Consider the following 57,415-nt stretch of genomic DNA (forward strand, 5'->3'; position numbering starts at 1 on the left):
GACTGATCCTGGAGGGGTATGCACTTAACACTACTGTAAACAACAGAGCCATTTGAGTGGTTCACAACCAAGTTGAACTTTAGATAGAGGACAGGATCTGAGTCCATACAGAGATTTGCGGGCTCCTATGAAGACACTTGGACCAGAGATGGTGAGGAAGTAACTTAGTTTTGCTTTAAAGATTTCCTGCAGTTTATTCCAACTCAGGTCTTATTTAGTTCTTCTGTTTTTGGCCTGTTTTGTTTTCTCTCAAATACTGTAATCAACAACATAACAGTGACATGACAAAATTAGATGAAACACTCATACACTTGCTCATATCATTATTACCATTGCTGATGTTGTATTTGTAGGAAAATGGTCCAAACCATAACAATATCGCCCGAGCTGAATTACTGCTGGGTGGGTTGCGACTGTAAAGCCTTAAGGAAGCGATGATGAGTTTTGATGAATTGATCTTTAATTGTGTTAGATTAAGTCTAAGAAACTTGCTTGTTTTTTTGTTTTGCATCCAGTTCTCTGAAGTGGTCTCTGCTGGGCCCAGGCTTTTCCTCCTTGTGTTTGTTTTCTCTCCCTTTCGATTAGAGAGGCCTTGAGGATTCAACATAATGGCATTGCTCAGAGGAATTGGATGAAGCAAGGCTCTTACCAGGGGATGGAAGAGCTTGAGATGGGGCTTAGTGATATTTTTTTGCGTGACAGAAGTTCATATAAAAAGATTTCGGCCCATAATTTGCTTGGCTTGGGCCATCTCCAGAAGGGCTAAGGAATTTTATTCTGTTGCAGGAGTTAGGGGATGGGGAAACACAGAAACTTGCCCCACTGAAAACACCCGGCACAATGTGGTTCACATTTTTCTCCCTCGTACTTAATGTACCATGAATTATCTTGCTTTTTCAGATGAAGGGGAAAACTGATTCCTTTTCATGTGTAGCAGTGTGGCTGAAACACAGCAGTGCGTGGAGGAGCATATGCACTGCACAGACCTAATCGGAGCCTATATGAGTCTTGACTGCCAAGCACACGGGCTTTGTCGATCTCCCTCCTTCACCAGACTCCGTAGTCTTAGAATATATTGTTCTGGATCAGAAAAGGTAAACAAAGCCAATGAATGGGTGAGTCAAGAAGCCTCCTGTCTCTGACATGCTCCTTAAATGTGTTTGCAGCAACACGTAGTGCACTGATCATTCCCACTTGCCTCTGCTGATGACAGCCGGGGCACAGACTTCCATAAACATGATAAATCGCTTTTGATGATAGTGTCTCATCTCACACAATTGACTCCCCCCGCCCCCCTCTTTTCTTTTCATTATTTTGTCAAGACATTTTACATGGGCCAAATGCAACCTGAGCAGGTTTCTGAGTGCAGTTCAAACATCATTATCCTCTTCTTAATACGCCAATACAATCATCAACAAGCCAGATCACATTCGTGGATTTGTTTTAGGAGACTAAAGTTATTTTGTTCAGTGCTCTGTTTGTGTAGCTCAGTGTGAGGCCTTTCTCCTGTTCTCCCATGGGAATGATCCTCTGACTCTGGAGCCAAAGAATTTTTAGCAAAGTACCAATGGTTTATTTTCGCAGCCCTCTCTGGTGTGTCTCAGCCTAGCGCCTAACCAGCTCAACCCAGCCTGGCTCCGTGCAGCTCACGGAGCAGTTCAGGAAGGGCTCGTCACACCAGATGGTAGCTCATTGTCTGCCAGCAAGAGGGTCTGAAGGCCTGGCTGCTGGCCTACAACCACAACCTCTGACAGGCGAAAGCCTCGGGCCCTTCTAAACCAGCACAAAGCACCTTTTCAGGGGCCCTCTCTCCTTTTTCTCCCCCTTCTCAATGCTCAGCCAGGGGCCGGCTACCTCATGGAGCCTGGGAGGGAATGTATTCACTGTAAAAACAGGCTGAAGTTCAATCTTCAGATTCATATGTTCCCAACTGTAGCAAAAGGACAAGGCTGGACAGACCAGTCAGTAATATCACTGACGCACACACAGGTTCAGCATGTAGAAGAGGTAGAAGCAGAACACTAGTGTATTATTGATCAGCGCTTCATTGATCTGTAGTGTAGAGAAAGACTTGCTGTAGCAGATCTGACTCTCTAAGAAACTCAAGTTCTTTCTCTGAAAATTTGAGAAATGGATGAATGTGTCATGCCTAGAGGAGATGGATTCTGACCTGCAAATGAACTCACAACACGCATTGTGTCTAAGTTTAAGCCAAAGGCACACCTTGAACCATTTGCCCTTCTGTGCGCGTTTGCAAACCAATGTCAATGGCAAAGCTGCGCCTACACCCATCATTGTTTCTGTATAAAATTTAAAAAACAGCGATTCATAATGTTGCAACACTGCACAATTGGCAGGTGGCAGCAAACGCAAAAAGAAAGAAGCAAGAAGCTGCAGACCCAAAGGCCTTTGAGGTAAGTGATTAAGTCAGTAGCTATAATTATCTCGTCTTGCCTGGGCAGGACAGAGTGGGCTCTTGTTGTTTCTAAGCAGACAGGCAGGTAGAAAGGCATATCACTCACTGTACACTTTTATTTAATGACCTCCTTACTGTAAAGAATGAGAACAAGAGAGGGAGAAGTTTCCCTGTATCTGCCCCCAAACTTTCAGCAGTATGCAATCACGCAAGCCATATAAGTCAGAGAGACAGGGAGGGAGGGGGCGTGGGGGTAATTCGCCAGGAAAGAAAGAGCAAAGGAAGGGAAATAAGGAGGGAGACACAAACACAGGCAGCAAAAAGAACCAACAAACCATTGAAAGCATATCTGAAATTGACAAATTGAGTAGAGGGGGGTGAAAGGAAATGAACTGTGCTGGCATTCAGAGAAACAGTCGACTTGTTGTTAGCTAGGAAAGAGCGATGCAGGTGAAAAGGGGGAGGAGGGTCTTCGGGTGATTTATTTCCCTTGTGATTTATACCCCATCCGTCACCATGGCATTGTCATGGTGATCATTTGTTATTTAGATTGCAAAAACAGTCCACCTGACAAAGGTAGGCGCCAACTTTTGCAGCTGACTATGTGCAAAGTTGGTTGGAAATTTTATGCACTACACAATGTTGCTTAGAGCTTATTGCATATAAATGCTTTGCAAGAAGAAATATATCCATTTTGTTCTGAATGACAAAAAGTTGAATGCTGAAATCTTAATTCCTCCTTAGGAAGTACTTTTGGCTCTTAATCATGCATGTGACAATTCTCTCTTTCACTCTTACCTTTTTGGAGAGTAAAACGATTCGAACCTCCCAGTTCTATCAATCCTGTCCTCCCTTCACTCACTTCCTGCTTTTCCTCCCCGTCTCCCCCTCGTCGTCTTCCTCCTCATGCGTCAAAGTGTGTGTCTGGACTCTTGGGAGTCATCGCTCTGACGAACTGCCCTCCTGAACAGTTTTCAATTAAACATCGTTTATGGGCACTTTTTTTTTTATTGGCATGGGTCTGTGTTTACTCATGACAGCAGCAGTGCTGGAGTGGTTAACAACCCTGCTTATACACTTCCATTTATCTCCATCCAGTCTGTCTCCTGTCACGGAGACCAGAGGAGGCAAAACACTCTTTACAATGTACAGCCTTTTTTTTTTTTTTTTAGTATGTCTTCCTGTCAGTAATATACTGCATTTTCTGTTCAGCTGACATTATACAAGGAAAGAACAGGAGTTTAACTCTAAACTTGCTCATGCATATTTCTTTGAATTTTGCTGTTTCTTCTTTTTTTGTTTTAACTTTTCCACATTACAGTAACTCAAAAGAACAAGACACTTCTCCACTGTGACTCTAGATTGACCTCGTGTCCCTACATACCCAGAAGTCAGCGATGCAGAAAGAAAACAGAATAAAATGATGAATATACAGTAAACAGCTCTACAGAATGAACCACAGTTTTAGGGGACAAATAATAATAAGCCATTAAAATAACAGTAACAGGCCAGTAGAGGTGGGTGGTCAGTCCAAATATTGCCAGTAGATAGATTTGTTTTTACTCTCTATCCTGTCATTTCAGTACGTAGCCGACTGAATTGTGTTGAATAAATGTATTTCATGCACCATGACAAACATTTGAACCTTTTTCTGTTGACTGTCACGTCTATTTGATTTATAGCCTATAACACATTTAAACCACAAAGGTTGACCCAGACTGCTTTAGAGACCAGCACAAGTCTCCAAAAAACCCAGATTCAAAATACATGAAAAGCTTTTGAAAGGTGTAAAAAATAGTAAAGTAAAACAATCATAAAAATGTGTTCAGAATTTGCAGATTGATGATGATTTATTTAGTTATGACACACTGATCTACCTTTATAAGCTGCCTTTATAGGGTAGAAGTATCTGTATGGCCCCGTAGTTTCTTGGTATCGACTCAACTATCAAATTTTATAGGCTTGCACAGCATTATAAGCCATTTTAAATCCTCATTTGTAATGTCTCCACTAACAAGTTTGCAGTCTGCCCAGACCTCTGATCTTTTGGATATTTCTTTATGGGAGAAGTATAGAACAACTGTAAGTAAGAGTTACACTGTACACACTAATACTCAGGAACTGGGTATTTTAATTGTTGCAAATCGAAAGTGCAATTGTAGTTATAATTTCCCCCCAAAAAACAAAACATCTTTGCCTTAGTCACAGTGCACAGAATAAAAAATCCTGCCACTGGAAAACCCACGTTTGACACCTTGGCAGGTAATCATCAGAGTACGTCAGGGTTTAAGGCTTTTGATGTCACTGCTGACTTCATGACTGTAAGACAAGACACAGGGGGATTTGTCTGACTGATGGGGTGAGTGTGATTGGCATCACTAGGCAGGGAACATTATGACTAAGCCCATTTATAGAACACACCCAGAGCTGTAAAATATGCCATATTAGCCCAGTGTAACAAACTTCGCTGTTTTGGACTCCAATATAATTTTGCAAGTGCATGTGAAACAAAACTAGCTCTATTTTCTGTAGTGGGCAATAATTAACCCTCTTACAACACATATTGTTACTCTCCTGACTCTTGCTTAGTCAACAAACACAAGTAATCTAAACTCTTCTGCAAGATGTTAGTTTTGGAGTTCTATCCCATTATCTTCCTCTAAACAATTTAGTTTCAACTCTTCTTTTTGCTATGATTACACTCCAAGAGCCGTTACCTCAGACCTTCAGACGTAGCAGAGTCAGCATATAAACTAACTGGAAGTGGAATTTGTGAATTACAGATGCTCTGACACAACCGTGCCGTTAGCGAATGTTTAGAAGATCCCACAGGGCAGCAAAACACACACATCCCACATCCACACGTACATGCAGGCACATACTCGACTTGTTTATCCTTCCATGCAGAACTAGACACGGTGCCTTGCAAGCCCTTAATCAAACACAAGTAGACCCCTCCCTCTCGTGAGCACTGACCTAGCAATGAACCATTCATCTGCTGCACAGCACAAATGGTAGGTTGAGAACTTCAGCCTTGTCAGCTACCTGGTCAATGGGAAGAACTTTACTAAAATATCTGCTTCAAAGGTTGGGTATAAAATAATAAGATTAAGTTGGCGGTGGAGAGCGGATGGATGCCTTCTACTCAAAAATAGGATTTTGCCACTGATGAGGCAAAGCTGGATTTTGATGAGTGGTGAGAGTGTCTCTCAGGATTAAGTCGCAGATAATGGAGGTCACCCGCCCACTTTGTTAAACTTTAAGTCAGCCACCGCCATCCTGGTAGCTGACCCTTTCTCCTCAATCCGGGTCGTTGGGGTCTTATCTCTTGTGGATGTGGGCTCCTCTGGCTTCACACAAAGCCTTATGTTGACATTCCAGAGGACCGAGCCTTGTGCAAACACAACGGGCCTCGCCAGATGGCTAGGCCAGGGAGAGCAGAGCAAGATGAAGGACGCAGAGAATGAAGTACAAGGTGGAAAGGCAGAATCAAAGTGAAAACCACTTTTACCACCAAAATGTTAGGCAACACTAGTAAATCATCCGCCTGTCACACTGCCAGATGGCCTCAATTTCAACCTTGTAGCAAATGAAGTGTCCTGTCCTGCAAAAAAACACCCACTTTCACTTTTGAACATAAAGGGGTCAGCTTGTGTCCACTGGCAGCGGCCCCATCTCCCTAAAATTGGTCAAAGCTAATATTTGAGGGTCAGTGGGTTAAGCTTCAAGACATTAGGCACCCAAACTCCTTCAGGGCTTTGGCCAGGGGTGATGGCTTGTTTTTATTGATGGAGGGCAAGAAAATACCAATGCTAGTTGAGTCCTTGGTACGTTTTCACTGGATGAGGGCAGTGTGGAGTTTATAAACCATAAACATCCATAGACAATGAAATATCAGTACGACTCTAAATACAGATAATCTTGTTGGTTGTCATATAATTAATCTAGGATTGCCAGACAAATGCATAGTTCATTTCTGATTACTCAAAATGCCTCTGAATACAGCTAAATAAATTCAAAATCAATCAGGGCAAAGAAATTTTTTTAAACATACCTGATATTTGATAAGTGCAAATTAAACACAAGCTCTAAGATTCATTTGGTTCCCAGGCTCTCGAATCACCGAGTTATTGGTAACCAAAATACTTATTTCTACCTACGTCACGGACAATTCATAAGCAGAACTGATAATGTATTTCTTGATAGAACATGCCCTATAGAAAATCAGATGACGTGTATTTGTTTCACATTAATGCTGTGACATCTCAGAGGGCATTTTGTCAAGTTGGAACAATCTAATCCTCTATTTGGTCTCCATGGAGTCCCCCCCCGCCTCCCTGCCTCTGCAGCACAATAGGCAGTCATTCTGATAAAAGTCTGCAAAAGCCAGTGTGGATATCCGGCTGCCTTTCTCTTCTCTCTACCCCTTTAATGAGGGTGTATGTTGCTAAGGTTTATCCTGCCACTCTTTCTTTCCAAACCCCCTCCAGTCCTCTGTAGCTGCTTTCATCCCCGCTATTCTATGGAAAAAGAGGAATGTTTTCTGACTGACTATCTGACTTTTTCCTCCAAGCCCTTTTCAGGTTCCGGAGACATGAGGGGACACGTCTGTTAGAGGAAGGCTTGGAACTAAAGTTTGTATTTTTATTCACAACAAGTTGAAGCTTGGTAACAGAGGGGGTGGATTCCTGGTTTATGTAAAAAAAAAATGCTTTAGTGTGTATGATGGAGGTTTTAGTCAATCTTCTTCTTCTTCTTTTTTTTTTTTAATGTTCATCCATCCACAAAATGAACTGTAGCAACTAGAGTTGGGTATCTTTCACATTTGAACTGTTACCAGTACCTACAATTTAGTACCAGCACTCACCAGTACTTTTTCGCTTCATATTCTCTAAAATAATACATTTTACACATAACACCAGCTGCCTTGGTCACTGTTTGACAGTGTCTAATGTTGACATCAGTCCCTGTTCGCATACTGCAATATTAAATAGTAATGTTAGAGTCTTTGCCTTTGAAAGTTTGCTAATATACTGCCTGTTTACGATAAATAGCATTGTTATAAGAAATTTCTGTGCCGCTAGTCAAAAGACATCAACCTATTTCTCAGACAACAACTTATCCAACTACCTAACGGCCAGATGTGGATAGGGTGGCCGCACTTACAGTTTCATCTTTATCATCATTAACCATGGGTTAAGCTTCCTCTACGATGACACACGTGTGCTAACGTTAGCTGTAGGTCTGTATCCAACATGGTAGACTCTTCACATTGTATATTTTGTATTTGACCAGTATTTCTTCAGATTGAATGTGTTGCCATGGTCGGCTTTGCGTTGTGTAAGATAAATGTGTTGAATTGTAAAAAGTTAAACCACACTTAGACTTTCAGGATGCCACCATTGCTCTTTGAGTTTGTTTGGTTTCTTGCAAACATTGTCTTTACCTTTCAAAGCTGTAAGGTGACTGGTGTTGTGAATAAAACTCAATTGAACTAAATTCAGTTTCAGCATGCGTGCTATTACACGGGCTTCCTCTTTTTCTTCCTCTGACCCAGGTGTACTCTGTACCCAAAAACTTAGTAGGTTTAAATAGCTGTTTAGTAGAACCGACATAATTCAGTCAGTAGACTAAAAAGTAAAAGTTAGGTACACAGTCCTGCAAGTAACTTTGCTCAGTAATGTTTCATATAGCTAACAAGTTCATATTTAGCAGTTAATTTTTCACTAAATAATTTTCTGAATCATTATCGTAAGCTACTTTATGGTTATTGTTAATAAGAAAAAGTTAACACAGCATGCTAACAATATTATTTTTAGCTAGCACAACAGTTGTTAGCATAGTTGACTGTTGTTGCCTCACTGGGTTTTTCTATAACCCATCGGCTGTGTGTGTGCGTGCAAGCTAACCACTATTAGCCAAATGCAACCAAATCCACATCTGCCACTAACAATCACACTTGCTAATAGATCAGCTTTGATTATCTTACATCAAATAAGGTCAGACAACTGAATCCGTTGAATTAAATCTATACTGATAAGAATAAAACGGAAATCAATTAGCTAATCAGAACATTAGAAGGCTAACAGACTCTTCGGCTGATCAGAGTCAGACGGATAGAGACGCAGAGGAAAGCTATCAAGAGAATGAGGAGTCCCCTATTCATTAACAAAACTGCCGGTATAACCTCTGGCACAAATCCAGTATCTAATTTGATCAGGTTTACTCCGAGTTTGTGATGAGCTCAGAGGTTTTGCATCTGGACAGCTTCTATCAGAAATGAAACAGAAAAACGTCATCTGCCTGTTCATAGAGCCCCTGTACATTTGTGCAGTTTGTGTGATTTAATGGCTGACAGAGTAACAAATTCCTCTCTTTACATAGTAAGCAAAGAATCCAAACATACCAGTAGTAACAGCTAAATCAACTCTACCCTTATCAGATACAAAGCGAAAAGATATTTAGGTCAGAGGAGAGTGCAGCTGTACAACACAATGTGCAGCGTTAGGAAAACCAAACAAAGTGCCACTTGCTGCAAAACTAATCAACTTCACACTGAAAACATTTCAAAAAGCCAAACATTGGGTCGTGATATCTTTTTTTCCATCATTTATTTCGCAAATGTGGCATAAACACTTGCAAAACAACATCTTAAAGTTGGTCCAGTAAAAAAAAAAACAAAAAAAAAAAAACGACAACAAAAATAAAATAAAATAAACCACTTTTATGATTTAACACTTTGTTTTTCAGCTTTCAATTCTGTCACGGAAATTTAAAACCTATATCTAGTCAAACTGAGGGAGCAGACTGCTGGTATGCGTTTCCAAATTCTTATGTATTTCAATCATATATAAATATCCAGTAATCTTATTTCCTAAAGCATTGCTAAGAACGACTGGATAGAAATGCCATTAAGATCTACATAAGAAAGGGATTAGCTGACTATAAAATGTACAGTTTTTCGAAAAATTTAACTTAATATTCACATTCATATATAAAACTTACAAAACCTGGATCTTTCAAACCCACTAAAAATAGTTTTTTTCCTGTTACTGTTGAAAGATCATTTTAAATTACCATACATTTTTAATGGATTATTTATGTATTATCAGCATCATTAATGTCATAATTTCTTCCATATTATTTTTTATATTTTTTGATTCATTAAAAAAAAAAAAAAAAAAAGAAAAAAAAAGAGAACATAAGTCAATAAATTAACATGCTACCTCGGTCCCTGAAAGCCAATACTCGACTGTGTTACTGGGTGAGTGTGAGACAGGTGTTTGTGTGTATTAAAGTGTGTATCCATGTGTGTGTGTGTGTGGCGAGAAACATAGAACACATAACCTGTTAGCACACCTGCTTTCAACTCATATAGGGGGTGGTCGGGGTGAGGGTGGGGGTTATATCCAAGTCCATACAAAAAATAATTCATTGTAAATATATAATATATTTTTATACATATTTGAATATATTTACAAATATACCCAGCACTTTACATTATACTGTGTATTTTTTCCTCCAGGATAGTTGGGAAGGTTTATCAATAAAACTGAAAAAGAAATGCATTAATATTACAAAATAAACAGAAGTTTTGCTTTTTTTAATATTTGCTCTCCACCTATTCTTCTGTTTTGTTAGTCGCAGCTCTGTCTCTTAGTCCATTTCCTATTTGCCGTCCTCTTCTGGTCCCTTGTTTTTTCCACAAGTTCACATGAACCCATACATTCTTCCAGGAGTACACAACAGTCTTGGGATGCCAGCCACTGGAATTGGACCACCAAACATTGTTGATTGCAAAAAAGGAGAAAAAAAAACACTCTGGGTATAAACATGAGAACCAAAATGAAAAATCTCTGTTTATATCAAGAGAGGAAGAGGAGAAGAGTCCCTTGGGAACATCACTTCATTCAGTCAGTACAAAAAGGCTTCTTTAAGGTCCCTATCCTCTCCTTTTAGACCTCATGTGAGCATGTCCTATATTTATATATAAAGTGTGAGCGTATGGCAGTATGAGAGTGTGACAGCAGCGCTGCCACCACCCAGTCCTGTCTGGGCCCATTAGTCCACCGGGAGCCACAGGAGGTGATGGGGAGGGCGGGTGGAGGAAATTTGGAGCGTGTTTTAAGACTCCGACAGGTAGGATTAGGGTAGGTCAAACTAGGTGGACGAGGGTGGATGAGGGCTCATGTTTTGACATTCCCGTTGATGTGCTGGTACTTGGGGAGGCAGGGCTCGTCCGGTAATGGGTCGTGGGAAAACACGGAGTCGTCGCCGGAGGAGCAGGAGCTCCGAGTGTCGGGGAAGCTGGGGGAATACTGCTCTGTTGGGGCGCACAGGTCCAGATACTCCTGCAGACACAGAGAGAGGAAAGGGAGGGTTGGGTGAGATCGCTTACACGCAGACAAAAGGGAAGGGACGTTTCGAAGACATAAGAGGAAGAAGATCTAGAACAAACACAAGAACGCAAATTTCGTGCTGAAATCCAGTCGACGGGATTAGGGACTTTCCAGAGCATTGGGAGAGCAGTGGAGTAGAAGAGTATCACCTTTATTATGGTATTTATCCAAACCCTGGGAGGACTTATGAAATGAAACAGAAAAAAATGCAATCTTAAACTGGATACTGTATGAAAATATTTGCAGGAATAATAGGTAATAAAGTGAATGTTGGACTGCTGGCTGACCCAGCTGAGCTTGAAGCTAGCACGGCCGACCTGGACGCATTTTCCGTCCACCACAGAGTGGTTTGAGATGGATAGGATTTGGGGACAAGAGGATACATTTAGAGAAGGAAACTTGGGTAGGGATGTGGCATAAACCTCAATCTCACTTCACTCCAAACAGATCTGATATCTGACACTGAAGCACCAGACATAAGTACTACAAGACTGTTGGAAAAAATAAAGAAACTGGCAGAGCACAGCTAAATGAAAACGAAATAAGATGGAAAGCTGTTATTAATTTTTGACTTTAGCCAGCATTGGGAAGTTGTTTTGGTCTTTTCTGTCAGCCGAGGCAGCCTTCTCCCCCCCCCCCCCCCCCCTTTTTTTTTCCTCCCAGTCTTTCATGGCTGTTATTGGGACAAGTTGTGAGGAGGAAGAGTTCTTGGGGTTTTGTAGAAAATGAGCACTGGCTTCCATTTTCCCAGCTCAACACGAAAAGGCTCATATTACTAAAGATCTCCACATCTGCCAGCGGTTTGGGGTAAAAGGGAAAGGATGGAGAGGGGGAAAAAAGCAAGAAAAAGACGCTTTATTACATTTCAAAAGTTCAAACTCAAAGTGGGGCTTTGCTGGCATAAATTCCTGAAGCTCGAGCTCCAGAGAAGACGAGTCCTGACAGCTTTCCATCGACGGCCTCTTTTCAGGTCGGCACTCGGATATCACACGAGACAGGAAGGGGAATGGAAAAAATTGTGGGCCGTCATAAGGAGCAAAGTATGGATTTGATGATTGGGCAACTTTACTTGGCCGTAGCAACTATGTTAGGCCTGGATCAAATCATCTGGCCCCTTTTTTTCGGTCACTATTTAGGCCTTATTTCAATAATGTCGCGGCTAATGCACAAAAATCCTTATGCAACATTTTTCTGACCCATGCATGCATTGGCAAGAGCGTAATTTGGTTTGGATGGAGAAGCTTGTGTATCATATTATTATTTTATTGCTATGGAATGCTCAACTCCCATTTGCCAGCAAGGTTTATGTAGTGTGAATTCTGACCACCCAGAAATCAAGAAGACAGGGCTGCGCTCACCTCATTGGTGCTCAGGGTTAGGATGCGATCCAGATCCTCTACTAGCTGCTTGAAGGTGGGTCTCTGGGATGAGATGGCATGCCAGCAATCTTTCATCATCATGTACCTGAGAAAGAGATAATTATGGTCAATTTATTAAAAGAAAAACTCTGGGGATGAAGGGAAGGACAGCAAATTGTTTAGGGAAGTATACAGTAAGCTGCTCACTCAGATTTATCCATTATCAAAGAAAAAAAACAAAAACTGCAGACTCTGACATTTTTTTTTTCCCACATTGTGAAGCCCTGCTGTTGATTAGAAACATGTCTCTCAGTGTTTTGGATTTATTTTAATACTATAATGTGTACTCTCTGTTTCTCCGCCTCTGCTATTCCACCATCAGCCCTCTCGCTGTGGCACCGCCGCAGAAACTGTGCCATTGTCTGCTGACTGCAGAGGTCTCATTGTGAATGAGGACACTGATAGCAGACAGGCACAGCTGTGCAGAAGCCCGACTGAGTGGACACAGAGCCGCGTAGTCATGGATCTGATGGGAGACTGGGCTGGCATTCAGTCTCGATGCACAACGTGATGTGTATTTTGGTAGCAGCTCAGTTAGAGAATATGTGCTTTTCGCAGAAAAAAAAGCTAAACTTACAGCTCGTTGGTGCAGTTTCCGGGCTTGTCCATGCGATGGCCCTCTTTAAGCAACTTGAAGAGCTCCTCAACGGGGATGCCAGGGTAGGGTGAGCCCCCTAGGGTGAAGATCTCCCACATCAGCACCCCAAACGACCAGCTGGCAACACAAGAATGAACATATATACACATTAACATATTAACCAGGGTGTTTAAGAATGACTAGAGCAGGAAATATATATCTGTGTAAATAGTGCTCCAGAATTTGCAAGCCAGTACAAATGTCCTTAAGCTTCTAATCATACATAACATTTACTTGGCTATGGGTTAGAAAATTACAACAGTGTGACAGCCGTGGTGTCAATGCCCTCTTTCTGTTGTCCAATGACTCGTGGTTCAAACGCACTGCCAGTGCTACTCTGGCCCCAATCTCAATGATGGCTTTTGTTCCCGGCTGGCCAGTTGCACAGACTCGCATTGTCTGATCGCACCACACCAAAACAAACACTGGACCACCCACTATTGACAAAAGAGCCAGAAAAGACAAAAGAACTCCAGAGATGGCTGGTGACTATTAATTTTTAACTACTTCCTCATTGCAGCATCCGGTTGTTAAACATCATCGGCTTTCATGCTGCTGATGTCATCATCGTGTACCGAGCGTTTCAAATGAATCATTCGAGCAATGACAGCACGCTTGATTCATGTTCACCCAATGGCTGCAGCTATTGTAACGTACAGACACATTTGACAAAACACAGTGTGTGCACATGCATTCAGGCAACCACAATCTGCGTTAGTGGTCTAACTAGGCAAGTATGCACAGAGAGGCAGGTTGGGCATTTATCAGGATCTTCCATCTGTTTACACAACCAGCCAGCCAGGTTTCTTCTCTGCTCTATCACTGCACTTGTTGACACACTCATTTCTCCTTTCTGAGATTGTAACCATCGCTCAGCGCTTGTTGGGAAGAACAAGTTTGTGTCTCCTTGCAGTCAGCCATGACGTACCAAACAAAGCAACACGCTTGGGGTCAATTTACCTGACCTGGAATGCGGCCAGGTGGATCTGTATGTACTCCAGCCAACTAGATGCAGAATCTATACTTAAAAAACAACCAGTCAATAAACATTCAGTTGGGTTTTTTTGTTCTCTATTGTTGAAATTTCTGATGACAGAATGCAGCACAAAAACCAGAGAATAAATGAATATGCGATTCGTATGCAAATAGGAATACTCGAGGCCCTGAAAGCTGGACTGTAAAGTCCCCATTTGTCAAAACAACAGCACACGAGTTCAATTGGAATTCATGTATTCATTTAATCTGATGTCACGTATGGATCGCTTGTCATTCTGGTGACCAGCGTAAGCGCCGCTCCAACTGCACCTCTGAGAAAAAGCCAATTACTAAAAGTGAGCGACGAATCGTAATTAGCGGTGAGCTAATAAGCAGAACTACAGTGGCCACTTCATGACTGCACCCCACCCCCCATTCAGCTCCTCCCCCTTGTACTTCCTAGGGTTATTGATTGCTGCTGTGGAACACGAAGGGCATCATGTGCACTTACACATCCTTATGTGCACAAACAATACACAGAGGCACGGACAGGGAAGAAATTCTCTATCAAAGGGCTTAGACGGATAAGTGCTATATTTAGTGTGCTACTGCTGTATGACTGAAACCCACACACACACAAAAAGCCTCCCTCCCAAGGGTTCAGCATGCAAGGCATTTATCTAATTGCCGCATACACTTTCTGCCGCCAGTGTCTGGAGCAGAAGCTTCAAACAATGCTGTCAGAACACATAAGACTCAAACACCAAAAAGAGAGGGACGCACTCCCTTTGTTCTGTTTTTAGAATGAGTACTCTTGATCTTAAAAAGAGAGAGAGACAGAGATGGGTCAGCAATTCACATACCAGATGAATGAAAATAAGAACAGTAGGGGAAAGGGGGGGGGGGGTATTTTGATCGTGGAACTGCTCCAAAATGATGATCCACATGTTCAAAGTGTTGCTGAATAAGGAGAGGAGAGTGAAGAGGGGATGGCGGGGGGTTAAAAGAGGCTGGATGCAGGGAGGATGAGGCCTGCACGGGGAGGCTGCAGCATTGTTGCGTTTAGAGGTGCATGGGGGGCCCAAACAAGACGGGAAACTTCCGAGCAGGGCCAGAGGAGCAGGGGTGAATCAGAGGGGGAAAAGAGGAGGTGCTGGTGGGCTCCGGGTTCCTTCTAGGCCCTTTGAAGCCGGCCAGATTAGTAACACGGCATTGGCTCCAAGTCTAGCGTGAAATCCTCACTTTTGCCACAGACTGGCCACTACTGGCCCCCTACAGCCAGTCATCCCCCTCAACCTAACACTCACCAACACTGCACCAAAAAAAAAAAAAAAAAAAAAAAAAAGCCATCACCTACCCTCTGTTCCTGTACCCCATGAAAAACAATCACTCTGACTGCAGGCTATAGAAAATAGCTGTGACAGCATCTTTTGTACCACTGATGTGAGTAAATGGATTTTGGATTATTTACAGTGGTGGGACACAGAAACACTTTGTTATATACTTACACATCACTCTGGTGTGTGTAGACCCGGTCGAAGAGTGCCTCTGGAGCCATCCACTTCACCGGGAGACGACCCTGAGGACGGACACACATACACACACACACTCAGGTGAGAGGTCAAATAAAATGTACCCCTTAAAAGACTGCCGAGCTCTAAATTTCTTGCTTCATCAGCAAGAAATTCAAATCCCTCATGACCAGGAGATCTCATTACTCCTGGAAAAGCTGATATGTGGAAGTAGTCAAGGGAATAAGGCACTAGAGGAGCGACTGTCTAGGGGGGAATGGATTTCCCTGAGGAACGTTTACATTGTTAGGGCAATAGAGCTGATAAACAGGGTCACGGATAAAGAAGAGTTTATCTCTGTAGCATTGAAACACTTGTCGGGAAGCTAAGTGTAGCTGACAAGGCGACCTTGGTGAGTATATATTATCATTCAGACACTAAATAGGTATTCTTTAGTTACAGATGCTGTGGTGGGCAGCAAGTTAAATACACAAATTCTGAATTTACTGTAGGTTTTCATTCATTCCATAAAGAATTATCAAGCAATTCAATAAAAGGCTGATGTAAAGTGTCCCATTCCTGTCAGACCAATGAAGATTAACAGAAATATTAAAAAAAATGCAGCACTACAATGATGCCTCTGTCTTTATTGGTCCCGTTTCAATCATTGTCGCATTTGCTTGCCCTAATCTTCGTCACCGTCAACATCATCGAATATTGTTGTTGTTGTCAGCCAGTTCTCAGCGTGATTGTGCATGCGATGAAAAGGCAATCATGCATATGAAATGAGGATGCGCAGGCAACAACGTTCTGCGGTGGGAAAGAAAGACACCACTGGGCCGCTATGGAGATGTCAATTACGGCTAAGCTGCTGCTCCCTCCCCTCTCGCTCGGTCTCTTTTCTGGGCTAATTGTATAAGTGTCGATGAAACCAAAAGAACAAGAGACTGAGGGGTAAACAGGCAGAGTCTCCAGAAGCACTAGATTCACAGGCCGCCTGGGAACCTGCAGCTTTTGCCAAGACACCAGCGGAGGAAACGGAGTGAAACAGAAAGATGAGGGAAGGGAAGGAACTGGAGCAAAAAGAGAGGAGGGTGAACTCATCCCCCGCTGAAGCTCTCCAAAAAGCATCCGCTGACACGCAGAGTACTTACATTGGTCGTCTTTTTATAGTAGTCGATGTTGTGGACATCCCTGGCCAGGCCGAAGTCGGCGATCTTCATGATGTTGCTCTCTGTGACCAGGACGTTCCTCGCTGCCAGGTCTCTGTGTATACACTGAGATGTGGATTGAGAAAAGAGGGGGGAGGGAGAAGACAAGAATAAGACAATTACCTCATTCTGTAAATAAATCAACTTGGAAACAGGTGCATACTTTATTTGGGATGGTGTTAAAGTGTCTGTGGTGCATGAAATCATCCAGAAATCTCCTGCACAAAGGGAGTGCTGGACTGAATAACACGACGCCACATCGACTACACAGTCTTCAACAAGCCTGGATCAGTAAAGATTCCTCGCATACCTTGACACATGTATGGTTGTACATATGCACTTTAGCATGTGCGTGCGTGTGAGGCAGCGTGCTCTGTCACATTCCAACAGTTAGAGGGAGCGTAATGCTGCTTTCGGCCAACATGGCTGCACCCCTATTGTGAAAACGTAACAATTCTTCTACACAGAGGGGCTTTTGTGGTGGAATGAGAGACAATGTAGGGATTTGGGCAGAGAGGCGGGGTAAGAGTTGTGTTTTTAGGAGACAGTATTCCCACAGTGAAGCACATACAAGCTTCTACGTAAAACCTTTGTGGATACAGCACATCAAACCCTCTCTGTGCTGGCACCGAGATCTGTTTTGGCAACCAGCAAGCGTGCGATCGATATGAGAACAGGGCATTGTCTGTGTCTGTGCGTGTCCTCTCCTTACCTTCTGCGATGCTAGGTACTCCATGCCCCGCGCCACCTGATAAGTGCAGGAGACCAGATCTTTGAACGTGAGCTGTTCGTCTGAGACACGGGCGATGTCGTAGGAGTATTCCATGCCGGGTGGCCGGCGGGCTCGGAGGTACTCCCTGAGGTTACCTTTGGAGGCGTACTCGACTATGACATAGAGGGGGCCTGCACAAGAGACGGAGCCAAACAAGTGTTTGAACTTGAATTATTCCCTTTGAAACAAAGTGACAAAATTCAGAGTGAATTTTAATGAAAAACAGAACATTCAGATCATAAAACCACCGCTTGCTTCATGGAAATTTCTGCTCAAAAACAGTTGAGAAGGGCTGTGTGAGAAACGGCATTAAAGCAGCCAGTCTGTCCAGAGCTGCATTTCAACAGTTATGTGCATTTCCAAAACTCGGAATAGCCAATTCTTTTTCTTCTTTTCTTTTTCACAGTAATTGCTCCAAACACAAATCTGCATATGAATAAACTATTCCTGTTGCTTTGCATGCAGCTAAACAGCCTGTGTGCACAGAAAGGGACTACGCTCACTGAAGAGCAAACCACTGACTATCATGTGATGACAATGTAGCTTTTTATCATCTTTTTTAGTGACAGCTATACTGGAAACCTCAAAGAACTTAACATTGTCCCCTGAGACTAACTAAGCAGAGTAAGCCAGTGGGTTTTTAGTATTGTTTTCATGGGGACTCAACAAGTGTGCTTAAGGACACTAAAGGGTCCTGTGGCAAACCTTTATGGCATTGTACAGAAAATCAGCAAACTCATCTGCATATGCATGCACACCGATTCTCACAATCAATGCACTCACCGTCTTGTGTACAGGCCCCCAAAAGGTTAATGATGTTCTTATGTTTGCCGATCATCTTCATCATCTCCATCTCTGACACCAGGTCAGACAGGTCTTTCTCGGTGGCGTCATCTAACGGCAGAAGAAGTCACATATTAAAGGTTGCCAAGAGAAGGTCTGAAAAACACACACCCCATATTCCAAACGCCCCTTTAACCCTTTGGCTCAGGAATAAGGAGCTGTCCCTTTAGACAGCACCCTGTTTTTTAGGTGCGTCTGATTAAGTGCGGATGACAGACAATGTCGGCTCGAGTTACAGCAGCGAGGGAAGCTCCCCACAATGACTACAGAGGCATCCTTTCAGCACCAGGGCAAGGGAGGAGAAGGAATTAAAGACGTTCAATCTGGATTCATTATCTGCTGCACAGGCTCCTTTTGTCATGGAACTGATTGAGCAAGTAGAGATATCCCAATAGCCAGACTGGCATTGCCTGCATTCCACTGCACCATTACCGTATCTGGAGTCGTTTTAAAAAAGCAGACGTATACTGTCGAGGTCGGCCCAATAGCCTGCTGCCATGTCTGATCTCATCGTACCCCGCAACCTCAAACCAACCCAGTGCCCCCTCCTCCTGCTTTCATTAATCTCAGCAGTGCTGCTAGTGTGACTTACTTCTTTGTGTGGGTGCTGACTGAGCTCCAGCCAGCTGCTGCTCTGGGGTCAGGTATGTAACCGCACCCTAACCCTTACCTTCCCAACCTGCATCCCTCTAGCTGTCACTCAGCAACCACCAATAACGAATAATAACGACAGCCCCAGGCTCCACCACGCACCTTTAGTGAACCCTCACTGGAGCATAAATCACCTATAAAATGTTCTCACCTTGCTCAGAAGACACAATGAAGTAAGTGTACATCTTATCCCCACAGTCTGACACACAACGCTACTGAGACTCACTTACCTTTCAGCATCTTGACTGCAACAGTTACAGCCTCCTTGGGTTTGTCCTTATCGATGCCCAGGGCCTCTGCCATTACGACTTGGCCAAAACAACCCTCACCAAGGGGTTTGCCCAGGGTCAACCTGCAGCCACAGAAGGAGAAGCAAGAAGGAAAAACAGACAGGAAGCTGATTAGCTGCAGAAAGGGAGACAAATGCATGAGGCTGATTTGTGTGCACTGACTCACCCACAGTGCTGCAGTAAACAGGTTAGAGTATGGGAGAGAGTTAATGAAACCTGGCACAGAACCAGCTTGTCAACCTCACCCTATCGGTTTTGGGTTTTTTCTCTAGACTGCTACGTTTAAATCAGATTGTGTCTGTGTGAGTGTTTTATTGGCACAGCGACCGCAGCCTCTGCCAGGGCAGTAGGTAGGAAGGCAGATGTGGCTACGATAATCGTCTGATAAAGTCAGGGAGAGCACTAATTTCTAAACTGTTTACCCTCTCTTGGCATGTTTCAATATACACTCTTCTCAAGTCATTACACAGAGCCTACTTTAGCCTTAAAACATTGGCCTCAGAAGGATGGAATTCTTCCTTTAGTTTGCCTTACAGGTGCATGTTTCAAAATCTGGTGTTAAATTTAACGTCCAAACTCTATTACACTGATTTATCAATCAGGGGGAGAAATTCTTACACAGGTTCTTTCATAACTTTGCATCAGAGCTGCAGCACCAATCAGACCACTGAGCTGGTAGTGTAGCCTCCTGTCTGTTATTTGATTGACAGTAGAGGCCCTTACCTTAAGGCTCAGTGTACAGGCTATGTAAATATTCAAACTGGGACATGAAAAAAGCCTGTGGCCCTTATGTAGTAACACAATCCTCTGTCTGTCCACACTCAATGACAACCAGTCTGTCTTTCCAGCCACACATAATCAATGTTATTTTTCCTGCACACAAACTGCCAACGTTAGCATTCCTAAGCCTTCTGCAAGCCCAACGTGATCCCTCGGGCGGTAGGATGGCAAGCAAGGAATAAAGACTCAAACAGAGGCATGCATTTATTCAACCCGGACAAAACAACTCCTATGGTTGCTTCATCTATTAAAAAAAGCAAACCTTCTCAGCAGAATGCCATTCAGCAGCACACACTCACAGAGTCTAATATGACATCAGAAATGTTTTTTCCCCCACTGATGACTGGTGCTAAAATTTTTATTTATGATCCAAGTTCTGTTTTTTTAACAACTCATTTTAACAAAAGACAGGCCTCCTTTCAGGCTAACAGCTTTGGATTTTCATTTTTCATTTCAAAACGCAAGGGTGGACAGCTTTAAACTGCTCTAACCTTTGCTGTCCTTTTAAATCCACCCTAAAGCTTATCACTGGCTGTAGTTACTGTGACTAACCGAAACCTCAGCGGTGCTAATTCCTCTGGTATGAAACCGAGCAAACACTCCTAGCCCAAACATGCAGATGAAAGCTGTGAATGCTAGCCACTAATTAGCACAGCTTCGCTCCTTCCCAACAGAAGCATGTGTGTGTGTCACTACGGGTGAGCGAGAGTGTGACGTAGCAGTCGTTGTAATGATGAGGTGGTGTGCAGCGTGCCAAGTTCAGGTCATTTTACTAAAGCACCAACAGATGAGCCAGCAGCCCTTTATCTCAGTTACCACAACTGTGCTTTAACAGTTAGTCATTAAAGTCTGCACTCTTCACCTATAAAAATGATTAAGCTGATCATTTAGCAGGTGAGATCAAATCAGATAGAGGCTCAAAGATGGCCCCAAAAAAGTATTATGCATACCATCAAACAGTTACTGCACACAGGCTCTGAATCCTTAGTGTTTTTCTGAATACCCCCTTTCAAAAGAAAGCCGGACTGGGTAGCAGATCAGCATTTTCAGGTGTTTTTTGGTTTATGCAGGAGCTGAATTCGATTTACATAATTGTCTATTTGGCATTTTGTAAAGTGGTGAGACATGCAAATAAGAACAGGGAGTTCTTATTTGCGTGACACGAGCCACTGACACGAGCCTAATCTCAAATTCTTTTCTGAGGGAAAAAAGAATCAGTTATGGTTTTCCTTTCTTCGGGGTACAAAAACACCAGTAAGTAGGAAGGATAATGTTTGTGACAGGAAATGAAGGATATTTCTCACCTGTCTCTGGGAAACTCCCACCGCGGATCCTCAGGAAGGTCGTACTCTGGGATTGGCTCATCGTGTGCAGAGCTCCGCCGTGTCGTGATGCGCACCAGAGGCGTGCTAGAGTTCATGGAAGAACTCGAGTCTGCTGAGACCTGCAGGATGAAAGGGGATTGGCTGATCACCGCGGTCTGGATTCACAGATCAGTTAGAGCTCCGAGGCATCACTAGAGGAGTAATTGAGGCATGTACGACTGACTACTTTATTTACAAAATAACAACATTGCTGGGAACTCTGGCGCGTCAGCACAAGTAGTATATTTGGGAATTCCACATTTAAGGCTTTGGTATTACGATAAAGTCTTTCCCAGAGCCGGAGATTACATTTCAATGATGATTAATTGAGCAGCAACAGTAATTTTGATAAATATGTGTTAAATGCTCAGCTTCGCCACCGTCTCCAGGGCTCATCTCTCCTCCCTCCAGCCTAACCTTACCTTGACACAGGAATCAGTCTCTCTGCAGAATGTAATCCAACACTTTTTGTACCTTTTGGTTTTCCTTTGAGGGAAAACTGTGGCTCATACACAGGGGAAAAAAAGAAAAGGGGAAAAAAAGAAAAACTATGGCTGCAGTTTCAGGCAGCAGTGCTAACTTGTACAAAAATGCACGCCACCTAAATGAGATCTGGAAGTAGATTCTTTAAGATACCACATCAGTTGTAATCTTTGTGTTATTTACAAGTGTATCAACCATGTATGAAAGCCCTGAGAGGCATGTGAGAAAGAAATAAAAAGCAGTAATCAGTTTTGATCTCAAGTCTTTGCGAGCTCTGTTGCTCTTTATACGACATGGCCTTACTTTGGTCTTTTAAAAGAAATGGTTATCATAAAAAAACAAAAAAATAGCATGTTTTTTTGTTTGTTTGTTTAAATTGTGGCAACGCCTTCATTAGGAGAGAAAACTATGTAGCTCAGATTGTGCCACAATGTTTTTTTTCCCCCTCACCTCTCATTATTTGCTATGCAGCTTTTATTTTTTCAGCATTCCTCTAAATCAGGGGTTGTCAAAGGTACAGCTGACAAAAACAATCCCATTTGGCCCCTTGGACTAGAAGCGTGAAAACTGCAAAGAATGAGTCCCAAATTTGGGGAATTTTTACTGCTTATTTATTTATTTTAGTAGAGAAGCATTGTGTGTTGCAAGGTTAAGTTTATGCAAGCCAGAGGTTGGAGTCCTCATTAGTTTTATGACGTTCTTACTGACAAAGAAATAACCCCTGGCCTGCTGGACCACACCAAAGAAAGGTGGTCAACGCAATGAGCCATGCTGACACATTTGCTTGACTTGCAGCATGAGTGTTTCTTTGTAATGCAGTAAAGTGACTGAATGTGGAAAAAAAGTGCATTATTATAGTTCGATTTGTAAAAGAACCAGTAATTAAAAGTTTATTTAATAGATTATTATGCACTGGCTGTGCATATCCAACCCACTGGAGATTAAACTGGCCTGTAAGATAAGTTTGATACACCCAATTAAAACAACTATATCATCTAGACTGTCTGTTATTATGTTTTGTGTTTTCAGCATGTATGCAATGTGTGTTATTCTCCTCTAGAGGTGTAAGATGCCTTTAGAACTCTTTATCTACTTTCTGTTACCTGGCGGCGCAGGGGGATCTGCTTGGTCAGTTTGTGAACCGCTGGCTGGCCACCAAAGTCGGGCTTCTTTGCAGTGTTCCTCATGCGGCACACCACCACAATGCCCACCATGCAGGCAATGAGGAAGACGCCCGCGCAGTATATTGCGATCTCCACGTAGTCTGGGGAAATGGACTCAGGAGTTTTCTCAAGGGCTGAGGAAAACAGAGAAATGGCAGCGAGGGTGAGGTCAGGCGAAGAAGGTTAAAGGAACACTCTCTAGGATTGCTCACATACGTGTTCTCCATTTGCACAGACAAACACGGGTATCAGACAGACAAACACAGAGACAGATGCTCTGGAGGTGACTCATGTATAAATGTAATCACCATCAACGAACTATCTAAACAAAAATTATTTTGTTGCATATCCTCTCCTCTCTATTTTTCCCAGCATCCCTAGTTAAAAGACAAAAAAAGTCTAGAAACCCCATACAGGGCTTAACAGTCTAAACAGACAATTAAATCTTGACTCAGCCAGTCCAACCAGGCCTGCATTTGTCTGCATTCTGTGCTAATGTTGGAGACACGCGAGCACAAACCTACACCCACAAATGGTGGAACAATGCACGCTTCACTTCAGATTGCAAAAGGGAAAGCGCTGTCCTATGTGGTTGTGTATCGCCTGAACTTCCTGTCAGAAATGGTCTTAGTTTATATTTGAGTGTGTGTGTGTGTGTGTGTACACTATAGAAACAGACTGTTCCATAATGCATAGCCTCCAGACCACAAATAAGGCTTTTGTACAATACAGCCAACCAAACTGCCTTTCAGCCAGCTGGAGGTGAAGCTACTGTACATGTAGGAACCTTTCTGCAGCCTACTTTGTATCTGCTGGTCCAAAAACCACAGCGCACACAGACACACACTCACACACAGAGGAGTTACAGCCTTAAAGGCGCCAGCCGTGCAGATAGAGCACATTGAGTGTAATAAATATTGCATATTACTCCCAGAGGAAATAGCCTGCTTATGATCATTATGCGGTATTGTTTACAGACAAAACCCAAACTATTATCTTGTTACAGCCTTAATGATGGTTTAATACTGGCTGTCTGTTGAGGGCTGCCGACAGCCAGCTACTCTCAGTCACATTTAATGCCCACTGTACTTTTTGAAAGGAACTTGAGCATCAATAATCACCCGTTTAGCCTGGAACGAACTCGTCGATGAGTTTTACGTTTTTCATCCTTTGGCATGTGTAATTACAGCCCGGACATTCAGCAATGGACAAAAACAGAGGATTAAAAAAAAGGACGTTGATAAATGATGACGCACACAAGCATAAGACATTCACTGTGCAGAAGTTGAAAGCTTTGGCTCTGATAATTGAGAAAGTCAAGCCAACGTGAAGCGAGTGTTGAGCTTTAACTTTCAACCTTTATTTCAGGGAGAAATAAGGGTTTTTAAAAGATTCCAATTATCAAAGCCAGAAGGGGGTAAAGTACAGCTTGAGGCATAAGGGGGAAAAATGCTAATTTTGTGGCACTCAAAGACTTTCCCCGAGAAGCAGGAGACAAACAAGAGCGACAGAAGAAAGGCAAACCTTCCCCACGTTTTGGAGTCTACAGATACTTGAACTGTTGCTGGAGCACACCAAACCACCCTGTCATCTGCTGTGAGCATTCAGCAGCTCACCAGTCCATATCATATTATAGAATACAAGCTCCCTGCTTTTTGCAGTGCATTGTCTTGGATGATGGCCGCGCTGGCTCCTAGCCATAATCTGCTATTTGAGTTGTGTGAATTAGACTCCAGAGGGAGGATTTGCCTTCCAGAGAGATAATTGAAATGACACAATCCAATCATTTTGGAGAAGAATGAGAGCGGGAAAAGAGAAACAGAAGACAGTACATGGGTGTATATACCTGGAAGCACCGTCAACCAAGCAGTGTGATAGGAGATCCCAATAGAATTACCCGCCAAGCACGTATACTCCCCAGCATCTTCAAATGTTACATTGGGCAAGTAGAGAACTTCTATCTCCTTATCTGTGGTGTTAACACCTGCAGTCTGGAAGAGGAGGAGAAGAGGAGGAGGAAAAGAGGGAAGGTGAAAGTAGAAGAGTCAAAGAGAGAAATAAGGACGGAGAGAGAAAGAGAAAAAAATCAGACCCCACAGCACCAAAAGAGAAATCAGAGGAGCTGGATAGTATCCATCGTTGCAGTTCCATCTAGAGGAAAGGATGTTGGGAACACTCGGGGCTGGAGAGGACAAGGGGACACAGATGGAACCCAATATGCCACCAAATACATGAGGAAAACAGAACAAGTGCACCAGAAACAAATACCCAAAAGGTTCCCATCACCCACAGAACCTGCTAAGAAAAGGCAAGTCTAAACCACACATTAGACACATGCACAACACAGAGCGAGCATGGAGAACACTGCAACACCATGCATCACCTTGACACAGCTCACACAGAGAAAAGATGCTAGCTGTGTCAATTTTGATGTCTAGGTGTGCGGGCTCGTCCAGTGCTTCCATGGTCTCACCATTCCCAGGTAATGACGGGGGGTGGGGGAACAGCTATTACACAAGGGCGCAACATAAAGGGGGAAAACAGACTGTGATACCAGGACAACCAAGGGAGCACCAGCAGGACCACCACAGCACAGCAAGTCAGGATCGAAGCCTATGAAACCACACCGGAAGGTAGGGAGGGAGTGTAGGTGAGTCAGGTCTCATAGGTTACCTGTGATGACAGTCAGCCAGCCCGACTGGCTGACCTCGCCTATATAATTGGAGGCTTTACAGATATATTCTCCAGCATCTTCTTCTGTCACGTTGGTGAGTGTGAGCACTTCCACGTCTGAGCTGTTAATGCCTGAACGCTGCAATCCACATACACACACATTCTTAGACACGCACATCAAATGAATGAGCAGAATTAGTCAAACATCACGACTACAGCTACTGCATATGGATCTGCAGGAGAGAGGAGAAAGCAGGAATCCCCACGGATAACACCTGGCACTTCATCAGGGGAAAAACGGAGTTAGTTCCTTATATGACTGCTGACATTCACCTGGAGTCACTGGCAGAACACCACAACAGAGGGAAGGATTTTTCTTTACGCAGAAATAAAATCTAAAAGGGGAAATGAGGCGACGTACCTTTAACACTCTGACATAGGGGTGTCCATCTATGCCGTAGCGGCTGCCGTTTTGAGTGATATGTTTTAGCCACTGGATGTGAGGTTGCGCATCACTGTAGACCTTGCAAACGAAACGGGCATCCTCTCCTACGTGGACAGTGGTGTTGGCCGGGAGGCCGGCCTGAAGAATAGGCCGATGAGGAGACCGCTCTGTTGAGAGAGAAGAAAATTAGAACGTGTCTAAATGCCTGCCACTTCTCTTTAAGAGTCTCGTAGTTAAATCTGATGTTTAAGAATGTGAACGTTGATTTGTGCTTTATGCACTGTGAGTGTGAATGTTTTTTCCGAGCAGCCCAGGCACGTATAATCATGGTGATCCCGATGTGTAAATCTAAGAAGCTCTTGAAAGCTACAAACAAAACAAAGAGGAGTATCTAGCTCTAAACAGTAAACAGAAATCAGGTAGAGGAGGACTTTTATAAATCGAGGCGCACATTGGGGGTTAACCTAAACTATGTGCCCGTCTCGGAAAGCGGAATACCTTCATAGCGCCCTCACATCTCGACTTATCTGCATTCTTTTACAAGCAAACATTTGCCCTGCGAATCCAAACAGAGCGAGACCTGTGGAACAATGCCCCCTTTCAAACACCACCGCTATGAGGAGCCCACCAACCCCCACACTGACAGCAACCACCCGCTGCCACTAAACTCTCACACACGCACAAAGTGACATCACCGAGCCCGGGGCGCCGCAGCGCCTTTCCAAAACAAAGCCTGAAGGTAACTGTAGTGAATACGTTTGCGCCCGTGTATGTATACGTGTCGGGGTTCGTCACGGGGGATGGTCAGAGCGTGGAGGCTGGGAATTAGAGAGAAAGAGGGGGAGGGGGGGAATAATTAGCAGGGTAAGTGAAGGAAAGACGAGGGATCAACAGATGGATAGTGCAGAACCTAAGAGGTAGAGACTTCTTCCATATGTCTGCATTCGTCTCCACGCTCCACCTTTTTGACATCTGTCAGATCAGATCAATCCCACCCCTTATTCCTCCCTCCTCCCCTCTGCACATTCCTAGAGCACGTCTTGTTTATTGTCTCTCTTTATTTGCCCCCATTTTCTCTCCTCTCCCATACTTCACGAGCCTCCGCACCCTCTCGATCTTTACAAAACAGGGAGAGGTGATCGACTTGAATTTCGTGCTCTCTTTGTAAAACATACCGAACAGCATTTTATGAGGCAATTTTCTTTTTAAAGAACTTTAAAACCATTTCAAAATGTGAAACAATCACACGCAGAGGAACATGTTGGCAAGTCAAAGGACTTTTTCCTTTTCTTTTTTTCTTTAAATGAACTTGAAACTTTATTATAGCTGTGCCAAATCTGGCTGGAGCATTTACAGCTGCATAGCTGACTACTTAGACTAAATGACAGAATATGTGGTGGTGTGAGGAAAAATAGACCACGTAATGATTTGGGAGAAACCCGCAAACAATAAAAGGCTGTGGAGCTTTTCTTTCTTAAATTAGAAAAAGGAATATCACGTGTGTGTGTATGTGTGTGTGTGTATGTGTGTGTGTGTGTGTGTGTGTGCGCGCAAACTCTTAGATCTGATGTTGTGAGGACACAAGTCTGTTCATGCTGTCACATGGAGGAGATTTGGCTTTGGGAAGTTCCCATAGCATAAATCAAAGATTTAGCATGAAAGGTCAGTTTAAGTTTAGAATAAGGTTAGGGTGAGAGTTAAGGAGGTAGTAGTTATGGTCAAGTCTCCAGTAAATGAACACAAGGGATGGGAAAGTGTGTAACGCGTGGTTATGGGTCTAGAAGTTTCCCCATTGAACTTGTACAAGAACTTAAAGGAAGGAAGCAGAAGACATATTTGGGAAAAAATTCCAGTAAGCAACAGAAAAATAGAAAAAGTTATCAAAACAAACGAAGAAGCAAACCCCGCATTAATTTTTAATGTGTTGTTGTTACCAGGGTCACAACAAGGAGATGGCATTCCATCGTGTCCCGTTCAAGTCTGATGAACTTTGGGTGCTGGGTGGCTTGGCACACAGTGACCTGAAGGTCAGGGAGGGGCTTAGGAAAAACACAGCACAGGAGGACACAGGGCTACCCACAAAATGTCACATAGCCACCCTGATCTCTTTTAACTCCTCATTTCTCCACTTGCCATGGCTGTCACTTTGCAACCCTTTCTCCAAAGCCCAGCTTGAACCAGAGCAAACTGGCTGCTTTTGGTTTTAATAGCTGATCATGCAGGTCATTTGGACAAAAAAAAAAAAAAAAAGACAGATAAGAGCAGCATTTTCTGTCCCTGCTTCCCTTCCCTTTCTCCCCCTCTCCCCATTCTGTCCAACCAGCTATAATGGAGTAAAATGAAGCAAGAGGTTGCAGGGGGCAGTGGCTGTGGAGCCAGACATGGAGGGGGTTTACTGCTCTGCAATAAAACAGAACAAAAACAGAAATATGCAGTCTGAAGGAGAGCTTGAGCTAAGTGCAGAGCGAAGCAGAGCAGGGGGCCTTAGTTGGGGAGCATTTGCGCCCGTGTGTCGACCTCCACATGTTTGTGTGCCTGTATGTTCACTTTTGTGCTAAAACCCTCAGGTATTTGATCTAAATCTGATACAGTGAAAAAAATACTCATTACCACGGAGGCACTAATAAAAAGAGCGTGCAATTACAGCATGACTGCTAAAGATTAGTGACAGAGCTAGAACCATAAACTACAAATGCATGAGTGTAGCACCCTAAATTTTCTTCAGTGAAACAAGCAGCTGCAGCTTCATGTCCATTCTGATTATTTGTGGTTTACTGACTAGGCTGTAGAAGAATTACTATGTCAGATAAATTCTGATGCGCAGCAAAGGCCAAAGGAGAACTGGTTCAAATCCAATTTAAGAGCAAAGTTGGTGTGCGCGCTTGCACAAGCACACAGGCTTACACTATCTACTATCTTTATCCCACTCCCCTTGTTGTCCGCACAATCGATTTTGCAAACCGAGCAGAAAAACAGTCTTTGCTGTCTTGCTCCAAAGGTCAGAAAAGGGGGTTGACTGAGGTGGGTCTGAACCCTGTGATACTGCTCAGCCAGCATTCTGTTGTCTCAGAGTCTAGATGATAAAATCATTCACAAATCTTTTTACTGACTTGTAAGTTGTACTAAATGACAAGACATCATCATTTGTAAGAAACATGAGTAGGTTCAACATTTTTTTTCTTGCAATTTGCATTAAATTATCCTTTAAATAGACACTAAACATTTGTTTTAGCTCGCTGGGACTGACATATCAAGACAAAGTACAAAAACAAACTATTTTATCTTATCTGGACAGCATCAAAATCACAACAGCAGTTGTGGCAAGACACTAAAATCCCTACAATACAGGGGAAACCCCAATTACAACACAAGTACAACCTGAACTTTATCTGAATTTATAACCAGGAAATTAGACTTCATATTTTTAAGATATTCCTGCAGTTTAACTAAGTGGTGTGTGTCATCTCGCTTCACGTAGACACAAAGACGGGTATCGTCTGCACAGAAATGAAAATGTATGCTATGCTATCAAATGATGCTGCCTTAGGGAAGCATGTATAATGTAAACAGAAATGGTCCTAGTACAGAACCCTGTGGAACTCCATAATTAACCTTAGTGTTTGAAGAGGGCTCTCCAGTTACATGAACAAACTGGATTTTATTAGACATGATTTAAACCACTGCAGCGCAGTACAAAATATTGTGGTGAACAGTATCAAACTCTGCACTGAGGTATAGCAAGACAAGCACAGAGATGAGTCCACTGTCAGAGGCCATAAGAAGATCATTTGTAACCTTCACTAAAGCTGTTTCTGTGCTGTGATGAGCTCTGAAACCTTCAAATAAGCCTTTCCTCTGCAGATAATCAATTAGCTGTTTTACAACTGCTCTTTCAAGATTCTTCAGAATCAAGAAAGAATTAGCAATACTATTAAAAGCAGCTGTATGCAGTGATATGTCTGTGAGAGGTTTATGAGTATTTTTTTTTAATTATTTGTAAATAAATTCATGAAGTAATTACTAGTTAACGTAAAAGGAACAGAGCTCCGACTGTCAGTCTGGCTACAGTGCTGAAGTCTGATTGTTTTCTTCAATCACTGCTGAATAGTGAGACAACCTAGCTGTACAGAGGGCTTTTAGAAAAAAAGCGCAATAAAATGTTTTTCAGGCCAAATGAAGATCTTCTACATTAGTGAGACACCACTCAATTCTTCGAGTAGTTTCAAAATCATCAAATGTTTGACTTAACACAAATTAAATATTGTTATATAAATTATTGATAGCCATATTAAAACTGTTGACATATTCATCTTTAGCTTCCACATTCCTCATTGACCTCCACCTGCATCCAGAGCGCACCTGGGCAATTCCACAGAAGACGCTCTATTCCCACTGTGAGAAACACCCACTGCCCTCCCCTTCCTCCATCCCTCCTTTGTTAGCCTCACAGGTGTACTTTGAGCCTAAGTGTGTGTTTTGTGTGTAGTACTGACCCACTACATCCAGGGTGTAGGTATGGTTGATGGATCCAAACTCGTTCTCCACCAAACAGGTGTAGTTGCCTTTGTCGGACGGCACCACGCTCTCCATGATCAGGGTCCAGTGTTGGCTACGCACCTGGGTAAAGGAGCAGTCTCTTGTTATGCGCAGACAGAAACTCACACAACTTATTATCACGTGCATGTCATTAAATACTGAGCCACTGAGCAGAGATTAGACACCGAGAGCCGGTGCTAAATGTGAAGACTAGGAGGAAAGAAAAAAAAAAGAAAACAAAAAAAAAAAAAAAAAAAAAGGGAGCACACGACAGAGGGGATCTGAAAAGAAGCATTAAAGAAACGAGATGATCCGGTGTGCAAACAATATTCAGGTCAGATTTGAACAAAATGACTGTCCAACGTCACAATCTTTTCTTTATTCATGCAGATTACATACCCTGATGGCGAAAGCTTCCCAGTTTATATCACCGTCTAAGTTCCCAGTGCTCTAAGAAGTACTTACACCGCAAGTACGCCTAACATTGCCCTGCGTGTTTCCACGTTAGCCATCTACCTCTTCTGTCAACCACTGCTATTTCATTTAGTCTCCCCCATCCTGTAGTCAAAGCCATTTTAAAAACATACAGTTATTCATACTTATTTGCAAAAATAGCTTCACCTCTGTGTGGCATCAGCAGGTGTGAGTTGACAATAGAGTTTCCATCGGCACACTGAAGAGACACTGTAGCCACTGCTTGTACAGGCCTACATTTCACACAATGGAGAGATTATACTACAGGGCTGGGCTCAGGTACAGCTTTTGTCCTGCCTTTGTTGACAAAAAGAGAGAAATGAACTGTCCACGGTAGATTTGACAGCTTGACTGTGTCATTTCCGTCACGTCGTGGCTGTTTTTTGTCCGTGCTGTAATGAGTGTGCTGAAAGCCAATGGGAAGCAACATTAGGGGCTACATCAACATTAATCTGCACCTAAACTTTCCTGGCAGTGAAATGTGTTTCCTCATAAACCACAAGTCATTAACCAGGAGCCACAGACTCATTCAGCATCACTGGGTCTTTTCATAAATGAATTTCATAACTGTCCATTTGCATTATTAATGCACTTCATCAGTACGACTCCATCGTATACAGTAAGGGGATAAAGAGATGAATTTAAAGGAGAGAAAACAAACTGTAACCAAATTGCGTATCAGACTAACACCAGTTTAATCTACACCTGGAATCAAAGGTGTAAACATGCACAGCACATGAATTTTAAATATAAACAAGCTCAGCTATAGCATTTGTAAATCAGATTTCAGGTCAAAAGAATAACAAGCTGGAATCACTACGAGTCTCCAACCTAAAGCCAGTGGGACCTGTTCTCCCTGATCGAGTTACCTCAACATTGTGAACTCATTTCAAACCTGACGCTACCTACTTTCTCTATGCATTACTGTTTAGGAGCATTTAACCCTTACGTCCTGGGCTTACATTTCTAATTGTTGGGGGTATAGAACCATGTCAAGTTACAGTGAGAGGCTCTGCAAAGTATCCCGGTGAGAAGAGGCGCACGGATGAGCAATTCCAATTTCACACCAGAAACCCTGCCCTCGTTTCCTCTGTCTTTCCTCCTCCTGTCTTTCCTCCTCCCGTCTCTCCAGCGAAGGGTGGAAAAGGGGTGAAAGGACAGTCAGGGAAGTATTGAAAGGAGAAGGCTCTCCTTGCAAATAAAATTCACAAAATGGCCATGAGAACCGCAGCCCAGAAAAGCAGCCAAAACCCAGATAGGGAAGTGAGTTGACGTTAGTAATAAAAATTCTGATCTATTAGTGTTTATCCTACCTTATACCCTCCCATGCGGTCCTCTTGGCGGAAAGGCTTGCTGTTTTTAAGCCAGCGCAGCTTGGGCTTGGGGTTGCCTCCTGCAGCACAGCGGAACTTGACTGTGTTGGCAGCTGGCACCGCATGCAGCTTCTTCTCCATCTTTGCTGATGAGGTCCAATACGGCGCGCCTGCAACCAGAGAACAGTTGGTGTTGAGTGAGGCTGAGATTTCCTAATAATGTCCTCGGCATTAACATTTTGGCAGTGGGACTGCAGACTGGCTAAGGCATGTACATTAGAAGCATTACTGCAAAAAGAGACAAACCTGAAGCATTTGTAAAACTCCCGGGGCTTTGGGAACCCCAAACCCCCCTCCAACAGAACAAAAACCAGAGCTCAACATTCACAGAGCTAAACAAAAACACACTTTTCCTGCAGGCTCGACGGGGTGTTGCAGGGGGGGAAAAACATCGGCTCTAAGGGGAGAATGTGCCTGGGCGTTGCCAAGAGGGTAACTAGACCATCACATTCAATTTCATCTCATTCCACTTAGCAGCTTTTTTCCTCCCTCCACTTCCTCCAATTACCATAGCTGCCCTGTTTATCTGCCTGTCACTTGGCTAGATATGGACGGCAGGGCCCAGGACGCTTATCACCTTTTGAAAATCATTATGTGCCGTCAGGGGAGAAAATGAATGTCACATTTAACGAAGGATATCAGAGTTTTCGCTGCATACTTTTGTCCAGATTCATATCAACACCAAACTGACAACCGTTATTTCTCCTACTGAAATCTGTCACCGTGTTTGTGTTTCGTCCATTCGTCAGCTCCTTTTTTTCTCACAATTTCAGTCACTCAGTCAGCTGGATTCCCCCGCCCCTCCTTTTTTTTTCTCTCTGCACCTGGGAGGGTGATTGCCTAAGCAGATGGGACTCGGAGGGGAAGAGAAACTCCAAGTCAAACAACAATCCAAACGGTCTTCCACACCATCACTTCCCCCTCATATGGCAAGTAACAGAGGGAATACCCAAAGATAAGACTGCTACTGGTTCAAACACAAGCTTAAATTGAAGGAGACTATTCCCTGCACTCTCTTTCCTTCCTGCCCATACTATCAGCAGAAGCCACCAATCATTTCTCTGGCTTAAACAACCGGACAAGTCGAGCATACTTGGAAAGTACAGTCAGTAAACATCGCTCTTCCTTCCTGAATGGATGCATACAGTAAGTGCTCGCACTATAATTAGTCACTACTCCTTTCATCTTCCTCCTCACTCTCACTATCACTGCTCTTCTTTTTCCTCCAGCTTCACTTCCGCACACTCGCCCTGTTATCACTCCATCCATTCAGACAGAGACAGATTAGGTGGAGACTAACCCATCGTGAGCCCATCTCTCAAAACCGACCTCTGACCTCAAACTGGCAGCCGGTCAGAAGATGAGGTTGAGACATAAAAGGTGAGCAGTGCAGTTTCCCATGCTCTCTGTCCGGAGGGGTAGCACTTCAAACCCAACAAGCCCTCAGATGAAGCAGATGAAGCCAAACTCTCGCTGGCCCAAACGCTTTGGCCTCCAGGAATCCCTGCCGCCCCCAAAGCCCTGCACATCCGGCTCCCCGCTCACGGCTGTTTATCCTTAGCTGGCCTGGGGTGAGCTGAGGTTATCTAACTCAGGCACTGAGAGTCAAGATTTTTTTTTCTCTCTAAGCTCCTCTAGAGAGCTAAATCTGCAAGTGTCCCAGAGAAGTATTTCATTGTTGAAATGATTTCTTGTTAAGCTGCGATATCCTCCTGTTTACCGTTCATCTGTGCAAGCTGAACAAGTGATTTTTTTTTTTATGGTAGATTAGTACCAGTGCTGGAAAAATAAAATAGAAATCTGTCAAATCAAAGTGCCTCTAAAATTGTCAACTTTTACCATGTTCATATGGGTTCTTCACCAAGACAAATTTGATATAAAAGCATTCAATTTGTAATGTTTTTCTTGATCAAGCCGAAATTCTGTTATTTATTTTGACAGCCTTTCATGATGGCAGGATTTCCTAAATCCAAAAAAGAAATATGCAACAAACGACGGAAGCTTCAAAGAGTTATTACATATGTTTAACACATGTGAGGAAGGTTTAATTTAATTTAATTAACTTGATGACGATTGATCTGCCACTATCTAGTGGCAGATCAATCGTCATCAAGTTCAGATGTCTGAACTGTCTGAACTTCATCGTCATCAAGTTCAGACATTGTTTAATCCTGGTTGGTTCGCTCAGATTTATGACATCAACTTTTCTTCAGCTGAGTCCCACCCAACAAGGAAGATGATGTCATAAGCAAACTAAAAACTGAGACGGGGAGGAGTTCCCTTATAAAAATTCGAAAGATGCACAACTTTTACCAAAGGGAACACGCAATAAAAGTGAGCAATCATCTAAACAACACAACTGTAAACAGGATACAGATCTGATGATTTAGACCCGAGCTTAGAGCGAAGCTCCTCGTGGCTTTTCAACTTAATCATGACATCATTCCCCCCGCTGCCCCCCTTCCCTCCATCCACCACCCTAAGCATGGCTCCCCTCACAGATCCCTGTAGAGGCTCCTCTACATCTTCTCCAATTACACCACCCCCCGCTGATAAACAAACAAATTTCCATCTTTTCTTCACTAGCATATGTTCGTCAGTGTTCTGTACAAAGTTTAAACAAAATGCTCTGTGTTGCAATGGCCTGATGCCCGATCCAGAAAATAAAGCCACGAATATAAAGCTACACCCCTCACTCTCCACTCTCCTTCCCTCCCTCCCACGCCCACCCTCCTCCTTCTCGGCCCGAGGCCAAGGCTCCACGCCATGCTCAGAAAAGAGTTGGTACTGATCCAACACACCCCCACTCCCCTGCCTCTTTCCCCCCCCTTTCTTTTAATAATAATCTTGGTTTTGAATTTTCAGAAACACACACGGCGAGAAAATGCAACTGTACTGCCAGAACAGCTTCGCCTTTGTTTTCAAACAGCTTATTACCACCAGAGTGGCTGGATCTTTTCCCCCTCAACCATTTTTTTTCTTTTACTCTTGCTCGAGTTCTGCTTCCCCCCCAACCATCACCACCACATATTTAATGGATTTCAGGCAATTACAGTCAGCCCAAAAGTGGAGAAGGAGAACTCACGATGAGACGCAGCGCATGTGGAGAAGTTTAACAAGATGTGGAAGCCCTCAACTTTGTTTCAGCCTCCTTTTCGTGAGTGCGTATGCGATCGCAAGTGTGCACATGCGCATGTGCAGAAACATGTTACTATCCCAGATACTCGCCACAAAGTTGGGTAAAGAACTTTCTCTTTCTCACACACATGCACACACACACAAACCCATCAGGTGGGTAACTGAGTCCAGATGGGCATCTTTCATAATGGATGAGCCCAGCTGACTAAATGGCTGGCAGGATGGCTCCATGAGGCCTGACTACCTGTGAGACACAAGCTAGAAGAATGTAAGGAATCCCTGTACTCCCCTGGAGCGTCCAGCCTGAAATATACACACACACACAAACACACACACACATATAGTCGCTCTAATCTCAGGAACACTAATGTATAGAATAGCAGCAATATGGCTAAAAGTCCAATTTGACAAGAGTTTGGTGTCACTCCCAGAACAAATAAAGACCATCCACTGTCTGTGCTGCTTTAATCATAATCACAGAGTCTCACTTGTGCTAACAAACTCTGACAAAGCTAAGTAGATTATTTCGCTTAGGGATTAAGCCTTTCTAAGTATTTGGCTATCACAATCAGCACTTAAGTTCTGACATGCTCTTAGGGACTCTTCGCTATTTAATAGACTAAAGCACAACCATGGCATGTGCTAATTTTAAAGCTCTTAAACTGAACTTTTTGTTATTTGATATGGGCAAATATGCTATTAGTTAATTGCTTTAGCCTTCTCTGCATCCAAAATGTGCATTTAAAGTGTCATGGAGACATAGCTGTAACTGGTAGGAGAATGAAGCTTGAGTTAACGATGGAACAAATGTCGGGAAACAGAAAGTTATTGAACGGAGAAGTTGGAAGATGTCAGATCAGTGAAGAAACGGGTTACTACTGTCTCTTTAAGGCATCTTGCTCAGGGGTGCCTAATCTACGGGACCTGGTGAGGAAAGGGAGAGCATCTCGAACTCATTCATACCCCCTTTGGTTTCCTCCCATACTCACTTAACTGCTCTCCATCCGCCCCAGTGTCCTCCGATCGCTCTGTATCGTCCTCATCATCCCCCGACGAGATGGCATCTGCACAGAGTAACCACGGTTACTGCCATCCTTTTTTGCACCCCACACACAGACACACACGTAGCAATTTCCATGTTACAACACTGCAACACAGTTTTAAAGGAATCAATAGCGTGAGGGCATTTTTTTTTTTATATTAAATATGATTGTAAGTTACTGTTGTTATACAAGCGCACACACTATATATTGAGCTTCAGGCTGCTCATCCTTGACCATATCTACTCCATGGCCATTTCCTGGATCCACACCAAGCACAGACCAATCCTCTATCTCTAAAGTTCACATCCTGACCTGTCCTAACCTTGCCTGATCCCTGACTCACCTGTGACATTGACTATGAAGCAGACCGTGTCTTTGCCCACGCTGGTGCAGGCGTACAGGCCCGAATCCTTGGGCGTGGTGTCACGGATCTGCAGCACCTCCTGCTCTATCAGCGTGCGGTTGTTGTTGCCCAGAGAGCTGCCATCTTTGGTCCAGGTGATGGTCCCCGTCCCTGGCAGAGGGCAGCTGAGCTTCAGCACTTCCCCCGGGTGCACTGAGCACACCGTGGGCTTAGAAATTTGGTATTTGTTCGACGCCTCTGCAGAGCAGATGTGGGGAGGAGTGGGGTAAGGTCGAAGGGGAACGGGGAAGGTGGGTAGGGGTAAAGGATGAGGAAGGAAGAGGGTGCACAAGGAGGAGGAGGAAAGAGAGGTGGGAGAGGAAGAAACAAGCAATTTAAGAAAGAAATAAAAAACACCAAAAAACCCCAACGGATGCATTTAAATCAACTTATGCAGGAGGAGCAATACAGAAAAGAGGAGGCCCACGTTTCAAACCGCCACACCAACATATCTTTACAAACTCCCAGTCATTTAAAATGAGACCCTTGGAAACCTAGTTCCGTTGAAGTGTGCAGACGATTGGCTGTTATAGATTCCCATGCATGCAGTTATGGCCATAGCTGTGTGTGTAAAGGAGAAAGGAATAAAAACAAAACCAAAGAAAACAATCCAAGCTTTGCGAACAGTTGTGAAATGGACATCTTTGTGGTGAAACACCCCTCCCCAGCCATCCATCTGTTTCAGTGCAGATGCCAAGCAGCCAATGTGTGTAGGTGAGTAGGAGCAGTGCAGAAACATTTCTGCAGCGTTTAAAAAGAAAAAAGAAAAAGGGAAGGTAATACAACTCCAGAATGTCTGCCCATCAGAAAGGAAAGCAGCCAGAAAGGTCTAAGACGGAAGTAGTTGACAGGCAGGGGAAGTGGGAGGGGGGAGGCGGGGATGGGATCGGACGGGGGTTTTTTTTTTTTTCCTGTCTTGGCATTTCTCTGGTACTGACTGTGCACCTAAGCTACGAAAAACCTTGAGCTGGCAGCAGCCTGACTCTTCTGTTTTCCATCTCTCTTGTCGTCGTTCTCTTTCACAACATGGCCATGGAGGATCTACAGCTCTGCCAGATCTACAGCCTCAGCTCCTGCCAGCCAAGGCAGAGAGCAAGAAACTCAGCGCTCTACTCCAAAGTGCATAAAACTCTTCATTTCTGGGAGAAAAATCAAGCCTGCCTGCGAGTGCGTGTGCACACACTGTGTTCTCAGACTTGTACATCTGCACTGACGGAGCAAGATGAACGTCCGACATGTTTAAAAAAAAAAAAAAAAAAAGAGAGAGAATTCTGAATTTCCATAGCTGAGACTGCACTTCTACATCAAGATCGTCATGGATTACACATCCACACACATTGAGACAGTGAGGGAACGCTGAGCAAACTAGGAAAAAACCTAAGCTGGGTTCTGCCGTATATGCTCAAGTCAATTCCAGTCACCCCGGGCACGTTGCAAACTTCACACACACATTCATGCACACGTGTATGTGTTCACTCAGCTCGATTGCAGACTGATCTTAGTCAGTGTTGTTCTCTATAATGCAGATGTTCACAAGTTTACGTCTTCAGTGGGAACAAGGTGAAAAATGGGAGGGATTAAAAAGATTCGAGGGAGGAAAGTTGCAACAATGGAAAAGCGTAAAAAAAAGCCAGCGATGGTGGTATATGCAGAGCGTTTAGCTGAAGTCCGATATGTGTAATTACAGAGGCAGCGGCACTCCCTGCCTTTCCTGTACCTCAATGCACCTTTTCACCGACACCCCACCCTCATTATACACCTCTGCACTTCCTATGTTTGTGTCAAATGTAACGTAAACCTGCACACACACGTACAACAGGAAGGGAAAGTCATTCCGCCACAAGCCTGGAGTTGAGGCATGTGCGCAAACCTCTTGCCCCTAGGCAAGTACACACACAGGTACGGTTCCTGCATTGTCTTGTTTTTCCCTCTTAACTCCTTCAAACCGGAAGTAATTAAACCCCCCTTTGGCACCCAGGGCCGAGTGTGTGGTCTGATAAGAGGTGGAGCTCCTGTGCTGATTGATGGGAGCTGTCTCCGCTACCTTTTACAATGTGGTTTTCCACACTGGAGTCATTCAGTGTGATGTTATTACTGCTTGGAGGGGGGTTTTTCTATATCACAGGGATAGTTCTGGAAATGAAGGAGCGATGGAAGAAGGGTACGCAAGTTTGGAAGGAAAAACAGGAAAAGGGAAGGGCAGGAATTTATCCATTTGGTGTGTGAGTGACTGAATTTGTCTTCATCATTTTCTTTTCTCTGCTGTGTCCATCTGTGCTCCTCCATCAGCTCCTCCTCCTCCTGCTGCTCTTTCACCTCTCCTTCCGCTTTGCCCTCTTCTTCCTCTGATTACACACATCCACACCCACCACGACCCTGCTGACCTAACCTCGACCCTTCCCAAACCTGTTGACACCTCCAGCATACCTGATTTTTCATGGGAACCTGTGTCATCTAACCCCATGTAAACACACACACACAGAATGCAGAAACTAACTTGTAGACAAACTAAGAAAATAAAGATACAGAACTGAATCTTAAACATGTTATCTAAATGCACAGCTCCGGTGAAACACTTACTCTCAGCATGTGTACATGGACTCTTGTAGCCTCTTGTGTGTAAGAGCTGAAACACTTCACTGCAGATTTTCTCATCTCTGCAAAGTTTCATCCCCCTTCTGCACAACAGGAGGGGGCGGGAGCCTCTCTCTCTCACACACATAGACACACACACAAGTTTTTCTCAATTTCTTTCTAAAGCAGCTTTCTCCTCTTCCCACCCTCTCACAGTCCTATCACTTTCCTCTCTTCTCCTGGAGCACATTTCAAACTCCATCTCTCTCCCTCTCATGCATAGCCATTACAAGTGTCCATCAGGTGGAACAGATTCAGCCCCTCTTATCCCCGCTCCCTCTTCTCATCCTCAGTCGCACCATCTTTTGCTGGCAATAATTAAGTCTCACAATCCGAATATATGTGCATATGTGTGTGTGTGTGTGTGTGTGTGTGTGTGTGTGTGTGTGTGTGTGTGTGTGTGTGTGTGTGTGTGTGTGTGTGTATGTGTGGCTAAATGCAGCAAGCGATTCTCACCAAAGTCCCTTTAATGTCTGCTTGCCCATCTGTCCGTCTATCAAGTTGGCATGAGCCCCACAGAAATGTTGGTAAAAGGCAAAGGCAACGTTTTTTTCTTTTTTTTCCTTTCTCTGATCTTAGGAATTGACTTCTTCAGAGAGGCACATTTGCCTCCAGGCCTATCTTCCCATCTCCTCCCTGCCTCATTCTGCAAAATGAGATCGAAGACTAAATGTAATGACTGCCATCTCAAAGGCGCACACTAAGCATGCATGGAGTCCAACACAGACACTCACATACACGTGCTCAAATCACATCATCTCCACTGCCCTTCTTATCCTTCCTCTTTTTTCTTTTTACCCCTCTCTTCTTCCTCTGTAACCCCCTCACGTACTTAAATCCCAGGACTTTTCTCCCCTTTTTTGTCTCTACCCCTTTTCTAATGTCTGTGTCCTTTCAGATTCAAATCCCTCCTCTGCTTTTTTTTTTATGACAAAGGAGCAGCTCCGTGAACTGGCTCCTGCAAGCATCCATGGCAACAGCCCCTCCAGTTCGCTCACCCCTTCACCCCCTCATCAAGGCCTTCCCTGAACCCCACACGACCCCTTTAGCCCTTTGGACACTATGTACAACAATCTTCTTAGGCTGAACGTAGCAGTAGTGACCCTCAGAAACATTGCATTAATCTTGAGATTATAACAAGTCAGATGAAGGACACGCTGAAGCCAACAGTAACGACGATCTAATGATAATCTGTCAGATCAGTAGACTATAAAAACACTTAACATAAAATAACTTGCATAAGATAAGAAAAACATATTAAGCGCTTAATTCTTAAAGCTGTACAACAAATCAATGTGCTGCTGCAGTGGCATGGACAAGTTTGAGTTGTTTTAGTTTTCTTTTTAATTTTGATCCCTTTGTATTGTTTATTTTAATGATTTTTTTTTTTTAATTGAGGTGACGGATAGTAATTCTGGGGGGGGGGGGGGCTACTGAGGAGGGGTGGGGCTAATGGCAGAAAGAGTACAATATAAATGTATTGCATCACCCTAATCACATTAAATTTGCCTGTAACGTAGCATTGTTCCTTAACTCAATAATATCGTTATGGTTACCAATTAAGTGGTTAAGTAAACTTTTCAAAAATCTTCATAATGCGCAGATAACAACAAATGTGACCTCAGCTTGAAAGGACAAAAACAAATAACAATGTGATCTAGACCTTTTACACTTTTATGAGGCCACAGATCTTATATATATATATATATATGTCCTTAATAGGAAAGGTGGGGTTTTTTGCCGTCTACCACCTGAAGTACACCAGACAGTGCATGGAGGTCTGACAAAACAGGCTGGCACAGGTAGCGGCTCTTCCCAGCCTCTTATCAGACAGCTGTGAGAGTGAGCGGTGGAGTGACATGGTATTTTCTGGCACATAAGCCAAAGCAAATAACGCACTCCAACCTACAAGATTAACACCAGCTAACAGCAGGCTAGTAAAAGCCATTGTGTGAAAGCTGTATATTAAACCCAACTGCCTCCCCCCCCAAACACACACACCGACTGACACACTGTGTTTGTTTAGAGTTCAGTTCCATTGCCATCGCCACACATCTAAACCCACAATCCATGTCATTAACTGGCCAGCTGACAGTTTTACACTTTTACAGCTGCACTCCTACTGTGCAGATAGCACAGTGCTACAGATCAGTTATGAGCAACACCTCGCACACGGATACACACGCTGAGACAGAAAACTGTAATCCCATTTTGTTTAACATGTGCCGACTGTGTGACTGGTTTAAAAGGGCGCAGCGTACATGTGAAAGCAGGAACGATGCAGCAAGAAAGCCAAGAGAGCAATTACATTCCTACTATGGAAAAGCAACTAGTGTGTTGTTAACAAGCATCCATCCCATTCTTGTGCCTGTCTAGGCATCAAAGAAATCTTCCTCGATGCATAATGGAGCCTATATTTATTTAACCGCTCGACTATTTTGAAGCGCTGCCTCCATGCTGATCAGAGCATTTTTGAAGAACACAGTCAGGCGGGGACGACATGAAAGTCAAGCCAAACCATGAGCTGACTTTTGTCAGCCTGCGTTCCAGTGCGCCTGGTGCCACATTTATTCCGCATTATGTGCAAGAAGAGTGGCTTGAAAGAGCAGAAAAATGCCTGTGTATTTTCTGCCATTGTCATTCAGAGTATTTTAATCAATGTGCAAACAGAGCGTGCCTGGACAAGGTAAACGTTCCCATATTGAAGTGGCTACAGCGGCAACAATAAGCCTGTTGTGTGAAGACATTAAACAGCACGTTGAGTCCGCTTCTTCCATTGTAACAGCCACAGGTAGGCAAACTACCAGGGCCACCAGGGGTGCAGGGGCAGGCTGTATAGAGACAACATTGATATGCAATCTGATGAATCTAAAGTAATTACTGCTCCCACAGACACAAGCAAGGCTGCAGGGCAGAGGGGAGGGGAGCGGGGGTTTTTGAGAATTCTTAACCTTTCTGGGTGGGGTGTGGGGACGGAGGCGGGGGGGTATTCAAGACAGTTAGGTAGGACAAGTCAGTCCATCTCTCTCTAACATCTGCATCCCACAGGTGACTCCATAGTGTCCTGTCAGTATTAGTGAATGGAAGAACGCAACAGACTGAAGAGGACAACACATTGAGTAAAATCACACAAAGGTGCTGTTGATGATAATTTAAATAACTAAATATTTGTTTGCAACATGCAACAGATAAATTGGTTCACAATCAGATAAGCAGAACAGGTTCTTTGTGCCCTCTCTGTTCTTCTTCAGGTGACCTCACCCAGGTCTGGCCACTTAATCTCCAGTCACATGACTTCATCGCTGCCCAGCAGCACTCTGTAATCTCTCCATCTAAAGGAGAAGTCAAATATGCACAAATCCTCTTAGAGCTCTTCTGGGGGATTTTGTAACTCTGGAAAACTCCCCCTGTCCTCTCTGTGGCCATGTAGCGTAGCGTCCGGGCCATGTGGGGCTCTGAACTCACCGGCTTGGAGCCAAACAGTCTGAGACAGAACAACAAAAACAACAGGAGAGGAGAGCTCGGGCAGCCTCTCATCCAAGTAGGTAAGTTTGATACCTGACCTCAAGGGCAAAGGCCGAGAAAAGGTACAGTGTGTGTTTGTGTGAAGACAGAAGGACGGTGGAGGAGGTGGCTTAAAAGTGATGCTCTGTTGTTTGGCCTAACTCACAATTAGCATGCTGATTAAAGCCCGGGAACAAAGGACTTTGGAATGCGACTTACCATCCATCAAAACAACTAATTAGCTCGTCTCTAACCAGACTCCGAGACCAGAGACACAGAAATAGAGAAGCCTAAAAGAAAGACTAAAAAAAAAAAAAAAAAAAAAAAAAAAGCCTTTCAGCCTTTCACTAAGATGTTTCTCAAAACTATATAGCTTAAAACAATTATTCAAACTTTGCAGGAACAGGAAACAACAGCAGTCGTGACTGGAAGAAAGCAAAGACCAGAACTCTAAATCTCCATCTCAATCTCTTTCCAGGCGAGAAGGTCATGAGAGAGATGCCGGGATAAACATTGTGCCACCCTTCTTCACAACTTTCCCTCCAAACAGAGACACAAACCAGGCTTTACAGCTCAAGTATAGCTCAGTAAGCTACACACAGACAAGAACAATAAAACAAAAAGAGTGCGAATTAGAACTCACAGTGAGGAAAACAAGAGGTTGGCCATGCCGGGGTTAGTTGTTTCTCTTTAGTTTATTTATATTTCTCCCTCTAAAATGTTGTCTCTTTTCCAATATTTCAACTTTTACTGGAAGTTAAATGAAAAAAAAAAACTTCTGCATGAAACTCCGAAAGTTAAAAAATAAATAAATAAGAGTTTAAAATATAGAAACTGTGTCACGGGCCAGTTCTGGATTCTTATCCACGTCAATGTGAGTAAATGACAAGAATTTGAAGGAAGGATGCAAAAGTAAACAAAAACGATCAATAGGATGAAGGGTGGATTTATTTATTTATTTAGTTAGTTATTGACAAACTGGTGCCTGCTCTTGAAAAACAAGGCAAACAAATGTGGGTCCCCCCCACCGTCTCCTACCCCGTGTTACAGCCCCTCACTGCTTACCTTCAGGTTCCAGAGTGGCCTCCTCCTTGGTGGCAGTAAGGGGCGGCCGGGCCACGCTGACAGTCAAAAGGGACAGCAGGACAGCGGCCAGGAGCCAGGCCCACGAGGCCATCCCGCTAGTGGGGGACAGCGCTCCCCATACCCCCCTTCTCCACCTCCCCCTGGACACTGATCCCATCTGAGGGGGTCCGCCCAACCATCAACTGCTGCAGGGTTGGCCTGTCACTCACCGGAATTCACCCAATCACCTGGGCTGGGAGGTAAGGGGAAGAAGTTGGGAGACAGATTGAAGAGGCAGAAGTGTGAAAGGCAGCAAGGGGAGAGAACAAGAAGACAGATTTAGTCAAAATGGTTCATCTTAATTCATAGATGCTCTTTGAGCCACGTCCCTCTTACTTCTTTTTAAAAAGTGAGAGACAGCTGAAACAACAGAGTCACCAAGTGCTTCAAAATGCTGTCAAACAAGCCACACCACAGACATACCGGAAAGGTGAGGCAGCCCACACAGAGCCGCCTTTAATTTTGATCTGTACGCACTGACATATTTCAGAACATCGCACTTCTAAATTTTAGTGTCAAATGAGCCGTTTCACTCACGTCCCCCAGACTTCTAGCATTTATTTAATCTCACATGAATCTAATGAAAAAAAGAGCATCACCTGTTCCACGTTCCCACGCTGCTAATTTTTCCCCGCCAAATTACTAATATTACGGGTTTTTTTGTAACAGATCAGTCATTATATGTTTTCAAAAGTCACTGGTGCAGAAAAGGCAAAGCAGCAGCCAGTGTGGCACCAGTTTCTCCGCTGGACACCGCTTATGCGCAACAGATGCACCAAACCTGTTGCCCGCGCTGTTGTGTTTGTGTTAATCGCATTCGTAAGAGCTTTTATTGCATGCCCAGGACTTGATTATGAGAGCCGTACGGTTTTAATTGAAAAAAGCGATATTGCAACATGGGGACAAACACACGCATCGTTCCGTTTAGCCAGACATCTGCGGTTCAACCGCGGCGAAGTGTCTCTGGAGGTTTGGTTAAGTCACGCTTCCCTGAGCTCCTTCTCCTCCAGCTGGAAGTATCGATTGGTTTCACCCGCAAAGACAAATGTAATTTGACTTTTAGAGGGCGAAAAAGAAGACGTGCACATGCCGAGTTATCTTTCATTCAACCGCTCGGGGGCGGGGGACTGCGGGACACGGACGGTGACCGCGCACCTGATGTCTGCGTGCATGCTTGAGTTCATCCCGACATCTTAACTTTATTAGAGAAATGCGCCGGTGTGAATTTTGAAATTAGAGTACCCAGTTCCGCATAGTGACAGCCCAGACTCATGAATTATTGATGAAAAGTAAACGAATCAGTGCACCAATCAAGTACTACTGGCATCACCGCTGTCTAAAAACTTCTGCAGGACGAAAAGAGCCCAGATATCACGCCCCCACCAAAAAAAGCCTCCATGTGGGGGTGTTTTCGTGCTACGCTGCTTAAAGAGAGCAATACAAATACTACATTTTTCTACAGCCGTCAAATAAATAAATAGCCTACAACAGAAACGATTTGGAAAAAGAGAAAATTAATGCGCAAAACTCAGAAGTAAACGGTATATAGTGATACGTGATATAATCCACTCTAAAACGGGACCCACTGAGAGCTCGGCCTCATACATGACCAAGCCTTCATTTAAAAACTCGAGCTTTCAATGAAATTTCTTGGCACTGATTGAATCCCCGATTGAAATTCAAATCAGTTGGCTTTTTCCACAATGAGGGGGGCTCATTTGGAGCTCCTCGGTGATTTAGGGCTCCGGCACCAAGCAGTGAAAAAACAACAGCGGTCACGGGGTAATTGGCACCATAAATGCAATGTAGAAAATTTACCAAAGTAATAAATAACCCGGACACTTGTTAATGGGCCCTAAAGTGATGATGCAAGGTGTTGTGTGGCTCCTCTCGCGTCTTAAATAAACAAAGATGAAGTTCACAGAAATAAGTTTTTACGTGCAAAAAAAGAAAAAAAAAAACCAAATTGTTTTTTTTGTTTTTTTAAATGCATGCCAGGAAAATATGAAACTAAAATTTAAAAAAAAAAAAAAAAACTTTATAAAGAACTTTACGCACTTCGTCGTCTTCTGGAAGCTCTTTTGGTTAGAAAACTACAAACAAACAATTTTCAGGGTTTTTTTCGTGCAGCTGTAAAAAAAATAAAATAACTGCACAAACCGTGGAAGCGCATTTCTACTATCGCGTATGGCAGCAGGAACCCTGACAGATGAGGCTCTGAGGACGCATTAGATTTTTTTTTTTTTATCCCATGCAGAGAACACTTACCAGGGAGGACTAAAATCGTGGAGATCTCTGTTTTGGCATGCACAGATAAGGGAGGAGAGAGCATGAGCTGAATCCAGAGGGAGGAATGTCTCCAATAATACAATGCAGCGGCAAAAAAGGGAAAAAAATCGAGGCGCTGGCTTTTTTTTTCTTCAGCTTACTATTCCACAATCAGCCGGCATCAGCTCGGATCTGAAGATATATTCCAAACCCGACTGACAGCGTAGTCCAATGCCATGCACAGAAATCCGGGTTTACACGCGTTATCCTTCCAAAACACTTCGTAAAACCATATCGCTGTCCCCCCCTCGAAACTTTCCACCTCTCGTCACCAAGTTTCTTCCAAAGCGCAAAACACTGCCCAGTGTTCCCCGAACAGCGCACTTGTCAACTCAACAGAAAGTTTGCAGCTACCACGTACGTGGAGTTCTAAAGGGCAGAAGAGAATAGTTGTCCACTGCAAGGAGAAAAAAAAACACCTCATAAAATCCGTGAATGTGCGTCCTCTCGGTGAAACGAGCGTCTCTCGCGTCTACTTCTTCCGCCGACAGTCTTCACTCTGTTACTCAGACGCTTTGTCAGGTTTACTAGATTTTTTCTCCTCCTTACGTCTCCACACACACCGCCCTCCTCCTTCCCTCCAGTGCGTGTCATCACCCCGAGTGTAATTCGAGCCGGTGCCTGCACTGCTTTCGGGCCCTGCCTTCCTCCGCCCATCAAACTGCAGAGCTGCCTGACTGCCTGCCCCGCGCTCGACTCGTTCACACAGAGTGGGAATGCGAGAGCCACTGCTTCTCTGCCGAGCTGTCAGACCGCAACGCCGCTCAGTGGCCAAGACGTGACACAACGTATAGCCCATAGACTGTAGTGAAGCATCCCTGCAGACTCAGTATTAGAATATTCAGATCAGTTTCTCAAAGTAGAAATAGTGTGCAGTGATTTAGAGCAAGAAAACTGAAGTCAGAATGAAAGATCGGCAGAGGTTCACCAAACTACAAAAACCATGTCTACAAATTGTGGAACAATTTTAGAACAATGTTCCTCAATATAAAATTGCAAAGACTTTGAATATCTCATCATCTGCAGGGCATAATAGGATTCAAAGCATGCGCAAAAGACAATATTTGATGCCTGTGATTTCTGGTACTTCAGACAGCACGGCATTAAAAACAGGCATAGAAATCACTGTATGACCTGAGGAACACTGCCAGAAATTGTCTGTGACCACAGTTCACCATGCAGTGCAAAGCCCTATGATGCAAAGAAGTGAAAGATATGGGGAAATGATCCAGAAACAGCACCATTTAAAATCCTTCAAAATGTCCAGCAACTCATTTCTTTGGTTCCCAGATGTTTACAGACAGTAGAGGGGATGCTACACAGTGGTGTTGCTGCCAACAAATTCTAAATGGCCTTAAAATGTCACATTTTCTCAGTTCCACACAGTTTGTGTCAGTCATAAATCATTACATTCTGTATTTATTCACATTTTACGCAGCGTCCCAACTTTTTTAGAGTTGGGATAAGAAAACATCACTAATATAGCAGTCCGAGTAATACTGATATATCACTGAAAACATTCTCTCTGCGTCTGAACCTTTACTGTTTCATACTATTGTGCACATTTTTAAATAAGAGATCTTTTTCATAGCTCGTGATAACAGAACAATAAATGAAAGCAATAAGAAGTGAATCACAGTTTAAGAGAGGGGGAGGTTTATGATATTCTGCAAGGCTGCGGAGTTTAGAAAAAAACTTCTGTTTATAACTTTCCTATAAATGAACAGCTCTGTCTGCAGCTACCCGGAGAGAAACTGAAGGTCGGCCCAACAAAAGTTGTCCCCCACTGATTCAAGCTGTCTCCTGCATTGGTTCAGGCGTTCAAGTGCCCTGAAAGAGACACAGGCGAGGGTGGAAGACTCTAATCTCTGCAGACTTTTTATTTTTGTCTCGCTTTCACTGCAGGAGCCCCTTTTTTTTAAACAAGGGAGGGAAAACGCTTTCATTAAATTTGCACTAATAAGGCTTTTTTTTTCCTTCAGCAAAAGGTTTGTCCTGTGAATGCAGAGTTTCTCGTCTGTTTCTCTCTCCTCTCCCACCTCTGCCTGAAAACCAGTAAAACCTTCAGATAACAGTGGAGCTGACAGTTTGGCTAGAAATACAGAGGGAGCAAGAGGTGAGGAAGGAAAGTTTGACTCATTTTTCAAGTGGCACAAAATACCCCCCACCGTTTCTCCCTCTCTGTGACTCTTTCCTCCCACTACAGAAGTCTATTTACAATCACCCACTTTATTTTCCACTGCTCGGGCATCCCACATTTGAAAGAAACCTCATCAAGCAGATTCTCATGGGGCTTTGACGGAGGACGGGATGGACTCAGTGCCCTGGTGTTGTGGTATCCGTCAACCTGTCACTGTCCCTCTTCATTTCCAATCTTTTCTTTTTTTGTTTTGTTTTTCTCCCTCCTGTGCCAGCAACCACAGTGTTTGGATGCAGGGAAGGAAATGACAAGCTAGCTTGTAATCAGCATGTTAGATGAATATATTGATTTCTCGTCATTGTTGACCTCCTCGTAAGGAGGTGAGCTTATTGGAATGGCTGCCCAGTGATATGTTAATACCAGAATGTCTCTTATTGCTGTGAGAATTGAAGCTGCAACTGATGGTTTCGCTCTGAGCCAATCACAGGTCATTATGTTTACCTCATCCTGATATGCAAATCTGAGATGATGTGAGGGATGAATAACAGCGATTCCTGGATCACACCCAGATGTCCCATCTTTTCATGAAAGTATTAGTATGAAAGTCTGATGAGATGAACTGTGTACGTCTGCATGCTGGTGCAGATGTTAGCATTGTCACCTTACAGCAAAAATATTCTGGGTTCAAACCGGGTGCTTGGCTGGGATCTCCCTCCACAGAGTTTGCATACTCTTCCTGTTAGGTTAACTGCTGATTGTAACTTAGCTGTAGGTGTGGACAGGAGAGTGAAGTGTTGTTTTTGTCTCTGTGTTAACCATGTGATGTATGGGTGAGCTGAGCGTGATGAACGTCGCTCTCCCTCAGGTCAGCTGGGACAGGGAACAGCCTGATCCTAGTTGGATAAGCAGCTCAGAAAATGGATGGTGCATGTGAAAAATATGAACCTGGCAGCTTTTGAGAATAAATCACAGTATTAGCCAATTAAAAAACAACAAAAATAAATGCATAAAATATGTTCCCATAAGGGCTTTAAGAGCCCAGTTATTCAAATAGCATGTAGAAGTATAACAACCTTTATCTACTCTTTAGCATAAAATATCACACATTCTGCTCTAAAATATCTGAATTTGTTTTTCTCGCACATTTATTGATTCGTGGTTTTCCAATAGATGAGACAGTAGACTCAAATCATTTCTCAAGAAGACATCCCCTGACCTCACCTTGGCAGCAGCGGTAATATGGACCACTGTGTGTTACTGGCTGACCACTTACTCCAGATGAAAATCTCTACAACTCCTTGATGGGCTGCTAGAAAAGACATTCATGCTCCCCAGAGGATGAATTTGAGATCCACTGCGTTTGAACGCACATCTAATTTGTTCTGCACTTTAGTTTATGAAGCAACGCTGTAAAGAAGAATGACAATTCCTCCACAAAGATGTGAGACGCACTAAAAATAATCACTTCAAGTTATTGCTGGTTCTAGAAACTACTGACATATGGGGTGTGCTTAGCTTTTCACACAGAGTCCTGTGAAAACTTCCTTTTTTGCAAGGCTTTAAGCAGCCTCACAGAGAGGCTAGCATCGCTGTGGGCTGTCTTGCTTTTTTTATATAGTTGCGTCTCGGGAATGTGTTTCTATCGTTTTTCTTTTTAACAATTCATGAAATATCATGTCTCATAAAAGTCTATTTTAGGCAGCCACAGTCTGCACAACAAATCCTCACAGTGCTGTATTAGTGATCGCAGCAATGATTGCCGTGCACGCCTCTGCTGGAGTCAATCATCCGTTATACAGTGTTTTTTTGTGTTGTTTTTTTTACTGCAGTGGCACATAGACAATCCACTCCCTCACACTGAACAGAGCCAGAGCACCAAACTCCTCCCTGTGTCCCTCTGAATGCTATAGAAGCGTAACAGAGATATTTGCCATTGAGAACACAAAACAGACTTGTTCTCCTTTAGAACACCGTGCTTTCTTCCTCCTTGAGGGTCCTGCAGTTAATCATGAATGGCAGCGATATGTTATTGCAATTTCACTGTTCCAAATCTTAGCCAGAAAGACCCCTCATTTTTCTCCCAGTGTATCACTGACACTGCATAATTAAAACATCAAACATCAGCCAGGTGAGTGAGTCATATCCTGAGCAAAATATGAAACAAATGCGCGGAGCTATAAGTGTTGGGGGGGATTGGAGAGAGAGAGAAGGAAGAAGTAAAAGCACGCCTCAGGGTCTAATTTGAACCATGTAGCTCCTCTGCAGCCGTGTGCCGATGTAAGAGGACCCTGACAGAAGGTTTGAAGGGAAAGTTTAGGGGGCATTCGAAACAGACAAGCAGAAATCAGTTTTAGGTGTGCGCCTGAAAATGTCATCATATCATATATGCCTTTTCTCCACCCAGGAGGTCAGATCTTAGCGCTGGACTCTCATACTGCCTGACTTGAGCCATCTCACGCTGTCACAGACTCTGCTTTTACCTCAGGAGGTATCACTGATACGCTATAATAACCTCATCTGGACACCCAGGCCTCCGCCGCCCTCTCCGCCTCCTCCTCAGCAGGTAACAGAATGCAGCGATCGAGGGGAGTGGATGGAGGGTCAGTCATCCAGATTCCTCACATGTTTCCACCTTAGTGCTCCAGAGTGTTTGGAATAGCTGGGATGCCTGCAGATTGAGCTCGCTGCAGAGCTAAGCTAAAAAGGGGGACACGAGCAGACGGAGAAAGCTGGCGTTTCCAGCTCGAGCAGGGCGTTTGATAGTTTCGAATCCCTCGAGCAACGACGGGAAACGGCAAACAGGAGCACACTGAGCAGAAACATGTGCCCGCTTGTGCTAATGCAGCTTTACCTCTGATCAAAACGTCTGCTTCCCCTCCCACCTGACTGGCACCATTATACCTAATAAAAATAACACATGACTTTTTCCAGGGAGAAACACAGAGAAAAGCTGAGTGGAACTGACAACTTTATATCTCGTACATAAAATGAAGAATGAACAGATCTTTCTCCTGTCTTTATAAGTGATGAGGCTTTCTCTCCCTCTCTTTTTGTTGTTGTTGATGTTGTTTTTACCTCCCTGGCTTTGTTGCTCTTTTTATTTCAACGTTCTTTGCTCACAAAACACATTACACTCACACACATAACTACAAACACAGAGAGCAGGTCACTCCAGCCATCCTGCATGACTCATACTTTGCAAGTCAGGACTTCGGTCTGTGCTGACAGCGTTGAAATCAGGTTTGTTTCTCACCCCGAGCTGACAATCCTGAGCAAACTGCTGCTGCTCCTCACCTACGCATGCTGCAGACCAGAGCCAAAGATGGATTAAATTACGGAGTCACTAAGTAAATGTGTTGAGCATTGAAAATTACTTTTTTTTTCTTTACATCAGGTCAAAAATTATCACATTCTTGTGTGATGTTTGGAATTTAAGTTCTTATGTTGAGGTGACATTACAGTGAGCATGAAACATTAAAATTCATCTATGTAATCTTTGCTGGACAATAAATATGCTAGCCTCGAGCGATAATCAGACAATATTTAAGTGCTTAAACAAAGTTATTTCAAGCTACTTAAATCTGTGACAAATGTAGTGGCAACAAATTTGTATAAAAGCTAATGTTTGTCATTTTTAGAGATGCTTGCTTTTCACTTGCTAGAGAAATTTATAGATTGATGCCACTCTATATTTATATGAAACCATAAACCCTGTGGCTGATTAACTTAGCTTAGCATAAAGACTGGAAACAGGGGTAAACAGCTTGCCTGGCTGTGCCTGAAATCTGCTTCCAGCCTCTCTAAATCTCATTAACTAAAAATGTTGTGGAAAAAATGCTAATTTGCCATTTTATCGAGAGTTGTATGCTGGAGTGCTTCTTGGCTCTGAGCGCTTTTTATTCTGACACGTGGCTCCTGGCAAAAAAAAAAAAAAGGAAAAAGAAAATATTTTTACACCAAGTTGTAGATTTTAGTTAATGAGCTTTTGCGGGACTGGTGGGGAAGATTTTGTCACCCCTAAACAGACGTGGGGTAGGTGTTTACTCTTTGCAGTCTTCATTCCAAGCTGGCTGATGGCTGCAGGTCCATTAGCGAACACGCAGGCATTAGAGAGCTATCACTCTTTCCCATAACTCTCCATCAGAAAGTGAACACAAACCATTTTAAAGTAATTAAAAGTTGTTGGGGTTTTTTAAAGAAATGCATTTTCAAAATCGTATCTGTGGAATGAAAGACTGTTTAAATGCTCAGCGTGATTTATTTAAATGCGTATAATTGATATCATTTTGAGCCTTACTGCTGCTTCGTAGTTCTGGCAGGGAGTAAGGTATTTTTGCTGACTGCAGTGATTCCTGCAGTTCTTCTGTGGTGCAGCAGGAAGTCAGGTTAAATATTAGACTGTGCATCAGGGCCAAACTGTTCCCCTGAACTAACAGCTGCTTTGAGTGACAACTCACAGGATGTGTGCTTTGTAGTGCTTATAATCGGCTGCTCTTACCAGCAGCATTATCCGCTGCTATGAACTGAACTGATGCTATCTTCGAGGTTGTCCTCGGGGACGCTCCTTTGAGGCAGTGGGGCTTTTGAAAGACTTTCGCTGCATTTTGAAAGCAGGTGTGAGTCTTTACAACATTCAGAGATGAGCCCAGTCTGTCTGGTTGTTGACTTTTTTCTTTTTGGGAAACTTTCATTGTCACAGATGGTGATAAAGTAAGCACTAAAGAGGGCTGAAGAAACAAACAAAAAGTGTTTAGCAGCTCTCTGGACTATGCCTCACAGACAGTCGTGCATTCCCAGCAAAGACCCAGCTTTCATTGTGTTTATATATTAAAGGAGGCCCCGGGAATAAATCACAGGGTCACTGAATGGGCTGTCTGAACTTTAACCCCTCCACAGAGAAAAGATTCTGTGCTATGTCCTGATGTCATCAGCAAGTCATTACCACCAAGGCTCTCAACACCTCTGCCATTCCTCCCTGATTCACTCTGCCGAGCCGCTATTGGTCTAGCCCCCTGGCCATAGCACCTAAATCATTCTTGCAGCAGCAGTTATAGACTTGACCTTGGCTCTGTGCCGTTTTCCACTCCCCACTCCCACATTTAACCACGTTTATTGTTTCTCCGCGTCTCTTCTTACCACTCTGTCCAGTGGCAGGGGCACAAGATATTGTAAGTTAGGGGAGCAGTAAATTACTTCCGTCCAACATATTTCATCTGGTCCTACTCGTAGTAGGGCAGCAGATGATTGTGAAAACACAGCCTGGGTCCAACCTATGTGCTAATATGGGCGTCTGAAAGCGACGGTTTACCGAGGAGGTGTTTAGACATGTGTCAGTGGTGCTTCACAGCGAAGCACGTTTACCTTTGTGTGGGTGAAAGAGTTTGTTAAAATGAACCTAAGGCGCTGAGGTAAAGCATATGTTTTCTTAAGGGACGGTGAGGTGAGCTGAGGTTAACTATTTTGACCGTGAATGCCAATCTGAGACCTAATTTGAGCTGAGTGTGCTCCTGAGGCGCGACCTCCTCACCGGGGCCCTGACCTTTACCCCGCCCCCAAGTTTCTTCTGCGCTTGAGAGAAACAGAAAGAGGGAACTAGAGAGAGTGACAGAGATATATGTCTGCTTAAGCATCTCTTCAGCCTGCATCCTGGAAAATAACTCCTGTGCATATATGACAGTACAATGCTTGCATTAAATAACCTTTTTTTTCTGTGCTCCTTCCTGAATACATTTTTCTTTTCTGTTTATACGGTTTCCTGTACTTAGTAACAGAGGAAAGACTGCGAGCGAGACTTAAGAGTTCAAGTTGCAGCATGCCCACCTCTGGAGCACAGACTGACAGATTTATATTGTCATCTACCATGTTGTTCTGCACTTGCAAGTTCTAATTGTGCTGTTGAGCAATGAAAAAAAACATTTCTCAGCATGTACATGTTTTATTTTTCAGCCTTCTTGCCCACAGCAATGCAATAGAAACCTTGGGCTGGGCAAAGCAGGGCAGATTAAAAACTCCTACAAGGTTTATAGAATAACCGTGCAATTATAAAGGCACCCAGATAGACTCGTCTCTGCACAAGTGAACACTCCTCGAGACAATAGAGCTTTTGACCGCTTCATTTATATAAAAAGATCATTCTGGCACCAAACCTTTGGGACGGGCCAGGAAAAGTCTTTAGAATAATTTCTTCATGTAAACAGACGTATGCTTTAACACGCGGGCTCCTGTCGTGCACATCATTCATTCTCATTCCTTTTTAGAGCTTCGCAGTTTGGGTGCCCTGTTAGCATGTAACCCATCAATCATGATTAAATCACTGTGGAAAAATGGGACCGGGCCAACACGGAGAACTGTTCCAGCAGGGAAGCATTTTAGCAAAGACTGATGGAACTGTAAATGTGTTAGTGGTGAAAAGTAGAGCGTGGTTAGAAAAAGAAGCACCAAAATCCATCTGGGAGCTGAGATGCAATGCCACGTTTTCACTGAAGAGTTTGCTTCACTTTAGCTTATAAATGACTAACTTTAAAATAACTACATTAAAAAAAAAAACAGCTATACTTTAACCTATATGTGAACCATTTAACTGAAGCAGTAAATTAGTTGAATTAACCATGCATTCAGTTAGAAAGTACAGTTTACAACTGCAGACTGTTTGTTTTGGAGGCCGCTATGCTTTGCAGCCATTAGTTCTGCAATTATAAATCTGCGTAAGTCATTAATAAACAGCTGTTGGTTTCTCACACACTAATAATTCTTCAGGTTTCCATTTGAGTTGACTAAAAACAAAATGTCACTGTCTCGCTAATATTGCCCACTGTGTGTAGCGTGCTGTTAAAGGATAGATAAACTATAAAATAAATTCTTGTGCTCAGACAATATGACTCGTCAGCCTGGACACAATTCATCATCCAATGGAGTGTTTGTAGTAATTAAAGTCACCGCGGGAAAATCTTATAACTGTAACAGTGAAAGTCAACCAGACACACCTTGTAAACTGATCCCTGAAAACACCGATGTTCTCACCAAAAGCTCCGCCCCTCTGTCCCTTCCCCGGGGCTGTGCAGTTAACCTTGGGTATAAATGGCAGGATAAAAGCCCCCTCAACCCATCCCCCTACACACACACAAACACACCCTCACTGTTCCTTGCAAGTGCTGCCCAGCGTGAGTTTTCACTCCTTCAGCATGTCACCATAATTCACAGTGACAACAAACAACTGGCCATGCTACACATCACCCATGATCCCTAACAGAAGAGAGGTGGGGTGGGTGGGCTATAGCACAGAGATGTGTACAAACACACTATCTGCCATATCTGTTCACAAGCCTTTTTCAATATTTTCTTACACATTACAAAGTCCTGCTGTGATGCCCTGCAGCGTAAAAACCCATAATTAATATTTTTCCTGTATGGCTGTCTTGGTCCTGAAAGACAACAATGACGCTGATAGTCAATACAGTCCTGTCAGAGGGGGTTCATAGTTTGAGGAATAGTAAGCTGGTAACCTCTGACTCCAAGGCAAAGAAGGAATAAAAAAGACAAAGGTGGGTAGTTTTCAGTTTCACACCCCTTGTCAATAACAACACTCAGTTTGAGGTTTTGTACAAGTTTGTGGAGCGTTTTCCTCCCCTGTGAGGCAGAGGTGGAGGAACAGGAAGAATACCAATAAACAGAGAAATAGGGGTGAGCTGAAAATAGGAGGGAGGAGGAGAAGGTGGGGAGAAAAAACAGAGAAAAGCAAAAAGGGAGCATGACCCAGGTTCAGTTGAAGTCTGGGCATAAATCAAACTGAGGAGCCATATTGTTCTTTTGCAAAGAGGAGTCACTTGTGAGGATTGATGTGCTAATGGCACTGATCAGTTGTTGCTTATCTAGCATTAGCAATAGGAGCCAAATCAGTCACGGTATAAACATTAACCAGGGTACGGAGAGGCAGAGGGCGGGAAAAGTGTTTCAGGGAAAATGAGAAAATGCACCGACACACGGAATGACAAACAGGGTGACTTCCCAACCGAATGCCCCTGGAGTGCAAACAGTTAGTGGAGAAAGGCGTCCTTAACCTTTAGATCGCTTTAACGGGAAGTTCCCACAGAATATGAGGAACTGACTAAATATTTACCAGGTACAGAGAGGCCCAGAGGAGTAAGGGAGGGAGACAGTGAGGAGGGAAAAAAGTAGGTGAGGTCTGTTGTTTTTACTTTTGTCTTAATGGATTAAAAACTGGTTTAAGAAAAAAAAAACTTTGTTTTTTCACCTGGATTTTTTCTCAGCTGTTTCACAGAAGCCCCCAGGCAGGCACAACTTTTTTCCCCATCTCTGTTACTGTCATTTGCCTCTCCTCCAGTTTCTCATGCTCATCCAGTCAATAAGCTGTGATGAATGCCAGCTATGTCTGAAGAAATTTGAACACTCAAATACGATTTCTTTCACTCAGAAATTTTTTTGCCATAAAATTTCTGAGTCCAATTGTTCGGCATTTTAGCTGACCCAAATCAAGCTACGTGATTTTCCCTCAGCTGAAACAGTGTATCCTCTGTAAATTATAACATCGTTGCTGGAAGGATGTTTTGCGGCAAACTAACTTCCTTCCAGTTGTGGTGGCGGCATGTGCGTTTCATTGGAAGCCTTGTGTACTCGACTATCAGAGTCTGCGACGGGAACTTGTTTACTCGATTGCAGCACTACCAAG

General features: G+C 43.5%; 1 protein-coding gene across 4 annotated transcripts; it reads right to left on the minus strand.

Annotated features, from left to right (window-relative positions):
* Window positions 1–9,008: 9,008 nt before the first annotated feature.
* On the minus strand, window positions 9,009–47,295 carry fgfr2 (fibroblast growth factor receptor 2). Of its 4 annotated transcripts, none has more exons than XM_084947649.1 (18): window positions 46,530–47,295; window positions 44,202–44,449; window positions 36,939–37,196; window positions 36,542–36,616; window positions 32,355–32,524; window positions 30,525–30,648; window positions 26,008–26,198; window positions 24,760–24,904; window positions 22,847–23,047; window positions 21,208–21,346; window positions 19,064–19,185; window positions 18,123–18,233; window positions 17,280–17,470; window positions 16,511–16,633; window positions 15,354–15,424; window positions 12,811–12,948; window positions 12,174–12,279; window positions 9,009–10,767 (listed from the first exon to the last, which is right to left on the minus strand). In XM_084947649.1, the coding sequence occupies exons 2-18, from the start codon at window positions 44,377–44,379 to the stop codon at window positions 10,603–10,605; spliced, it is 2,508 nt and encodes an 835-aa protein (XP_084803775.1). In that variant the 5' UTR covers window positions 44,380–44,449; window positions 46,530–47,295; the 3' UTR covers window positions 9,009–10,602. The 4 variants fall into 4 exon arrangements, with proteins under 4 accessions (XP_084803775.1, XP_084803776.1, XP_084803774.1 ...); XM_084947650.1 differs by having other exon boundaries at window positions 21,208–21,347; window positions 22,854–23,047; window positions 44,202–44,454; XM_084947648.1 differs by having other exon boundaries at window positions 44,202–44,454.
* Window positions 47,296–57,415: the final 10,120 nt, after the last annotated feature.

This window comes from Perissodus microlepis, chromosome 13 (genome assembly GCF_051167445.1).
Source record: "Perissodus microlepis isolate ML-2025 ecotype Zambia chromosome 13, ASM5116744v1, whole genome shotgun sequence".
NCBI lineage: Eukaryota > Metazoa > Chordata > Actinopteri > Cichliformes > Cichlidae > Perissodus > Perissodus microlepis.

Bases quoted from the DNA above. Each gene is read 5' to 3' on its own strand.
- fgfr2 (XM_084947649.1), bottom strand. From the start codon at position 44,379: ATGGGATCAGTGTCCAGGGGGAGGTGGAGAAGGGGGGTATGGGGAGCG. The intron at 37,197-44,201 runs GTAAGCAGTGAG...TCTGCTCTGCAG, and splicing joins GGCCACTCTGGAACCTGAAG to AGGCGTCGAACAAATACCAA. The intron at 23,048-24,759 runs GTATATACACCC...TGTTTTCCTCAG, and splicing joins TTGGTTGACGGTGCTTCCAG to CCCTTGAGAAAACTCCTGAG.